At 51.1% G+C, this 69,246-nt stretch overlaps 4 protein-coding genes across 5 annotated transcripts; 2 read left to right on the plus strand and 2 right to left on the minus strand.

The window, feature by feature from the left end:
- Positions 1 to 8,521: 8,521 nt before the first annotated feature.
- On the plus strand, positions 8,522 to 19,832 carry Ackr2 (atypical chemokine receptor 2). Of its 2 annotated transcripts, none has more exons than XM_042671068.1 (2): positions 8,522 to 8,663; positions 18,476 to 19,832. In XM_042671068.1, exon 2 carries the CDS (start codon positions 18,522 to 18,524, stop codon positions 19,650 to 19,652), a length of 1,131 nt encoding a protein of 376 aa, XP_042527002.1. In that variant the 5' UTR covers positions 8,522 to 8,663; positions 18,476 to 18,521; the 3' UTR covers positions 19,653 to 19,832. The 2 variants fall into 2 exon arrangements, with proteins under 2 accessions (XP_042527002.1, XP_042527001.1); XM_042671067.1 differs by lacking the exon at positions 8,522 to 8,663 and adding an exon at positions 12,547 to 12,612.
- Positions 19,833 to 22,754: 2,922 nt separating this feature from the next.
- On the minus strand, positions 22,755 to 24,696 carry LOC122100712 (7-alpha-hydroxycholest-4-en-3-one 12-alpha-hydroxylase). Its single transcript, XM_042671075.1, has one exon. The coding sequence runs from the start codon at positions 24,461 to 24,463 to the stop codon at positions 22,967 to 22,969; it is 1,497 nt and encodes a 498-aa protein (XP_042527009.1). The 5' UTR covers positions 24,464 to 24,696; the 3' UTR covers positions 22,755 to 22,966.
- A 12,008-nt stretch (positions 24,697 to 36,704) lies between these two features.
- On the plus strand, positions 36,705 to 50,444 carry Gask1a (golgi associated kinase 1A). The gene is made up of 5 exons (XM_042671073.1): positions 36,705 to 36,874; positions 44,847 to 46,037; positions 47,377 to 47,499; positions 49,130 to 49,233; positions 49,572 to 50,444. The coding sequence occupies exons 1-5, from the start codon at positions 36,833 to 36,835 to the stop codon at positions 49,780 to 49,782; spliced, it is 1,671 nt and encodes a 556-aa protein (XP_042527007.1). The 5' UTR covers positions 36,705 to 36,832; the 3' UTR covers positions 49,783 to 50,444.
- Positions 50,445 to 51,871: 1,427 nt separating this feature from the next.
- On the minus strand, positions 51,872 to 57,995 carry Pomgnt2 (protein O-linked mannose N-acetylglucosaminyltransferase 2 (beta 1,4-)). Its single transcript, XM_042671071.1, has 2 exons — positions 57,900 to 57,995; positions 51,872 to 53,960 (listed from the first exon to the last, which is right to left on the minus strand). Exon 2 carries the CDS (start codon positions 53,857 to 53,859, stop codon positions 51,970 to 51,972), a length of 1,890 nt encoding a protein of 629 aa, XP_042527005.1. The 5' UTR covers positions 53,860 to 53,960; positions 57,900 to 57,995; the 3' UTR covers positions 51,872 to 51,969.
- Positions 57,996 to 69,246: the final 11,251 nt, after the last annotated feature.

Here is a 69,246-nt window from a genome sequence, read left to right on the forward strand (position 1 = left end):
GCACCCAGGCCCAAAGTTCAAGCCCCACAACTGACCGAAAGCAAAAAGTTGCTTGGATTTCTCTGCCTAGCCTGGCTCTGAGCTGCAGTCCTCAAAATCTCAGCCTCCTGAGTAGGCTGACAGGCACAATCTACCATCACCCTGTACCATTTTTGGTGTTTTTATTTGCGGGGAGGAGAGGGGAGTAGGTTTGCTAGTACTGGGGCCTGAACTCCAAGGTTTGGTTGCTGTCCCTTAACTTTTATTCCCACTCAAGGTTGGCACTCTACCACTTGAGCCACAGCTCCTCATCCTAATGCTGGCTCATTGGAGATAAGAGTCTCACAGACTTTCCTGCCCAGGCTGGCTTCAAATCTTGATCCTCAGATCTCAGCCTCCTAAATAGCTGGGATTACAGACATGAGCCATTGACACCTAACAAAGATTTTAGCCTTCCCAGTCACCTACCATTTACAGGGCTTTCCAGAACCTCTTTCTCTTTCTATCTTTGAATAAGGACTTCTTCCACTGTGCCTCTCCCACAGTGATTTAGGGTGATTTTATTTTATTTTATTTTTTTTTGGGTCCGGTCGTGGGGCCTGAACTCTGGGCCTGGGCGCTGTCCCTCAGCTCTTCAGCTCAAGGCTAGTGTTCTACCACTTGAGCCACAGCGCCACTTCCGGCTTTTTTCTTTTTGCTTATGTGGTGCTGAGGAATGGAACCCAGGGCCTCAGGCATGCAAGGCAAGCTCTCTGCCACTGAGCCACCTTCCCAGCCCCTTAGGGTGATTTTAATGGTCTGCTAATCCCCTGAATGGGTGGCACTGCAGACTCAAGGGTGATTGCAAGTAGATTTTTATTGACCCTCTCAGCTCTCCACCTCTTTCTGCCCTTATAGCCATTAGAGGAACCATCTGCCTGCCATGGGAATTTAATGAATTGAGGGGTCATAAATGGAGCTGATATCTAAATTAGATCTGAATGACAGCAAGGGTGTCCTTTGCAAGGGAAGAATGAGCAATTACTTTTATAGCTCTAGGAGAAAAGTGGATTATGCAAGCAGATAATTCCGTGCAAATTGGTGACCCTGATATGTCCATCTAGGCGAATGCTTTTGCTCTGAGACTAAAGCCTGCAGAGATTTTTGTGTGTGTGTGTGTGTGTGCCAGTCCTGGGGCTTGAATTTAGGGCCTGGGTGCTCTCCCTTAACTATTTAACTCAAGGCTGGTACTCTACCATTTGAGCCACAGCTTTTTGGTGGTTAACTGGAATTAACTGGAATTAAGAGTCTCACCAAGCATGCTGGGCGCTGGTGGCTCACACCTGTAATCCTAGCTACTCAGGAGGCTGAGATCTAAGGATCACAGTTCCAAAGCCAGCCCAGGCAGGAAAGTCCGTGAGACTCTTATCTCCAATAAACCACTAGAAAACCGAAAGTGACTCTGTGGCTCAAGTGGTAGAGCACTCACCTTGATCTGAAGAACTGAGGGACAGCACCCAGGCCCAGAGTTAAAGCAAGAGTCTTACCAACTTTACTGCCCAGACTGGCTTCAAACTGTGATCCTCAGATCTCAGCCTCCTGAGTAGCTAGGAATTACAGGTATGAGCCACCAGTACCCACTTGGAAAAGTTTTTTTAATTTAATTTTTTACATCTACTAAAATATATATATATATATGACTTGGTTTCCGGCCATTACCGACTTTAAAATCCTCAGAATGGAGGTTACCAGCCTCCATTCGAGGACATTCTCCCCGCCTCCCCCAAAACCTCCCATCAAGGAATTCGAAGTGAGGGAAAGGTAAATTACTTTTAGATATCACACACCCACCAATATTCCCCCATAAAAGAAGCTATAAGCCTGAAATAAAAGGATCAAACCACAGGGACAAAGGAAACAGCTCTAGTCCTAGGCTCTAATCCCACTGAGATAGTTCAAAGGATGCTTTGATTACATTTTTTTTTTCTTCCCTCAAGCCACCTGTATGAAATTGCTCGTGCGAATGGAAGGTCTCCAGATACAAGACTTGGAAAAGTTGCTGGGCAGGAACCAGTGGCTCATACCTAGAATCCTTAGGAAGCTGAGATCTGAGGACCACAGTTCAAAGCCAGCCCAGGCAGACAAATCTGAGAGATTTTATCTCCACTTACCCAGCCAAAAAGCTGAAAACGGAGGTGTGGTTCAAGTGATAAAGCAACAGCCTTCAACGAAAACACCAAGGGGAAGCATAAGGCCCTGAGTTCAAGCCCCAGTACTGCCAATAATAATAATATTTAGAGAAATGAGTGCCAGTTAGACACATTCTATGTAATTAAGGATAAAGACTGATGATATTTCTGGAGCAAATGATCTTTCTTACCAGGAATATAGTGTGAGGACAAAGCTTACCAAACCAGAATATATAAACTTTTTTTCTAGTAACTTGAAAATAGTTTTGTTATTTTTTTTTGTCAGTCATGGGGCTTGAACTCTGGGCCTGGGTGCTGTCCCTCAGCTCTTCAGCTCAAGGTGAGCACTCTACTGCTTGATCCACAGAGCCACTTCCAGTTTTCTGGTGGTTTATTGGAGATTAGAGTCTCTTGGACTTTCCTGCCTGGGCTGGCTTTGAATCTCGATCCTCAGATCTCAGCTTCCTGAGTAGCTAGGATGACAGGCGTGAGCCACTGGTGTCTGGTGAGACATATATTTCTTCTTCAAACTTCTCAGAGTGTGGTGTACCTGGACTTTGGTAGCAGCATAGCATTAGGAAAATTACTGTTTATATTTTCCGCTAGGTGTGTCAGCTTTCAAACAAGGTAAGTTTGCTGGGTGCAACCAAAGTAATGTTTGTGCACTTCAGTGTAAGGCTGATGACTAAGAGTTCTCAGAAATTCTCTTCCCAGCTGATGCCAGTGGTGCACACCTGTAATCCTAGCTACGTAACCATCTGAGATAAGAGGATCAAGGTTGGAAGCCAGCCCAGGCAGGAAAAATCCATGAGACCCATCTCTTAAGTACCCACCAAAAAAACTGGATGTGGAGGTGTGGCTCAAGTGGTAGAGCTCCAGCCTTGAGGAAAAAAAAAGCTAAGCAACAGCTTGAGGCTCTGAGTTCAAGTCTCAGTACCAACACACACACACACACACACACACACACACACACACACACACACACACACACACACACACACACACAAGACCATACACTTTAATGTAGAGAGTCATGATTTAGAATTTTTTTTTTGTTGGTCATGGGGCTTGAACTCTGGGCCTGAGTGCTGTCCCTCAGCTTTTCAGCTAGTGCTCTACCACTTGAGCTATAGCACCACTTCTGGTTTTCTGGTGGTTTATTGGAGATAAGAGGTTCATGGGCTTTCCTGCCCAGGCTGGCTCTGAACCGAGATCCTCAGATCTCAGCCTCCTGAATAGCTAGGATGACTGGTGTAAGCCACCCATGCTGGGCTTAGAATGGAGTTTTGCAGCCAGAAAGATCTGGGTTCAAACTTTAGCTCTATCATTTGCAAGTCAAATTACCTGGTTCTTATTTCCTTCACCTGTGCAATACCTAGACTATCACTGAGCACTTTATTTCATTTATTTATTTATTTATATTGTGAAAATACCATACAGAGGGGTTACAATTACATGAGCAAGGTAACGAATACATTTCTTTTTTGTTGTTTTTGTTGGTCATGGGACTTGAACTCTGGGCTTGGGTGCTGTCCCTGCTCTCTTCAGCTCAAGGTGAGCACTCTACCGCTTGAGTCACAGAGCCACTTCCGGTTTTCTAGTGGTTTATTGGAGATAAGAGTCTCATGGACTTTACTGCCCAGGCTGGCTTTGAACCGTGATCCTCTGATCTCAGCCTTCTGAGTAGCTAGGATGACAGGCATGAGCCACCGGCACCCGGCAATGAGTACATTTCTTATCAAGCATTGTTGCCTCCTCCTTTGTTTCCCCTTACCAACCCTTCTCATTCACCCCCCCCTTCACTCCCTTCCTTTATTTTATTTTAGCCAGTCCTGGGACTTGAACTCAGGGCCTGGGCACTGTCCCTGAGCATCTTTTGCTCAAGGCTAGTGCTCTAGCCCTTGAGCCACAGCACCACTTCTGGCTTTTTTTATGTGGTACTGAGGAATCGAACCCAGGGCTTCTTGCATGTTAGGTGAGCACTCTTACCTCCAAGCCACCTTCCCAGCCCTCTACCAAACACTTTTAGTAAAGATAATTTCCAATCCCAGCCTCCCTGTGGCCTTCCCTCCCTCTTGCTTCCTACCTCTCCCATCATAGTGATTCTCTGATCTCAGCCTTGTCGGAACACTTTAACCTATTTCTGACCTCTGACTCTGCACCCAATCTCCAAAATTCACCCAGCACCAACAAGATGGTCCAAAGAGAGGCCACGGGAGCGGCCCCTATGTGAAATCTCAGTGTGGCACTTCCTCATTTGTCCACTAGATGGGGGTCGTGTATAGTCTACTTGGGCTGACTTCAAACTACCTTTAGATCTCAGCCTCCTCAGTAGTTGGGATGATAAACTTTGTGTGTGTGTGTGTGTGTGTGTGTGTGTGTGTGTATACATGCGCACATGCATATGCTTTATGGCTGGCCCTGGCGGCTGGAGAAGCCTGTAGAACCATCATAGAATCATGTTTTAAAATGCCTGGGATGAAAATATATACAATTCCTAGAGATCTGATTGAAATCCAGGGCCTGGGCTCTGTGCCTGACCTTTTTTTGTTTTGTTTTGTTTTGTTTTGTTTTTAAATTGCCAATCATTGTGCTTGAACTCAGAGCCTGGGTGCTGCCTCTGAGCTTCTTTTTACTCAAGGATAGCACTCCACCACTTGAGCCACAGCATCACTTTTGGCTTTTTCTGTGTATGTGGTCCCGAGGATTCGAACCCAGGGCTTTGTGCATGTGTGAGGCAGGAAATCTATCACGAAGCCACCTTCCCAGCCCCCTGAGCTCTTTTGGTTCAAGGCTAGAGCTCTATACTCCTGGTTTTTTGGTGGTTCATTGGAAATAAGAGTCTCATGGCCTTTCCTGCCCAGGCTAGCTTCAAATCACCATCCTCAGATCTCAGCCTCCTGAGTAGCTAGGATGACAGGCGTGAGCCACCGGTGCCTAGCTCAGGACTGGATTTTTTTTTTTAAATACTGTGGTATGGTGTGTATGTTGTAAATAATGTGTCTTTTTTAAGTCTTAAATTCCACAACCAGACGTGTTTCTGGAGAGAAAAAAAATCATAATTATGTCCAGGAAGTGGTGAACGTAGCCAAATGATCAGCTCTGATTGTGAAATGACACCAACCGGGGATTTATTGGTGACAAGAATCACGGGTCACATTCCAATGGAAGGAAGTGTTCAATTGCTCCAAGATTAGTGGTGGGATGTGATCTTGTTCCCACAGCCAGAAGCTTCCAAAACTCTTCCATATTAACATAGGGGTCCACTGCTGTTCAAGGGGTACCGGGTGGAGACTTCCTGAGTCTCTTGCCCCTTATTTGTCTCCTCTTGTTCTCCAGTGCTTTCCTGGAAACCTGCTTGTAAGCTGATAACTGGGAAAGAGGGCTGGGTGTGTGATAAACCCCCAAATAGGCTAAACAGGCAGAAAGTCAGTGTTTTGGAAACAACAACAAAAAAGTAAGCCTGAGTATGAGTGAGTAGAAAAGTAGCATGGTGGACTGGGAAGGTGGCTTAGTCTAGCATGCTGGTAATCCTGGGTTCGATTCCTCAGTACCACAGCCATAGAAAAAGCCAGACATGGCACTGTGGCTCAAGTGGTAGAGTGCTAGCCTTGAGCAAAAGAAGCTCAGGGACAGTGCCCAGGCCCTGAGTTCAAGTCCCAATATTAGTGGTAGAAAAAAAAAAAAAACCCTAAAGCAAAAAGGGCTGAGTATGTGGCTCAAGTGGTAAGAGCCTGCCTAGTAAGGGTAAGGCCCTTCAAACTCTAGTTTCACCAGAAATCAATCAAACAATATAAGGGTAAGTTGCTTTTTTTTGTTTGTTTGTTTGTTGGTCTTAAGGCTTGAACTCTGGGCCTGGGTGCTATCCCTGAGCTCTTTAGCTCAAGGTGAGCGCTCTACCCCTTGAGCCATAGCACCATTTCTGGTTTTCTGGTGATTCATTGGAGATGAGAGTCTCATGGACTTTCCTGCTGGGGAGGTTTTGAACCTCGATCCTCAGATCTCAGCCTCCTGAGTAGCTAGGATGACAGGCATGAGCCACCAGCACGAGTTAATGTGTGAATTTTTTAAAGTTAATTTTTTTTTTTTTGGTGCCAGTCCTTGGGGCTTGAACTCAGGGCCTGGGCTTCTTTTGACTCAAGGCTAAGCACTCTAGCACTTGAGCCACAGCGCCACTTCTGGCTTTTCCTGTGTCTGTGGGACTGAGGAATCGAACCCAGGGCTTCATGCATGCTGGACAAGCACTCTTACCACTGAGCCACATGCCCAGCCTGGGGAAGTTGCTTTAGAGAAACCATTCCTATAGCAAAACACGCGTCAGGGCCTGTGAGGGAGGGGCAAAATGGGTGAAGCTCATAACAGCCCTCGCCCTCCCCCTCCTTACACAGGCCATACCCGCCTCCATGCCCTCCCCCCCAAAACACAGTCCCCAAACTCAGGAGATCATCTTGTTCCTGTTCTGTGCCAGTAATAAATAACCTGTTTCCAGAAAGATGGAGCCAAGATGCCCTCCAGGTGTGGGACTCTGTTCATTCTGCAGATCTTTCACAACGCTACCCCCACCCCACCAGCCCCCCTAAATCTCCCCATTTAACATGGAGCCAACGTCTGCAACTCCTGAAGATGGATTGAAGCCCTGTCTTCCTGCGGCTCATCATGGGGTGAGTCGGCTTTCCCTAATGTACACCTCTGTCTCTCCATGTGAACTATGGGGGTGGCTAGTGAGTGGCTCTCACTTGAGACTCGTGGACTTTGGACCTGGGAATCTAAAGAGCCAAGTTCTTGGTTTTCTTCTGTCTACACAGCCTTCCGCACACCCAAGGAGGGAACATGGCAGGCGGTGACCTATGTAATAAGATTTGATTTTAACCAGTGCTCCTAGGCCCCAAACCCTCTCAACCTTAACTGGGTGTGTGTGTGTGGGGGGGGGAGGATGGGGCAGGGAAGTGCGTCATCGAAGAGGAAAAAGGGTACAGGCGTTCCCCCGCCCCCCCCAGGGCTTTGAGATCATCCCTGCCTGAGTCCACAAGCCCACACCCGTGGCTACTGCTTCCAAACGTTGCTTCATTTCTAGTTTCTGGTGATTTTATTTTATTTCTTCCCCTTACCTCACATGTTATCCAATTGGTGCCAAGAACCAGGTTGGGGGTGGGGGGTGGTGGGAAGCAGGTGCAGCTATGGGAAGGGGCGTGGCTTTGGAGCGTATGGGCGTGGCTTCCGCACCTGGAGGTTTTTAGCTCAGTATCCCTCCCATTTGATTTATACTCCGGGGTGGGTGGTGTCCCTAGAGACAAGTTTTTGAGGGGCAGTTAGATACATGGCTGTCATAATTGGGGGGACATTTGGGGAGGGGTTGTCACCCTGAAACAGTCCCTGGAGACAGACTTGAGCATAGTTCAAGGGTGACTTTATACGGAATTGCCATTTGTATGTGTGTGTGTGGGTGAGTGTTGCCAATCCCTGGGTTTGAATTCAGGGCCTGGACATGGCCCCTTCATCTTTTTACTCTACCAACTTGTACTTCTGGCTTTATGTATAAATATATATATATATATTATTAGGGCTGGGAATGTGGCTCAGTGGTAGAGTGCTTGCCCAGCATGCATGAAGCCCTGGGTTCGATTCCTCAGCACCACATACACAGATAAAGCCAGAAGTGGCGGTGTGGCTCAAGTGGTAGAGTGCTAGCCTTGAGCAAAAGAAGCTCAGGGACAATGCCCAGGCCCCAAGTTCAAGAGCCAGGATTTGCTATATATATATATAATTAGCCAGTGCTGGTGGCTCATACCTGTCATCCTAGCCACTCAGGAGGCTGAGATATGAGTATCACGGTTCAAAGCCAGCCCTGGCAGGAAAGTCTGTGAGACTCTTATCTCTAATAAACTACTCAGAAAAAGCCAGGAGTGGTTCTGTGGCTCAAGTGGTAGAGTGTTAGCTCTGGACCAAAAAGAGGCTCAAGCCCCAGGACTGGCCAAAAAAATGATTATTAATTTATTGTTATTATGGAGGTGATATACAGAGGGATTACGATGACGTGAGTCAGGTAATGACTCACAGTGTCTCTGTTCCCTTCCTCTCTCCTAGTGCTTCTGGCTTTTTGGTGGTTCACTGGAGATAAGAGTCTCATGGATATGTCTGCCTGGGCTGGCTGTGAACCACGATCCTCAGATCTCAGTCTCCTGATTACCTAGGATGACACGCCACCAGCACCTGGCTTTCAAGCATGTGTTTTCCCACAAGTCTGGCCTAACTCCCAGGAAAGATCTGGAGAGTATATTTTGATAGTGAAACAAATATATTGACTTCAAAGAAACACAGCAGTACCAAGACAAAAAGTTGAAGCAACACCCATTCTCCCAAGCCCTAAGCAAAAGGCCCTGGTGTGGTCAGAAGAGGAGTTACAAAAGGAGGAAATGGAAGAAGAGAGTTCCTTCCTGTCTCCACTTCCCCCCAGCTCTCTCCATCACTGGAGCATGCTCAGAAGACATCAGCTGAGATTCTGCACATTTCATCCAAGTGAGTAACTATGCTGCTGAGCTTTTAAACTTCAGGGCAAGTGTGTGGTTTAGAAATCTCGGCGTGTAAGCCGGGCGCTGGTGTACTCACGTCTGTCATCCTAGTTATTCAGAGAAGCTGAGATCTAAGGATTGCAGTTCAAAGCCAGCCCCTGGCAGGGGGGGAAAAAATCACTGGAGCCTCTTTAATTCCCAGGAACCAGCAAAAAGTTGAAAGTAGAGAGGATGGTTCAAGTGGTAAAACACCAGGCTTTTTTATTGGAAAAAGACAAGCAAGAGGGCAAGGTGGTTCAAGCCCCAGCACGCACACACACACACACACACACACACACACTCACACACACACTCACACACAGAAGAAATTCAGAGTTTTTCAGACTTCATAGGGGAGAACTAGATAAAATGAGCTGAATTTGGCCCCAGGAAGACAGAGAAAGGGGATGAGGTAGAACCAACTCCACACTGTCCCCCCTAGAAGCCAGTCTGGGGATGCTGTCTGGGTAAGCTGGCAAGCAAATCAGCTGTCTGGCCTCTGTCTCTAAAGTTCCTGTTTTGCTTGGGGACCATGCCAGGTACTCTGTCCAAAATAACAAGATTCCCGACTGCCAGGAATTTGCAGTCTCATAGGTAGAAAGAGCTCAAAATTAATTCCCCTATGGGAAGGTGGCTTAGGGGTAGAGTGCTTGCCTAGCATGCATGAAGCCCTGGGTTCGATTCCTCAGGACCACAGACACAGAAAAAGTTGCAAGTGACGCTGTGGCTCAAGTGGTAGAGCACCAGCCTTGAGCCAAAGAAGCTCAAGGACAGCGCCCAGGCCCTGAGTTTAAGCCCCAGGACTTGCAAAATAATAATAATAATAATACCCATAATCCAAGCTCCTCAGGAGGCTGAGATCTGAAGATTGCAGTTCAAAGCCAGTCTTGGCAGGTACATCCGAAAGACTCTTCTATGGAATTAACCACCAAACAAATTAGAAGGAGGTGTGGCTCAAGTGGTAGAGCACCAACCTTGAGTGAAAAAAGCCAAAGGAGAGTGCAAGGCCCTGAGTTCAAGCACACACACACACACACACACACACACACACACACACACACACACGCTTCCACTTTCAGTACTTGTCTCAGCTCCATTTCCAGAGCTGGCATTTTTCTGGCTCTTTCTCTATGTTTTGGTTCCCCTTGGAGTGGGCGGGGAACAGCTGGTCACCATCCCCTGGCTGAACATTATTCCCTTTTCCATTTTGAAGGAATTTAGGCAAGTAAAGCCAGCTTTGTCTGCGGCCTGAACACCCCAGTATTGTGGTAGGAAAAGACTAGAGCAGTCATGATTTCAGAGTATGAACTAGGCCGGGCGCTGGTTGGCTCACACCCAGTCATCCTAGCTACTCAGGAGGCTGAGATCTGAGGATCATGGTTCAAAGCCAGCCCAGGCAGGAAACATCCATGAAGATATTTTTGATCTCTAATGAACACACACACACACACACACACAAGCCAGAAGTGGAGCTGTGGTACAAAGCGATACAGCTGCTAGCCTTGAGCACAAAGAGGCTAGGGACAGTGCCCAGGCCTTGAGTTCAAGCCCTAGGACTGGCAAAATAAATAAATAAAAAGAAATCAGGGAGATGAGGAGCCACATGGACTATACTTTCTGTCTGGAGAGCTGTGATGTAGTTCTCCTGATTGACATCCACCCATTTCTGAAAAAGGGTCCGCCCTTGCTGAGAAGATACCTTAGGGGATGCCCATAAAGACTGTGAAATCCCCCTCCCCCAAGTCACATAACCTGCACACCAGACAGCAGGCGTTTGAAGAAAGATGGCGGAAGACACAGAGGGCAAATGATGATCTCTCTGGTTACCTGTTATGAGGAAAATAGCTCCACAGGAAACAGATGGCTTGAGATGATTTCAAGAGCAGATAAGATCAGAGGGACCAATAAGAGAAACGGTGACGATCGTGTTATACTAAATTCCCAAAAAAGATGCTAGGCCTAGCAAGTGCAAAGGCCCTGAGATCAGGCCTCAGAACCTTGAAGTAAATAGAATTAAAGAAGTAAATATCCAGCAGCCTAGATTGAAATACATACGGAGGACTAATCCTTAATTCTTTTCTTTTCTTTTTGGTCAGTCGTAGGGCTTAAACTCGGGGCCTGGGTGCTATCCCTGAGCTGATTTTGCTCAAGGCTAGCGCTCTACCACTTGAGCTACAATGCCACTTCTGGCTGTTTCTGTGTATGTGGTGCTGAGGAATCAAACCCAGGGCTTCATGCATGCTAGGCAAGCACTCTACCACTGAGCCACCTTCCCAGCTCTGCCTAATTGTTTCTTATAGTCAAATTCCAATTCCTAAATGAGGGAAAGAAGCCTCAGATTGGTAAACTCACGCCTGTCATCCTAGCTACTCAGGACACTGAGATCTGAGGATCACGGTTCAAAGCCAGCCCGAGCAGAAAAGTCCCCAAGAAACTCTTATCTCCAAACAACCATTCAAAAACCGGAAGTGGCTCAAGGATAGGGCCCAGGTCCTGAGTTCAGGTCCCAGGACCAGCACAAAATAAATAAATTGATAAATAAATACTAAAATGTTGCCACGTGTGAATGACACACGCCTGTCATCTTAAGCTGCTCAGGAGGCTGAGATCTGAGGATTGTGGTTCGAAGCCAGTGTGGACAGGAAAGTCTGTGAGACTTTTATCTCCAGTTAATCACCCCCCCAAAAAAAACTCAGTTCCCTGATGCCTGTTTTGGGGACCCCACTGCCCAATGAAGATACCCTGGGAAGGACACAGAGAGCATCTCTAAGAGTCATGGCTAGCAGATGCAGAAAGATTCAAGTTGACTCTGTGTGGCCCCGCCCACTTGCCATCATGGCCAATCAATATTCACTACGCCCCTTCCCTATCCCAAGGCAGATGCAGAGAGTGTCAAGGTCCCTCTGTTTGGCCCCGCCTACTTGCCATCATAGCCAATCAGCATGCATCATCGCCCCCCCATCTCAAGGCAGATGCAGAAAGATTCAAAGTGACTCTGTGTGGCCCCACACACTTATCATCTTATCCAATCATCATTCACCATGCCCTCTTCTTCCCCCGCCCCCTTCCCATCCCAAGTGCCAATCAGATGGAGATGAGTGTGGTTGAGATCCTGGACCACAGAGTTAGGTAAGGCAGGCTTCCCTGGCTGCTCACAGTTGACTGACAGTTCCATCCATCCATTCATTCATTCATTCATTCGTTTCTGCTCAGCCTTAGGTTTAGGCAAATGGACCAGATAATATATATTACTACATATTATATATATGTAATATATATTGTATATAATTTTTATCTAGATGAAGACACAGATGACAAAACTGGCACCTGGGATGGCAGTGGGGTGTGTGAGGGGAGGAGGGGAAAGCTTAGGCTTGGAGGTTCATGGGTGCGAGTCACAGCTGAGGATAGAGGCTGTGGATGGAGTGAGGATTGGGGGGAGGTAGATCAGGTCCTGTTGGGGGAAGGTCTCCAGGATGGGGGGGAAGCTCAGGAGAGCTGTTCAGGTGGGCGACCAGGGTGAGTCGAAGGCCCTGGGGTCTGGACATTGGGGCTTTGGTTTTCTTTAGGCTTGGTTGTTGGAGCATTCATCCCAGAGAGGCGGATTGGAGGCTCCTAATTCCTGAAAGTCATCCACTCGACTTCCCTTGGGGACAGGAGGGGTGTTCCTCTCTGGTTTGGGTGTGTATGATGGGGTGTCATTTGAATTTGACTCACAGGTCAACCAGCAAGGCAGCTGATGGTTCTAGCAGGGGAGGGAGGCGGAAATCCAGGGAGGAGCACATTCCCTTAGCATTAAAGCAGGAAGAGCTCACAGGCTGATAGTCACACTCACTGGAGAAAGAGTGACTGGGATGCCATCTCTCCTTCTAGCGAGGCTGGGGTGAACTCTTCAGGTGAATGGGCTGCCTCTGGAGGTAGGTGATGGCAATGTACCCTAGGAAGGGTGGTTTGGGGTGGGGACACAAGTCCTGGAAGAGGGAGGGATGTAAAAATGGATTATTAGTGTGTGTATGTGAGTGTGCTAGTCCTGGGCTTTGAACTCAGGGCCTGAGCACTATCCTTTAGACTTTTTTTTTGGTCATAGGGCTTGAATTCAGGTTTTCTAGTGGCTCATTGGAGATCAGAGTCTCACAGCCTTTCCTACCCTGGGCTGGCCTTGAACTGCGATCCTCTAGATCTCAGCCTCCTGAGGAGCTAGGATGACAGGCGTGAGCCACCAGCGCCCAGCTCCCTCCCCCCCTTTTTTTTTTGGTTCCCACTCAAGGCTGATGCTCTTATCATTTGGGCCATGGTTCGCTCTACTTCTTTAGCTTTTGGGTAGGAGATAAGAGTCTCACGGACTTTTCTTTCCCGGCTGGTGTTGTGGAACGGTGATCTTCAGATCTCAGCCTCCTGAGGAGCTAGGATAGTTGGCAGATTCTGAGGATCAGAGTCTCCCCTGTCACAACAACCCCCCCCCCCCCAGCCCCCGCTGACCCCCAAGCTCTGTGGACTTGCTTTGTCCTCTGTCTCCAACAGTTCAAGGACCAGGCTGTCCCTGTGTGTCTTTTCATCTTGCCAAACAGCCTGAGCAAACTATCATTTAATCATTAAGTTTACTTATGCCACAGCTGAGCCTGGAAGGGATCCAATGGCTATGCCAGGCAATTGGTTAATTCTTATTAAAAAAAAAAACAAAAACAAAAAAAAACCATCTGGAGTGAGGTGAGAAACAGCTGACTCAGAGAATCAAAGTAATGAACCCAGGGCTGCTCAGCCCACCTGTAATTCCAGATATTTGGGAGGCTGACATTTGGAGGCTCACAGTCTGAGGCTGGAGTGAGCAACAACCACAAGACCCTACCTGAAAAAAAAAAAAAAAAAAACTAACATATGGGCTGGGGATGTGGCTCAGTGGTAGAGTGCTTGCCTGGCATACATGAAGCTCTGGGTTCGATTCCTCAGCACCACATACACAGAAAAAGCGGGAAAGTGGCGCTGTGGCTCAAGTGGTAGAGCGCTAGCCATAAGCTGAAGAGCTCAGGGACAGCGCCCAGGCTCTGAGTTCAAGCCCCAAGACTGGCAAGAACAAGCAAACAAACAAACAAAGCCAACTAACTAAATACAAAGGGCTTTGTGACTCCTGGATGTTGTTATGATTAGAATTTAATATCTCATGTTTTCTCAGGAGGAAGGAAGTTAGGAAACCCAAACTCTGTCACCTATTCTTCACAGGCAGGTTTTTCTGCCGTGATGTTCAACTTCTCTAATCTCTGTGGAGATTTCTCCACAGCCACACACTACAGTTTAAATCAACTCTTTTTTCTTTTGTCGGTCATGGGGCTTGAACTCTCAGCCTGGGCTCTGTCCCTCAGCTCTTCAGCTCAAGGCCAGTGCTCTACCACTTGAGCCACAGCGCCACTTCTGCCTTTTCTGGTGGGTTATTGGAAATCAGAGCCTCATGGACTCTCCTGCCTTGAGCTGGCCTGCAAACACGATTCTCAGATCTCAGCCTCCACAGTAGCTAGGCTGACAAGCGTGAGCCACGGGCACCTGGCTTCATTCATTCATTTTTTTCTTTCTCCCTAGCCACAACTGGCCAAGATGGAGGGGAGCAGGGGCGGGGGGGGGGGGGAGAGTTCAAGCCTTGAAGCTTTCCTTCTCCTCCCCAGTGTTGCCTAGAGCAAGCCAAGGAGCTTCCCGGGGAAGAGGCCACAGGGCCTCTGCATGTGACTTGAGCATCTGAAGATCTTGGTTACCAGATTCCTTGGTTACCAAGGCTTTGGGCTGGCTTGGAGCCAGGCAAATAACTTCCAGGAGGAGAGTTCTGGTTTCATGTGTGTGGCTCTCGCTGTGGCCAAGTGGAAAAGCAGGGAAGGAAAAAATGAGGCGAGAGGAGGAGGAGGAGGGCAGGAGGAAGGGAGGTGTCCAGGCTGATGAGATCAACCGTTTTTCTGCCAGGCGATCTCCCGCCCTGTCCACCAAAGACGGGCCCTGCAATCTGGAGGTGCACAGAGACTGAGTGGGTATATGAGCTGTGGCTACCTTGTAAGGAAAAACTGAGGGTGGTGGGGGGTGGGGGGCAGGATTCTAAGAAGGAAGGGATTTAGCTGTCATTTGATTGGTTTCTTTGGATGGTTGGAATAATAATAATAATTATTATTATTATTACCAGTCCTGGGGCTTGAACTCAGGGCCTTGGCTCTGTCCCTGACCCTCTCAGTGCTCAAAGTTAATGCTCTACCACTTGAGCCACAGCACCACTTCTGGCTCTTTTTTTTTTTTTTTTGGAGTCGTTTATTTGGAGTTGAGAGTCTCACAGACTTGGCTTTGAACCACCATCCTCTAGATCTCAGCCTCCTGAGTAGCTAGGATGACAGGCGTGAGCCATCACCGGTGCCTGGTCAGGGGTGGATTTTGATGATTGGTTATTGATTTATTTGGGGACTTCGTTACTCAAGGCCGCTTAGCTACTCAGGAGGCTGAGATCTGAGGATAGAGATTCAAAGCTGGCCCTGGGCAGACTCCTATCTCCAGTGAACCAGCAAAAAGTTGTAAGTAGGGGGTATGGCTCAAGTGGTAGAGCACCAGCCTTGAGCCAAAAAAGATAAAAGAGAGTAGAAGGCCCTGAGTTCAAGCCCCAGTACTGGTGCATGCACGTGTGTGTGCGTGCATGCACACACACACACACACAACCATTTTGCTTCCTGGCAGGTGGTCTGTCTTTTGAGCTTCTGCTGGTGAAATTCCTGTTGTTAAGTTGTTCTTCTTTAGTCTGGTCCTTCCTGGAAACAGAGAGAAAGTGAAAGAGAGAGAGAGAGGAGGAGGGGGGGGGGAAGAGAGGGAGAGAGCACAAGCCTCAGAGAGAAAGCAATATGAAAGCCAGGTGCTGGTCCCCAAATAGATCAATAACCAATCAGCAAAACCCATCCATCGCCAGGCTCTGGTGGAGGCTCACACCTGTCATCCTAGCTACTCAGAGGCTGAGAGATCTGAAGGATCGTGGTTCTGGGGCTTGAACTCAGGGCCTGAGCTCTGTCCCTGAGCTTCTGTATGCTCAAGGGTGGTGCTCTATCACTTGAGCCACAGTGCCACTTCTGGCTTTTTCTGTATATGTAGTACTGAGGAATCGAACCCAGGGCTTTCTGCATGCTAGGCAAGCACTCTACCACTGAGCCACTTTCCTAGCTTGGGCTTTTTTTTTTAAGTTCATTTCCTGCCCATTCAGGCATCTGGAATTAAAGTCCTGAGCTCTCAGGCTGCTGGGAGTAGTTGCTAGGATGTTGGATGTTGGTTGTGGGCCTTGGAAAATTGACACAGTGACCAGGCAGGTGCCTCTGGGCTGTCACGTGCACTGGGGTGAGCGTGATGGAGGGGCTCACTGATAATGATGAGAGAGAGAGAGAGAGAGAGAGAGAGAGCAAGCCAGGGTTACAAGATCAGAGAATTGGCAGCAGGTTCTGGGTTCAAGAGGTGAGTGAGGGAGTTCCACGTGGAGGGCGAATCTTCAATAGTGCTCTGGACTAACACAGGCCTTACTGACCCTGACCTCTGCCTTTGATTTTATTTTTCTTTTCTGTATGTGTCAGACCTGATCGTTTGCTAAAGCAAAAGTCAGGGACGGGGAGATGTTGGGTGACCATCAAGGCCCCAGGACTGGCAGCTCAGAGATCCACTGTGGTCCTTATCGCTGAAGTCCTGTCACATATGAGTCCCAGTGCTGATGGGACCTCCTTGCTCTCCCTCCAGTGGCTCTGGCTGCTCACACAATCCCCCTAGAAGCCACCTGCTGGGGTGGGGGGGGGAAGGGAAGGGAGTTGGGGCTTAAGGCCAGGAGACCCCAGGACCACAAGGAAAGAGGAGGCAGACAAGCGAAGGAAGGTATAAGACCAAGTTCTTGGGTTTGTTTTTGGGTTTTGGGCTTTGCCAGTCCTGGGGCTTAGACTCAGGGCCACAGCCACTCTTCCTGAGCTTTTGTGCACAAAGCTAGCACTCTACCACTTCTGGCTTTTTGCTGCTTCATTGGAGATAAGACTCTCACAGAGTTTTTCTTGCCCTGGCTGGCTTTGAACCATGAGCCTCAGATCTCAGCCTCCTGAGTAGCTAGGAAGACAGGTGTGAGCCACCAGTGACATTTATTATTATTATTATTATTTTGTGCCAGTCCTTGGGCTTGAACTCAGAGCCTGGTCACTGTATTTGAGCTTTTGTGCTCAGAGCTAGCACTCTACCACTTGACCCACAGCTCTACTTCCAGTTTTTGCTTTTCTTTTTTCTTTTTTTTTTGTTCCAGTCCTGGGGCTTGAACTCAGGGCCTGGGCACTGTCTCTGAGCTTCTTTGGCTCAAGCTAGCACTCTACCACTTGAGCCACAGCGCCGCTTCTGGCTTTTTCTGTGTACGTGGTCCTGAGGGCTCGAACCTGGGGCTTCATGCATGTGAGGCGAGCACTCTAACCACTGAGCCACCTTCCCAGACCACCTCTTCCTTTTGACTCAACCAATGAAATAACCAAATTATTGACAAGGGCCTTAGGACACCTGACAGCAGCCTGAAGGAAGAGGGATTTACTGTTGAGCAATAAGACAAAATGGCTTAAGCCCTGTTCTGGACCAAGGTTAACTCCATTTAGTTTTCATGAGTCATCACAAACAAGAGAAATCTAGGCAAGAGCCCAAAAGAGAGTCCTGGATTGGTTTGACAAATAGTGAGAGTCCAAACAGGTGGTGTTGTTGGTTTTTTTTCTGGAAAGAGTTCCATAGAGCAGAGATCAATAGGGAGAAAGACCTTGAAACGTATTACAGCATAAACAAGCCAAGTCTAAATTGTTCCTAGCATGCCAGGTACGTGCCCTAGGTGAAGAAAAGCTTGGTCCTTACAGAGGTCCCCCAAGAATGCCTCTTTTTTTCCACAAGCATAAGACACTTATATGTAAAGAATAGCAGAAGTGAGGGCTGGGAACCGTGGCTCAGTGGTAGAGTGCTTGCCTGGCATGCAGGAAGCCCTGGGTTCGATTCCTCAGCCCCACATACACAGAAAAAGCCAGAAGTGGTGCTGTGGCTCAAGTGGTAGAGCGCCAGCCTTGAGCAAAAAAGAGCTCAGGGACAGCTCCTAGGCCCTGAGTTCAAGCCCCATGACTGAGAAAAGAACAAAGAAAAAGAGTGAAGAGAGGGCTGGGAAGGTGGCTCAGTGGTAGAGCGCATGCCTTGCATGCTCGAGGCCCTGGGTTCGATTCCTCAGCACCATGTAAGCAAAAAGAAAAATGCTGGAAGTGGCACTGTGGCTCAAGTGGTAGAGCGCTAGCCTTGAGCTGAAGAGCTGAGGGACAGCGCCCAGGCCCAGAGTTCAAGACCCACGACTGGACCCCCCCCCCCAAAAAAAAAAGAGTGAAGAGAAAGGTCAAGGATAGTATCCAGGCTCTGAGTTCAAGCCCCCAAACACTCTCTCTCTCACACACACACACACACACAAACACACATGCATACACACAGCACTAGAAGTAGTGGAGAAATAAGACCATGCCAATTATCACCACATTTTTATCCTTTTTTTTTTTTGTTTTGCCATTCTTGGGGCTTGAACTCAGGACCTGGGCACTGTCCCTGAGCTTCTTTTACTCAAGGCTGGCACTTTGCCACTTGAGCCACAGCAGCCCACTTTTCTGGCTTTTTCTGTGGGTAGGGTACTGAGGACTTGAACCCAGGGCTTCATGCATGCTAGGCGAGCACTCTACCCCTGAGCCACCTTCCCAGCCCTTCTTAACCATCTTTTTCTTCCCTTTTTCCCTCATGTCACTGCAGAATTCCCATACTGGGAAAGGAGGGAGGGCACCTGTATCTTCTCAAGATGATCTCCACCACCTCCCCTCTGCCAGACACCCCCAACAATGTCACATCTGTGAATCATTCCTTCTACGATTATGACTACCTGGAGGGCATCGAGTTCCTACTCTGCCACAAAGAAGATGTCCAGTCTTTTGCTAGAATCTTCCTCCCGCTCGTCTACAGCGTGATCTTCGTGCTAGGCCTGATTGGCAACTTCCTTCTCCTGGTCGTCTTGCTTCGCTATGTGCCTGGACCGCGGCGGAGGGCGGAAATCTACCTGCTCAACCTGGCCGTCTCTAACCTGTGCTTTGTGGTGACTCTGCCCTTTTGGGCCATTTCAGTGGCCTGGCATTGGATCTTTGGGAATTGGTTGTGCAAATTGGTGAGCGCCCTGTACACCACCAATTTTTACAGTGGCATCTTCTTTATTAGCTGCATGAGCCTGGACACGTATTTAGAAATTGTCCGCCGTCAGCCCTGCTCCAGGCCGAGAACCCCAGGTCCAGGCCTGCTCTTCGCTGCTGCTGTGTGGGCTGTGGCTCTAGCACTTTCCATCCCCGATCTGATCTTCATGCAGATCCACGAAGAACCCCCCCATGGGTGGAACTGCTACGCAGATTTTGGGGGCCACGCCACCCCCTGGAAACTTCTCCTGCGCTTCCTGCAGAACCTTCTGGGCTTCCTCCTTCCCTTCTCTGTCATGAGCTTTTTCTATGTCCGGATTGGGTGTGCTGTGATCCGGCTGAAGCCTAGGGGCTGTGGCCGGGCTGTAAGACTAACAGTGGGACTGGTGGTGGTTTTCTTCGTGCTGTGGTTCCCGTACAACCTGACCTTGTTCTTACACTCCCTGCTGGATCTGCAGGTGTTCGGCAGCTGCGCTGTCAGCACGCATCTGGATTACGCCTTGCAAGTGACCGAGAGCTTGGCCTTCTGCCATTGCTGTGGGACCCCGCTTCTCTATGCTTTCTGCAGTCCCCGTTTCCGCCAGTATTTGAAGGCTCTCCTGGCTACAGTCCTCAGAGAATCTCCAACCTCCGGGGACTCGGTCCACACCTCCTCATCCACCTGTTCTGTCAGTAGCAGACACACAGCCCAGGAAGGCATGATCACCTTGGATGACCTTGAGAAGAGCCAGGCGGGAAATCTCCCTTAACAAGGTAGAAGGGAGAGACTTGGTGGAGTTCATGAAGCTTGATTGGCTGTGGGGGTGGGGGTGGGGTGGGACAATGGGGAGGAGATTTGCACCTGACATCTGCGAGGTGGGCCTCGAACTCGAAGCGCTGTCCTTGAGGGCTGAGTGACTATCAGCCATTATTGGTATTTTCTCACCCTTGCCGTTTTTGCTACTTCCAGGATTCGGTGTTCTCCCTCAAGTTGCTGCAGTAGTTTGCATCTGTTATACACTGTGCTTCTATTTTTTCCCCCCATTTCTGGGGCTTGAACTCAGGGCCTGGGCGCTGTCTCTGAGCTTCTTTTTGCTCAAGGCTAGCACTCTACCACTTGAGCCACAACGCCACTTCTGGCTTTTTTCTGTGTATGTGGTGCTGAGGAATCGAACCTGGGGCTTTATGCATGCTAGGCGAGCACTCTACCACTAAGCCACATTCCCAGTCCTGGTTTCTTTATTTCTCCTCCTCCTCTTCCTCCTCCTCCTCCTCTTCCTCCCCCTCCCCCCTCCTCCTCCTCCTCCTCCTCCTCCTTCGTCCTCTTCCTCCTCCTCCTCTTCCTCTTTCTCCCCCTCTCCCTCCTGCTTCTCCTTCTCCTCTTCCTTCTCCTCTTCCTCCTCTCCTCCCTCTTCCTCCTCCTCTCCTTCTCCTTCTCATCCTCCTTCTTCTTCCTCTTCCTCCTCCTCCTCTTCCTCTTTCTCCCCTCTCCTTCCTCCTTCTCCTCCTCCTCCTCCTCCCCTCCTCTTCCTTCTCCTCTTCCTCCTCTCCTTCCTCCTCTTCCTCCTCCTCCTCCTCCTCCTCTTTTTGGCTGTGCTTCTGACAGATAAACAAGGCCAACAGGGAAATTAAAAATAATACATGCTCCCTAGTGCACTGTCACCCTAGATATTCAGAAGGCTGAGATGCGAGGATCATGGTTCGAAGTCAGCCCCGGGAGGAAAATCTGTACGACTCTTTATCTCCAGTGGAGCAGCAAAAAGCTGCAAGTGGCAGTGTGGCTTAAGTGGTAGAGCACCAGCCTTGAGCAAAAGAAACTCAGGGGTGATGCCCAGGCTACCATTTTGATTCTTGACTCCCATTTCTCCTAGGGGGTGGAGGAAATGTTTTTCTCCCCCCCCCCCACCTCCCCCCACCCCCGCTCCCTACTTTATCCTGTTCCCCTGAAATAAATCCATGCTCCAATGTCCACCTGGTAAGAACTTTTTTAAGTTTTTTTTTTTTTTGGTGAGACTTTGTGAACTTCTTTGCATTGGGGAATATCAAGTGCCTGTGTGTTTTGTGTGGAAAATGGAAAGCTAAGGAAACTCCATCCTGGTCCCTCCCTTTCTTCTTTCCTTCCTTCCTTCCTTCCTTCCTTCCTTCCTTCCTTCCTTCCTTCCTTCCTTCCTTCCTTCCTTCCTTCCTTCCCTATTTCTTTCTTTGCCCTCTATTCCTTCTCCTTCTGTCCCTCTCTCCCCCTTCCCTTCCTTCTGTCTTTCCTCATTGTTTTTTGGCCAGTCCTGGGGCTTGAACTCAGGCCTGGGCACTGTCCCTGAGCTTCTTTTGCTCCAGGCTAGCACTCTACCACTTGAGCCACAGCGCCACTTTCCAGCTTTTTCTGTGTATGTGGTACTGAGGAATGGAACCCAGGGCTTCATGCATGCTAGGAGAGCACTCTACCACTGAGCCACATTCTCAGCCACCCATTTCTTTCTTTTCCCTAGATTCTTCCTCCTTCTGTCCCTCTCTCCCTCTTTTCTTCTTTCCACCCTTCCTTCCTTTTTCCCCTACCCTTTCTTCTCCCTCTTTTCCCCTTCCTTTTTTCTTCTTCCTCTCCCTTCCATTCTTCCTTCTCTCCCTCCCTCCTCCTTTCCTTCCTTCCTCTCTCCCTCTCTTCTCCCATTCCTCCCTTCTTCCTCTCCTTTCTATTCTTCCTTCTCTCCCTCCCTTCCTCCATCCCTCCTTCCCTCCTTCCTCCTTTCCTCCTTTTCCCCCTACCCTTTCTTCTCCCTCCCTTTCCCTTCCTCCCTCCTTTCATTTCCCTTCCATTCTTCCTTCCCTCCCTCCCTGCTGCCTTCCTTCCTTCCTCATTCCCTTCCTCTCTCTCTCTCTCCCTTCTCACTTTCTCTTCCCTCTTTTCCCCCTCTCCCTCTTTCCCTCTCTCCCCTCGCCTCTGTGCCCTCTCACTGAACTCTTCCCAAGTGGACAGATGCTCTGAGTCACCAAGTGCCCTGTGTCCTGACAGCTCTCTCTCTCCTCTGCTCCCTGACCCCCTCCCCCCCCCCCCCCCCCCGCCCAGGGCCTGCTCATAGCACACATAGCACGCATAGCACGAGTGTAGTGAACCCAGATGTCCCCTTGCTGTCATCTGAGTTGACTTTGGAGCTTTTCCAACACTGTGTCTTCTCCTAGATCCATCCCTGCCCTCCTCCCCACCACCTCTCATCAGGTACATTCCCCCCCCCCCCCCAAAGCTCTGATCGCTCACAGAGCCTGTGAGTTTGGAGACTTGGAAGGTGACGTTTGATGGTAGAGCTCCTGAAATCTTGCCCACGAGGGACTTTTGCTCTGTTTACCTGACAGCTAGCAGTGATGAAACACAGACCCTGAACTCCCAGAGTCTCTGACTTTGTACCTGTGGTGCCACACATGGTAGGCAGATAAGGGACGCCAGCTGGTTTGCCAATAGCATATGTGTGTGTGTGTGTGTACATGTGCATGCACGTATGCTGGTGCTAGGGCCCTGAGTTCCAGCCCTATGACCAACAAAGGACAAAAAAGAAAGATATCAAATGAAGGAGCGGAGACTGGTGGACATGGTTCTATCGTCTTTTTAATCTGGTGGGCTATGGCTTGGGACAGGGGACAGAAAGAAGGCATCAAGTTGTTCAGAGCCAGGAGAGGCTGCACATGCACAGTGACAGGGGTAGAAATGTCTAAGGAGACACACAGAAGGGACTTCTGGGATGGGAAGGGGGGGGATCCAGGAAGGCTTCCTGGAGAGTAACTGGCCAGCAGTAGCAGGAGCAATCGCTGGGCTGGGGAGGTGGCTCAGGGGTAGAGTGCTCACCTAGCATGCATGAGGCCCTGGGTTCAAGTCCTCAGTACCTCATCCACAGAAAAAGCTAGAAGTGGCTCTGTGGCTCAAGTAGTCAAGTGCTAGCGAGTCCCTGAGTTCAAATCCCACTAGTGGTACCAAAACAATGCTACAAAGGGGAGGGGTGCCACAGAACCAGAAGGAGGGGTGACCAGTTGAACATCTGGAGAGAAGACCAGGAAGCCCCCTGTCTGTGGCCAGGACTTACGGCTGGCTTGGCCGAGATCACTGCAGAGGCTTGAGGCGATAGCGGAAAGGCACGTCGTACGTGGGTTGGGATGTCCCAAACCCCCAGCGCTCAGGGTCCAGCGGGGGCACGGCAATGTTGGCATCGATCAGCTCAAAGTCAAAGTAGGTCACCATGAGCAAGATGAAGAGTTTCATCTCACTGAGGGCAAAGAATCGGCCAGGGCAGATGTTGATCCCAAAACCCCAAGGCATGGAATAGTGGTGAATTTTTCTCCCTTGCTTGTAGAAGTCCACTTTCCGGCTCCCATTGGGGTTGAGGAAGCGATCATACTTAAAGCGATCGGGCTCGGGGTGGATGTCGGGATCCATGTGCACCGAGAGGTAAGGGAAGAGAGCGATCTTGTCCCCTCGACGGATCAGATACTGGCGCCCATTGGCCATGGTCAAGGTGTAGTCTTCCTGGACCACTCTGAGCAGGGTGGGTGTAGCTCGCAGCCTTAAAGTTTCTTCCATCACGCTATCCAACACTGGGGTTTGCTTCAGGGCGCTGAACTTGAAAGCGAAGCACTGGTTCTCCTCCAATCGGGGCTCCCCTAACACCTCCTTGGCTTCCCTTCTGACCTCCTGCAGGGCCCAGGGGTGCTTCAGCAAGAACAAGAGCGCCCAGAAAGACGTGGGGCCTGTGTTACCCTGAGAAGCCCAGAGCATCATGAAGTTGAACTTGTCCTGCATCGCCTGCGTCCTGCCTTCCTCTCGGAGCTGCTGGAGCATGTAGTTTAGCCAGACGCTCACATCTTCCTTGTCTTCCACTGACAGTGTCCGGTGGAAGAGTCGCTGGAGCCGATTGATGTCCAGCCATTCCTGGGGTCTCAGGAGGGAATAGACGAACCTGGGGAAGAGCAAATCGAAGCGACGGAAGTGCACGAACATGTCTTCTGCTTGGAGCAAGTCTTGCTCTTTGTCTTTGGTGCTCCCGAACAGACTCAGGAGGCCAGCCTTGAAGACGATGTTGTAGCAGAAATGAAAGAGGCTGTCTTCCTGCCAGCCTCGGTTGTCAGGCCTCGAGCCTCGGGGCCCCAGCAGCACCAGGGAAAGACTCTCCAATATGGCCCCATTGAGCTCCTCCAAACCATCGCCCATCAGATACCTAGCACTGGCCGTGTGGATCATCTGATGATTTTTCTCAGTGGACTGGTACCCAAAGACCTTCAGGACCAGTTCTTGGGCATACTCCCTGAAGTCTAGCTTCTTCCGTGACTCCCTGAGGATCGAGCCAAAAGAGAGAGGGTCCATGACATAGGTGACATACTGACCTCCGAGCTGCAAGGTGAACACCTCCCCGTGTTTGGCTCGCATGCGTTTCAGAAACTCCAGCATGTTCTTCCGGAAAGCCAGCGTGTGGCCCAGCCAGGGCATGAAACCCCTGTCCAGAGGTGGCTCTTGAGGCCTCCGTTGTCGGAAGAGTCCCGGGAAAGACAGGTAGACAGCTACCAAGGCGAGCAAAGCTACCAAGGCTGGAGCCCACGGGAACATCGTGACTTGCTCGTGGCAGGCTGAAACTCAGCTCTGAGGCTGAAGACTGGGGGAGGTCTATGACAAAAATGCGATGGCAAAGGTCTCTGCATCTGGACCTTGATCTAGATCTGTCAACTCTTGTGCAAACAAGCAGTGAGCTAGCACCCAAGAGGACAGTATTTCTCTGGTTTCTTATGTTAACCATACTTGGCCCAGACTAAAGCAGAAGTTGCTGAGGATGAGGAAGAGCGCGCCAGAGACGTGGGCTGGCTCGCATCCCACAGCCTGCTGTGGCCAGCTGGAGGCTTTGCCCTGACCTTTGACCCTGCGTTGGCACCTTAGGTTGACCTACTGACCATTCACTTTTTTTTTCTTTTTGGTATTAGGCCTGGGGCTTGAACTCAGGGCCTGGGCACTGTCCCTGAGCTGCTTTTGCTCCAGGCTAGCACACTACCACTTGAGCCACGGCACCACTTCTGGCTTTTTTTTTTTTTGGTAACTTATTGCAGAGAAGAGTCTCATGGACTTTCTTGTCTGGGCTGGCTTTGAACCATGATCCTCAGATCTCAGCCTCCTGAGTAGCTAGGATGACAGGTATGAGCCACCAGCGCCCGGCCTAAGGTGACAAATTATTAAAGTAATTAAAATAGGGCCTGGTTCAGGCTAGAGCTTTATATACATCAATTCTTATGTTTGTGAGGTTTTTTTTTGGTCAGTCATGGGACTTGAACTCAGGCCCTGAGTTCTTGTGAAGCACTGTATCACTTTGAGCCACAGCATCATTTCTGGTTTTTCAGTGGTTCATTGGAGGTAAGAGTCTCACAGGGTCTTTTCTGCCTGTCTGGGCTGTGTTGAACCTCAATCCTCAGATCTCAGCCTCCTGAGCAGCTAGGATGACATAGGCATGAGCCATCAGCACCCAGCTCCAAGCCTACCTTGAAGCCTTTTCTTGTACTTTGGCTCCCTCTGCTGGCCTTTGTGGAAGTCCCGTGTTCGGTCTTCCCCTCTGGTCTTTTTTTTGTTTTTTGTCCGTCTTGGGGCCTGAACTCTGGGCCTGGGCGCTGTCCTTCAGCTCTTCAGCTCAAGGCTGGAGCTCAACCACTTGAGCCATAGCACCACTTCCGGCTTTTTCTGCTTATGTGGTGCTGAGGAATCGAACCCAGGGTCTTATGCATGCAAGGCAAGAACTCCACCATTGAGCCACCTTCCCAGCCCCTTCCCCTTTGGTCTTTCTGACCAGCTTAAAACTTTGCCCAGGTTCATGTCTGCTTCTAGCTCTATGAACATTAAGTCAAGATCAAATGAAGAATCTATGTGTGAGCCACCATAGCTCACACCTGTTCTTTCTTTCTTTTTCTTCCCTCCCTCTCTCCCTCCCTCTCTCTTCTTTCTTTCTTTCTTTCTTTCTTGTCCGTTGTGGGGCTTGAACTCTGGGCCTGAGTGCTGTCCCTGAGCTCTTCAGCTCAAGGTGAGCCCTCTACTACTTGAGCCACAGCACCACTTCTGGCTTTTTTTCTGTGATTACTTGGAGAGGAGAGTCTCCTCCAATTTCCTACTCTGGGCTGGCTTTGAACAGCAATCCTCAGATCTCAGCCTCCTGAGCAGCTAGGATGACAGGTGTGAGCCACCAGCGCCTGGTTAGATTGGTATTTTTGCTCTTAATTACTCTTGATGCTGTTACACTTTTTAAGTTTCTAGCTCTTGTTTAACGTTCTATGTTTTGGGTCAAACCTAGAAAATAGAAGTATCCTCATCGGGGAGCTGGGGAATGTGGCTTAGTGGTAGAGTGTTTGCCTAGCATGCATGAAGCCCTGGGTTCGACTCCTCAGTACCACAGACACAGAAAAAGCCAGATAGTGGCCCTGTGGCTCAAGTGGTAGAGCGCCAGCCTTGAGCCAAAGAAGTTCGGGAGACAGTGCCCAGGCCCTGAGTGCAAGTCCCAAGACTGACATCAAATAAATAAATAGAAAATAAATAGAAAGTATCCTTGTGAGGCTTATCTTGTTTTGTATATAGCCACTACTTGTGGTTTTTGCCTTTCTAAAAGCTTTGTGCAAGAGCCATTCGGGGCCTGCAGGTCTTTGTGACCAGAGTCTACCTGTGGTTGCTGACTTTCCAATCAAGACTGGCAATTCAACCTTTTAACTTGTGGCATCTCTGTATCTGGCTGATCAAATTGCCATTAAACAACCGGCATGAGCCACCAGTTGCCGGCTCATGTTGGTCATTTTTGTTCCTAGTTCTTGGGTTACAGGTCAAAGTGACCTTTTGTAATTGACCATAACCCTAATAGCTCATATCAGCTTGCTTCTGAAATAAGGAGTCCGGGTCCAACTGGCACCATCTTGGCCACGTGGTGGATGAGAAGGTATTGGGTTTAACTGTCGCCATCTTGTCTTTGTGGTGAAGGAAGGGAAGTTCCACCCCCTTCCCCAGGTGATGGGCGTGCCTGAATTCCTAGAGGGAGGAGCAGGGACTTGGATGATAGGTTACTGGACCTGTCAGTCCTTGTGCCTTGAATTTGTGAGACTCTATTTGCAGTCTATAGCTCTCTAATAAAGACTCCCAATTCGATCTCTCAAAATGTGGTCTCTCCGTTCCTCACGATTAGATTCCCATATAACTTCTTCCCTTGAACAGATACCACATATTCTAGCAAGACAAGACACTCAACCCCATACAACCATACTTATACTAGGCACAGGTTAGTACAGTACCCCTACTCTCTCCCAGATACAGGACTAACCAATCTATAATACACTGCTTAAGTTTTTGGAGGGGTGGGGGCTAGTCATGGGACTTGAACTCAGGGTCTGGACGCTGTCCCTGAGCTTTTTTTCCACTCAAGGCGAACGCTCTACCACCTTTGAGCCCACAGCTCCACTTGCAGTTTTCTGGTGGTTCAGTGGAGATAAGAGTCTCGCAGACTTTCTTGCCCGGGCTGGCTTTGAACCTCGCTCCTCAGATCTCAGCCTCCCGAGTAGCTAGGATGACGGGAATGAGCCACCGGCGCCTGACTTACTTGCGTTATCATCCTTCTGAAGGTATTCTTTGTATAGGTAGGTCCGCGCACACATGTAATATGGATTTTCCTCAGATCTGTTGCATTGCAGAATGGATATATATATTATATTAAGCATATGTAATAAATGTTATATATGTGTATCATCTTTCTGAAGGTATTCTTCGTACACGTAGGTCCACGCACACATGAAATATGGATTTTCCTCAGTTCTGCTGCATTGCGGAACGGATAGATAATATATATTATATAAAATATGTATAATATACATTATATAAAATATATAAAACATACATATTATATTATATTATGTTCTATTATATTATATATCTTGGATGAACAACTCCGTCCTGGGCTGGTGATTGTGCGACTGTGAAAGCAGTAGGTGTGAAAGACACATTCTAGGTCACAACCCCCTGGAGACGCGGTCCCGGGCCAGGGTGGGAGGTGTCGCCCTCCCTGTCGCGCACGCGCAGTCAGGTCTCCGCAGGGCGCCACGGTAATGAAAGGTCAGGGGTGACAGCACCTACCTCGGGGAACCCGGCTGGCAGGAGCCAGCAGCATAGTATTCCGCATCTCCAAGCAGATCAGGATAGGGCCCGGAGCTTGCCGTGGCTCCCGAGCTGCTCTCTGATCGTGGGGGCCGCCCTGGGCCGCCCTCTGCCTCTCCTTCTTCTCCCTGGAGGGCTCTTCCCAGAAGGAGGGAAGGAGAGAACCATAGAGTAGGAGGGTTGGGCTATGGGGGGGCGTCTGGGTCCTCCAAGATTCCTAGAGGGGCTCCTCTCCCTCTCGTCCCTACCCTGGGCAAGGTGCACGTGGCTCCTGGCCTGTCTGCCCGCGGCGTGATGACGCACTTCCGGCGAGGCAGCCATCTTGGCGATTCCTAGCGAGGCTCCTCCCCTTTTTGCTCTACCCTGGGCAAGGTGCGCGTGGTCCCCCCCCCGGGCGTGATGACGCACTTCCGGCGGGCAGCCATCTTGGCTCCTAACGGTCGTCCGTTGGGTGGGGCGGCCTGGTGAGGCACGGCGGGTGGAGGCGGCCGCCGCCTCAGGGTCCACAGGCGCTCCGGAGGCCGCGGGGGGCCTCTGGCGTGCGGGCGGAGGTCTGGCGGGGCCCGGGAAGGGCCGAACAGGGCGGAGGGGGTGCGAGGGGGGGAGGTTCCCATCCACCATGGTTTTCTGAGGGGGAGCTGGGTGTGGGGAGGGCGGCCTGGGGGAGGGCGGCCTGGGGGAGGGCGGCCTAGGGGAGGGCGGCGTGTGAGGGCGGGCTGGGGGAGGGCGGCCTGGGGGAGGGCGGCCTGGGGGAGGGCGGCGTGTGAGGGCGGCCTGGGGGAGGGCGGCCTGGGGGAGGGTGGCGTGTGAGGGCGGCCTGGGGGAGGGCGGCCTGGGGGAGGGCGGCGTGTGAGGGCGGCCTGGGGGAGGGCGGCCTGGGGGAGGGCGGCCTGGGGGAGGGCGGCGTGTGAGGGCGGCCTGGGGGAGGGCGGCCTGGGGGAGGGCGGCCTGGGGGAGGGCGGCCTGGGGAAGGGGCAGCGTGTGAGGGGCGGACTGGGGGAGGGACGGCCTGGGGGGTTCGCGTGTGAGGGGTGGACTGGGGGAGGGTTGGATTGGGGAGAGGGTGGCTTGTGAGGGGTAGACTAGGGGGAGGGATGGGCTGGGGGGAGGGTGGCATGTGAGGGGCGGACTGGCGGGAGAGACAGGGGCTGGGGGGTCACGTGTGAGGGGTGGACTGGGGGAGAGGCAGCGTGTGAGGGGCGGACTGGGAGAGGGACAGCCTGTGGGGGGTCACATGTGAGTGGTGGACTGGGGGAGGGGCAGCGTGTGAGGGGCAGACTGGGGGGAGGGACAGGCTGGGGGGGGCACGTGTGAGGGGTGGACTGGGAGGAGGGGTGGCGTGAGGAGCGGATGGGGGGAGGGGCAAGGGGGGAGGGGCGTGGGCAAGGCAGGACATGCCGGGGAGGTGGATGGATAAGACATGGGGTCAGGCAGGGTGTGGAGGAGAAGGGGATGAGGTAAAGGAAGAGGGGAGAGGGCCTGCGTGTGAGAGGCCAGTGTGGGGGAGGGATGGAGGACAAAGGGCATGGCAGAGTGGAGTGGGCAAGACTCGTGGAGTGGGTATTAGGGTGGGGGGGGGAAGGGCGGGCCGAGGCCTCCCAGTACTGACACTGGGTCGGGTGGAAGTGTTGTCATTGTGGTCCCCTAAGGAAGTGTTTGCAATGGTAGCTAGTGGCCCCCGTGGCACGTGCCTGTCATCCTAGCTACTCTGGAGGCTGGGATCTGAGGAGGGTGGTTCAAAGCCAGCCTGGGTAGGAAAGCCCATGAGACTCATCTTCAATTAAAACACCAAGAGAAGCCGGAAGTGGAACAGTGACTCAAGTGGTAGAGCACCAGCCTTGATAGAAATAGCTAAGCTTCAGTAACACACACACACACACAGAAGCTAAGATTACAAGCATATGTTCCCATAACTGACCAGTACTGTCCCTTAGCTTTCTTGCTCAAGGCTGGTGTTCTACCAATCAAGCCATATCTCTACTTCCAGCTTTTTGGTGCCTAATTGGAGATAAGAGTCTTGGATTTTCCTGCTCAGGCTGGCTTTGAACCTCAGATCTCAGCCTCTTGAGTAGGTTTACAGGTGTGATCCACCTGTACCCAGCTTACGAGTCTTCATATTTAATATCCCAGTCTCTACTATGATTGTAGAGACTCAAGTGTCCGGAATTCCAACTTTCCACAGATCTCAGCCTCTTGAGTAGGTTTACAGGTGTGATCCACCTGTACCCAGCTTACGAGTCTTCATATTTAATATCCCAGTCTCTACTATGATTGTAGAGACTCAAGTGTCTGGAATTCCAACTTTCCATTGTTTTTATTTTTTAATGATGTCTCCTGGATTATTGAATTTACATTTTTTCCAGTCTACCTTCTTGGACTGATCTTGTCTTCCTTCCTATAGTCCCCCACTCTGTGCCTTCCATCTTGCTTTCATGTGCCTAGAATTGGGATTGACAAATAACTGATCGATCAGAAGTTGGTATGACCAAGGCTTTGACGGAGTGTAGGCATGTAGTTACTGTCTCTAATGTTTCTCCGTTGATCTGCAGCTCCTGGAATTTTTACATTTTCCCAAGACCAAAAGAGGCTTAAGTAATGGCAGAAATGTCAACCGCCACATGCCAGGTGATTTCCTTGGCTTCTATAATATCCATGTGTGTCTATATTGTTTTGCTTCCTTTTCGGTTGGTAGTGGGGCTTGAACTCAGGACCTGGGCACTTTGAGCTACAGTTCCACTTCCTGTTTTCTGGTGGTCCCTTGGAGAGAAGAGCCTTTCCTGCCCAGGCTGGCTTTGAACCACAATCCTCAGATCTCAGCCTCCTGAGCAGCTAGGATTGCAGGCCTGAGCCAGTTGGCTGGAAGCCCAGCTTTTATGTAGCAGATTGAGTGAAAGCGTAGGATCTGGTAGAAACAGCCATGTTCTCGGCTCTTCTCACTGGGGGGAGTGCTCTGATTGGCTGATGCCTTCAGATGCTGCCTCTGTCCAAATTTCACACAATAAAACCCAGGCATTTGGACTGAATGGAAGGAAGACAGAGATGTCCTCTCATTGATGGTGTGCATCAAGTTGTTAAAACTCGCAGATCGCAAAGCTCACAAGGGCTGGGAAGGTGGCTGAGCGGTGTAGAGTGCTTGCCTAGCATGCATGAAGCCCCAGGTTCGATTCCTCCCTGCCCCATCCACAGAAAAAGCCAGAAGTGGCACTGTGGCTCAAGGAGTAGAGCGCTAGCCTGGAGGAAAAGCAGCTCAGGGGACAGCGCCCAGGCCTTGAGTTCAAGTCCCAGGACTGGCCAACAAACCAAAAAAGCTTTTATGATCTTGTTTTAGGTGCCAGTGACTTTTGAAGATGTAGCGGTGCGCTTCACCGAGGAAGAATGGTCCAGCCTGACCCCTGCTCAGAAGACCCTGTACAAGGATGTGATGTTGGAGAACTACAAGACTGTGGCTTCCGTGGGTAAGGATTCTCAACTCCACGAGGTTCTCTTAGAGCAGGAATTGCTCATGTGTCCACAGTAGCTCACTCCACCCAGCAGTGATTGGAGGTGGGCAGCTAGGCAAAGCTCGGGGGGTTCTGGTGACCATCCGCCATGTTATTCCATCATGGAAGAATCATGGTCTACGTCCTTCCCTGCCTTCGAGGTGACGCTGTAGATACAGCATGACTTGAGATACCATCCGGGTATTTCCTATTGAACCTCTCTATTCTCTTGGGAAAGCCCATCTCCTTCCTACCATGAGAATTTAACATCCTTCCCCCTCCCCCACCCATCCTCCTCCTCTAATTGTTGTCAGTCATGGGCCTTGAACTCAGGGCCTGAGTGCTGTCCCTGAGCCTCTTTGTGCTCAAGCCTAGCACTCTACCACTTGAGCCAACAGCGCCACTTCCGGTTTGTTGGAGATAAAGAATCTCACCGGGCCATTTCTATCTGGGCTGGCTTTGAATCATGATCCTCAGACCTCAGCCTCCTGAGGAGATAGGATGACAGGCAGGAGCCACCAGCACCCAGCAATTGTGGTATTTTTGTTTTCCTCTTCAAGCAAGGACACCCATTTCCAAGCCAGCTCTGATCTCGCAGCTGGAGGAAGGGAACGAGCCTTTCACGCAGCGGCAGGAAGTGTTGCCTAGAGGAGACTGGAAAACGGCCTTCCCAAGTAAGTTATGCTTTGCTTTTCATTTGCAGGGGGGGTGGGTGGGGGGGATACTAGAGCTAGAACTCAAGGCCTCGAAACTGTCCCTTTGCTTTTCTACTCAAGGCTGGAACTCTGCCACTTGAGCCACAACTCTTCCTTTTTTCTTTTTTTTGGTCGGTCGTGGGGCTTGAACTCAGCCTGGGCACTGTCTTTGACCTCTTCAGCTCAAAGAGAGGGCTCTACCACTTGAGCCACAGCACCACTTCTGGTTTTCTGGTGGTTGATTGGAGATAAGAGTCTCACAGTCTTTCCTGCCCAGGCTGGCTTTGAACCATGATCCTCAGATCTCAGCCTCCTGAGTAGCTAGCATGACAGGCCTGAGCCACTGGCACCTGACCAGATCTGTGTTCTTTATGCCTGGCACTTTGAAGAGTACCTTGGGCTCCTTGATCAAACCATTCCTGCTGGGTTCTTCTTCAGACTGGAGCAGGCTGGTTGTGTTATACGCCGGAATGCTTTTGTCCTTGGGGATATGGAGAAAACATTTTCTAAATAAATGGTTATGCATGATCATTTTTTCCCACTTTGTTTTACAGGGTCAATAAATGGGCTGCACTGTTTCCTTTCTTTTCTTTCTTTTTTTAATTTTTTAATTGGCCATGGGGCTTGAACTCAGGGCCTGGGTGCTGTCCCTAATGCTCTACTACTTGAGCCACAGTGCCACTTCTGGTTTGGGGGTGGTTAACATTGGAGTTAATTGGACTTTCCTGCCCAGGCTGGCTTCAAACTGCGATCCTCAGATCTCAGCCTCCTGCGTAGCTAGGATTATAGGCGTGAGCTACAGGTACCCAGCTGGCTACACCATTTTCTTGTCCACTAGCCAGTAGAACTAATAGAAAAATTATTATTATTTTTTTTGCTTTTCACGCTTAGAGAATATGTTAAAAGATTCAGATCATTTATCTTTTTGTGCCAGCATTAGGAACTGAATTCAGGACATCCTGCTTTTGCTTAGTATTTTTTTGTTTGCTCAAGGCTGGTGATCTACCACTTTTGCCACACCTCCTTGTACTTCAGGCTTTGTACTGATTAATTGGAGATAGGCAACTCACGGACTTGACTGCCCAGGCTAGCATCAAACCACGATCCTCAGATCTCAGCCTTCTGAGGATCTAGGATGACAGGTGTGAGCCACCAGCACCTAGCTTAGATAACTGGGAAATTAAGATCCTTGAAGGTAACTTACAGATACCGTTGTTTTTCTCTCCTCTAGGATTAATATTGAAATTAAGAAGATATGCTTACTTAGTTAAAATAATACAATATCCTGAGAGGTTTCCTTGCTGGGAAGACAGAAAAAAGGCTTAAATTTTGACCTTTAAATAACAGTTTTCTAAGGCGGAACAGGTGCCATATGAAATGATCTGAAACATATGGTTTGTTTCTCAACTCATTAAAATTCATGTTGCTATACAAAGGAGGCTCACGTCTTTTTATTTTTCTTTAATTTTTAGTGTTAGTACTAGTAGTTAGGCCTTGGAGCTAACCCTTAGTTTTTTCCCTGTGAGGCTGGTACTCTACCTCTTAAGCCATAACTTCATTGAAGATTCTCATGGACTTCCTTCCCCAGGCTGGCTTTGAACTACAATTCTCAGAGCTCAGCCTTCTGCGAAGCAAAGATGATAAGCATGAGTCACCAGCTCCCAGCTAGTTTCCTAAAAGTTCTTTTTACTTATTTATATTTTAACTATTTCTTTTTGCCAGTCGTGGGGCTTGAACTCAGGACCTGGCCACTGTCCCTGAGCTGCTTTTGCTCAAGATTAGCACTCTACCACTTGAGCCACAGCGCCACTTCTAGCCTTTTCTGAGTATGTGGTACTGAGGAATCGAACCCAGGGTTTCATGTATGCTAGGCGAGCACTCTACCACTAAGCCACCTTCCCAGCCCAAGGGCTTTCAGTTCTTTATGTGAGGTTATGAGTGTAATGCATCTTGGTTAGTGTCACCCCTTTGATCATTCTCCATCTCTCCTAACCCCATACATTATCTCAGTCATATTTCCAGGATTCATCTGTCCTGTAATGGATATCAATGCATCACTATCAGGTAACATTTATTTTTTATTTCTGTGGTCGTGGGGCTTGAACTCAGGCCCTGGGCACTGTCTTTGAGTTCTTCATCTCCAGGCTAGCACCCTACCACTTGAACCACAGTGTCACTTCCTGTTTTCTGGTGGTTCATTGGAGATAAGAGTCTCATGGACTTTCCTGCCCAAGCTGGCCTTGAACCATGATCCTCAGATCTCAGGCTACTGAGTAGCTAGGATGACAGGCGTGAGCCATCAGTGCCCAACCCTTGTATTTCTTTCCCTATAACATTGGTATGAGATGGTATTGTCAAGTATTCCTCCTCTTTATCAGGTGGGAAAAGCTGCTCTGAGAATGAACTCCCAATTTCCAGTAACCACAAAACCTGTGTTCTGGTTAATTTCTGTCAAAAGCCTATGCAAGGTGGTCAGCCTGGAACTGGTTCTGAAGCAAGCAGGCCCCAAATATACCCGAGTGTATAGTCCCGGATGTTGAGATCGTTGATGGATAATTGTCCTGAGGTGGTCTTTGTTTGGGCTCTGCCTATGCATTCTACAATAGCTGTCAAAGAACTCAGGGCTGAATTAAAGCACAAGATACCTGCCGTGTGGAAGGTTGAGCACCAGGTGGCGCTATTCTTTCAATCCTTGTATGAAGCTTCTCTTTATACCCTTGATGGCTGCAATCAGAAAGTGTCAGATCTTTCCTGCCAGCCTAGAATGGAAGCTTATTTATTCTGTTCTACTTCTAAGGAGGTCAGTCGTGACTACTGAGAGAAACTTGGGAAACCCAATCCTGTGAGTTCTCAAGATTCATTTTCACGTGTATATGTGTATGTGCATGTGCACATGCGTGCATGCACGCATGCACATGCTTGTGCACGCATGTGCTGGGGTCTAATCTCAGGGCCTGGGCACTGTCCCTTAGCTTTTTTGCTCAAGGCTAGTGCTTTAACACTTGAGCCCCAGCTCTACTTCCGGCTTTTTGGTGGTTCACTGGAAATGCTGACTTTGACCCTCACATCTTTTTTTTTTTTTTTTTTTTTTTTTTTTTTTTTTTTTTTTTTTTTAATTTAATTTAATTTTATTTGTGAACATACTGTACAGAGGAGTTACAGTTACATGGGCAGGATAATGTGTACATTTCTTACCAAGCATTGCAGCCTCCTCCTTTGTTTATCCTTCACATCCCTTCCCAGCCTCCCCCCTCCCCCCTAATCCCAATCCTTCTCCTTCCTCCCTCCCCCCAGCCCCCCCCCCACCAACATTGTAAAGTTCGTTTTGGACATGACAACTTGTACTTCTCATTGTTGCAACAGGTGGACCTGTTGCAACAATGAGTACAAGTTGTCATGTCCTAAAGTTCATTTTCGACATAACGACTTGTACATCTCATTGTTGCAATTGGTCCAACTGTATCCCTATTTATTTTTTTATGACCCTCACATCTTTAACAAGCTGCAGATCCTCATATCTTAATCGGCTCCTGACCTTCAGAAGTTGCTAAGCCAACCATGGTGGCTGTACGGGAAAGCGCCTTACATTCATTATCTGCTTGAATCTTTGTAGACTGCTGTGGGTGGCTGATACCTGCGGTATCCTAGCTACTCAGGAGGCTGAGATCCTGAGGATCATGGTTCAAAACCAGCCCTGGAAGGAAAGTCCCATGAGACTCATATCTCCAGGGAAACCCAGCCCCAAAGCCAGAAATGGGGCGGTGGTGTGGCTCAAATAGTAGAACGCCAGCCTTGAATGGAAAAGCTACGGGACAGTACCTAGGTCCCTCTTACTGTCACACACACACACACACACACACACACACACACACACACACACACACACACACACACACACACACACCTTAGCTCCTTGCCCTGATCGTGTTAGCAGGGCGACACAGCCCCACCCTCCACCCTGAACCCCAACAACTTTTGCACAAACGTGTGGATCTCTTGAGAAAAATCTGTCCATTGTGAAGTAGGCATCAGCTTTTTCCTTCCAAACCGCCTTTGGGAACTGAGCCCGAGAGAGGGAAAAAAAAAAAAAAGGTAGTAGTGAAAGAGCTTTGCCTCCTTTCTGGGGTTTTGCCGCAGACGTTGGCAGTTGAGGGGGGAGCAAGGGGAGACACCCCCCCCCCAGGTAGCATATACACCATCTTATTTGCACACATTAGAGGCCAAATTGGGGAGCTCTGTGCCAGGCACCCCTGGCTAGCCTTGGCGATGGACCCAGAGGGTGGAGCCTTCATTCCCAGCTCACCCAGCCCAGCCCTGGGCAGGACTTTTATTGTGAAGGGAGGTTCCCCTCCCTTGCTTTGCTGGGACACTCACTCCTGGCTGGGACTTTGCAAACTTTGCCAAAAACAAAAAGTGCAGCTGATCTGCCCGACTTTGCAGCTGCTTAGAGACTCCCTTAGATCCTTCTAGATCGCAGCGATCCAGGCTTTCAGATCGCTCTGGGAGCTCTCCCACCTGTGGGGCGTTCTGTGTGCCTAGCACCCTGGAACTTTACACAGGGTGCCTCTCCCCTCTCCCAGCCCCACTCTGCTAGGTACATTGCCTGGTGGGGGGCTAGAGGAAATGAATCTGCTCGTTGGATGAACACCTCACAGCACTGGCAGCAAACCTGCAGAGACATGGTAGGGATTCCAGGAGGTAATCATGGGTGTGGGTGGGCCTTGTGTGTGTGGAGGGGGGGGGACCCTGCACAGGTGGCTTCCAGGGCAGCCATTGGCTCTGGGTGTGTACAGCTGGTCTTGGGGTCCTGCCTTTCTCAGGATGCTCTACCCCTTGAGCCCCAGCACCACTTCTGGCTTTGCCGTGGTTCATTGGAGCTAAGAGTCTCATGGGCTTTTTCCTGCCTGGGCTGGCCTCGAACCACGATCCTCAGATCTCAGCCTCCTGAGTAGCAAGGATGACAGGCATGAGCCACTGGCCTGTGGCCCAAATGACTTCTTTAAAAGTTAACACCGATCATCTTAATTGGACAAAATGGACGTGTTTCTTCTCGAAATCCTAGGAACTGGTTTTGTGTACATTGCTTGTACAGAAGTAGGAGAGATGGGCTGGGAAGGTGGCTCAGTGGTAGAGTGCTCGCCTAGCATGCAGGAAGCCCCTGGTTCGAGTCCTCAGGACCACATCCACAGAAAAAGCTGGAAGTAGCACTGGGGCTCAAGTGGTAGAGCGCTAGCCTTGAGCCAGAGAAGCTTAGGGACAGTGCCCAGACCCTGAGTTCAAGTCCCAGGACTGGGGGAAAAATGTAGGAGAGAAACCGAACCAGTAGTGTGGATGTTACCTGTCCTACTTTGCTAATGGTACCTAACTCCGGCCACTGGATTCCCTCCTTCCCAGCCTCCAGCTCCAGCTGTCCATCACTGCTGGACGTACAGGGGTTGGCACATCTGTCCTGGTCCAGCGTTTCTCCCCACCACTGGCTTGGATTTCCACGAAAGTGGCCGCGGGACGGGGCTGTATCCCAGGCTGTTTACCTGTGGGCAGTTTTGTTTGGCTTTGGTGGGTGTTGGCTGGCAGTGAGCATACAAACTCTTCCAGAAAAATCATCCAGAGAATTCCAGTTCTCTCATCTTGGCTTGGGGTGGTTAGATTCATGGTTCTGGGTTGAGGAGCCAAGTTGGGTAGTGAATTTTCCAGAAATGCTGTACTTAGCGAGCCAAGAACTAGTCAAAAGACCCATGTATGGGTATGGGCCAGGTGCTGTGGCATACTCCTATCATCCTAGCGACTCAGGAGGCTGAGATCTGAGGATCATAGTTTGAAGCCAGCCCAACAGGAAAGGTGAGACTCTTTTTTTATCTCCAGCGAACCATCGAAAAGCCAGAAGGGGAGCTGTGGCTCAAGTGGTCTAGTGCCAGCCCTTTTGAGTGGAAAAGCTAAATGACCAGACCTATGTCCTGAGTTCAAGTCTCAGGACTGGCACAAAAATAGATCAGTAAAAAGCTTAGGTCTGGGAAGGATCTTTCACCCACAGGTACTATGTGGGTAACCTCTGGAAGGGTGCCATGCTATGGTGTGTGTGGTAGCAATTCTAGATTGTTCGTGGTATATCTTTCTGCTGGCCTCACTGGGAAAGATCCTTCCTATGCCCAGAAAGGACCCTGTACTCAAATTCACCCAGAATCACCCACCCCAGCAGCCTTCTTAGAACCCAAGGGTGTCATTGTATTCCTTGCTTTGTGTTTTTTTGTTTTGGTGCCAGTCCTGGGGCTCGAACTCAGGGCCTGGATACTGTCCCTGAGCCTTTTTTTTTTTTGCTCAAGGCTGGTGCTCTACTACTTAAGCCACAGCTCCACTTCTGGCTTTTTGGTAGCTCATTCCACATAAGAATCTCAAGGACTTTCCTGCCTGGGCTGGCTTTGAATCCGTGATCCTCAGATCTCAGCCTCCGGTGGTTCTAGCTTTATTATTCATCACTTCATTGAGCACTGAGTCCTTGAAATACTCCGGATGTCATCACTGGTCATCAAGACACCAGAGAGACTTAACAGCCACATCACTAAGTAGGAGGGGCTAGTTGCTAAGTAGGAGGGGCTAGTTGCTAAGTAGGAGGGGCTACAGTGTCTAAGGATGGGCTATAGTTTCTAAGTAGGAGGGGCTATGTTTCTAACGGGGAGGGGCTTCACGGACCGGAGAGCAAGACAATCCATCGAAGTTAAAGATAACCAAAGAATTTTATTTACACTAGAAAGAGGGCCTGTGACTACCTTGTCCTGCGTTGTATACCCAGAACTCAGAGCAGCCTCGACCACCAAACCTCCAAGCCTCCAGTGGGCAGCTCGGACCTTTATTGGTTGGTCTGCAAACCTCCAACCCCAGACCTCCAAAGCTCCTAACCTCCACAGGCCCTGCTGGTTAATACGTGAGTCCTTCCACCCCAGGTGAGACGTCCTACTCAGCTCTCCAAAGGCTCCCATTTCTGTTTCTGGTCTGTGGGCATCTTCCGTTAAGAATGGATGTCTTTGAAGCCAACCACGGGGCTCACCCCTGTAATCCCAGCGACTAGGGTGGCAGGGATTGGGTGGCAGATGGCAGTTCTAGGGTCAGTGAGGAGATCCATTTGAGAGCCTCTCCCATTGAGTAGGTGGACAGCATGGTGCATGCCTGTCATCCTAGCGACACAGCAAGTGAAAATAGGCGGATTGCTGTCCAGATGACACATAGGATGCTTTCGAGATCTATTTCCACCCCCCCTGCAAAAAAAGGCAAGAGGGTATGAAGTATATGCCTGCCTATAACCAGAAATCTCTGACTTGAACCCCAATAAGTACTTATACCAATAAGTAAATAGGTATTTTTATAAAAACAAAACCAAAAGGCAAAAGTGAAGTCTTAGGCGATCTTGGTGGTACAAGGCAGTAGGGTGTGGGGCTTGTGGTAAAGTAGGGAAAGTGAGTCACAGAAGGACACCTCCCTTTCCTCCAACCATGTTGGCAGTGTGGGTTCCAAGTTGTGTCTAGAACTTCCTCCTCTTTCAGGGGAAGCTGGCCATCTGAATTTTTATGGGAAATACCTTGGATTTTTAAACATTAACTCAAATGGATTGAAAATGGTTCTGGCCAAACAAAACACATCTGCAGGCCAGCTTTTTTTTCTTTCTTTCTTTCTTTCTTGCCAGTCCTGAGGCTTCTTTTTACTCAAGGCTGGATGCTCTACCACTTGAGCCATCGCACCACTTCTGGCTTTTTCTGTGTATGTGGTACTGAGGAATCAAACCCAGGGCCTCATGCGTGCAAGGCAAACACTCTACCACTGAGGCACCTTCCCAGTCATGCAGGTTAGCTTTGACCTTGGTAGCTTTGACCTTGGATCTGGCTTCAAAACTCTCAAAACTCTCTGGGTGGAATCGTACAGAAGTCTTTATTACCTTCTGGGAATGATAAAAATCTGTTTCAAGTCTTACTATGTTTTGGTGCCAATCGTAGGACTTGAACTCAGGGTCTGGGCATGATCCTTTAGCTCTTACGCTCAAGGCAGATGCTCTTATCTCTTGAGCCACACCTCTACTTCCGGCTTTTGGGTAGTTCATTGGCATCTCATGCACTTTCCTGTCGGGGCTGGCTTTGATCTCCACTCCTCAGATCTCAGCCTCCTGAGTAGCTTGTATTACAGGCGTGAGCTACCGGTCCTGGTTTGCAGGCTTTCCTGATTAGCTCAGCCTTCCTCCTCTTCTCTGTGGAACAGAGAGAGTAGAAATCTCTAGAAGGGGAGAAAGAAGCCACCCAGAGGCAAACAGCCTTTAATATCTATATAGTATATAGAGATATACTGTATGTTATATATATTTAGATATAGTTTGTATATTATATATTTATGGAATTTGGATATATTTTTAAATTAGATATATTTTACTATTAATATAGGACATAGAATTCTATTACATATTATTTTATTATTATAATATCTTATATATAATTATATATATATATACATTTTTTTTTCAACAACAGCTTCCTCTCTCCCCTCTCCTCCCTTCCCCACCCCAAACCCACACCCCAGCCTGAAGAAAAATGTCTAGCTGTTAGCTCCAAGACAGCAAGAGAACATTTCTAACAAATGACAGGGGCTCTAAAATTCCCTGTGGTTTTGTGGTGTTCTCATATGGGGCTTCCTGAGAATTAAAGCAGTATGTTGCTCAAGCTGGAGATGGGGAGAAGGGAGGGGGTCTCTTGGGGGGCTGGCAAAGCCTGCAGAGCCTGACTAGATGGGCGACACCCCCATCTCAAGGCCAGACAATGGCTAACACCCACCAGCAATTCTTATCATGGTCCCACGATTCCGCCTTGGAGAGAATCTCCAGACATTTCTAGAACAATCACAGCTCTGTGCTGGGCTGCTGGTGACTCACGCCTGTCATCCTAGCTACTCAGGAGGCTGAGATCTGAGGATCTTGGTTCGAAGCCAGCCTGGGCAGACAAATCCCATAGCTGCTTAGCTAACAAAAAGGCAGACTTGGAGGTGTGGCTCAAGTGGTAGAGCACCAGCTGTGAACTTGAAAAAAACTGAGTGAGTGCATGAGGTCCTGAGTTCCTGTTACCAACATGCACACACACACACACACACACACACACACACACACTTCTTTCTTTCTCAGGTCCTGGGACTTGAACTCAGGGGCTGGGCACTGTCCCTGAGCCTCTTTGTGCTCAAGACTAGTGCTCTACCACTTGAGCCACAGGGCCACTTCTGGCTTTTTCTGAGTAGTTTATTAGACATAAGAGTCTCAGGGAACTTTCCTGCCTGGGCTGGCCTCCAACTGCGATCCTCAGATCTCAGCCTTCTGAGTAGTGAAGATGACAGGTGTGAGCCACCAGTGCCTGGCTGCCCTGACTGCTATCCGATCTGCGGGGTGCCTGGCTCCCCACGCTTGCCCACCCAAGGCCTGCGTCCTTCTAGTTTTCCCTGCCTGGAGTCTGGTCCTGGAGGCCAAGGACAGAGAGGCTGAGCAGGTCTCAGGAGCAGAGTCATTCCCAGGACATATGGTTTTAATCGAGTTCTCTGACAATCAACTCGTATTCCTTTTCGCCCCAGCCCTAGCTTTGTTATGACAGTTAATTAACTAAACTTTGCGCACATGCGCACACACACACAGACACACACAAATGGCCCAGAGACTCTAAAATTCCAATCTCAGTGGCAGTGTCAGATCTGAGAGTCAATGAGTCAGTGATGGGTGGGAGAGAGGACGGCTAAAAGAGGGCAAAGGTCAGGGAACAGAACCAGGGTAGGTCCCGTCTTTAGCAAGGATCCCAGGATCAGAGCCAAAGTCAACTTTTTCTCTCCCCCCCCCCCCCCCCCGCTTTGGTACCAATCTTGGGGCTTGAACTCAGGGCCTGGGCGCTGTCCCTGAGTTTCTTTGTGCTCAAGGCTAGTGCTCTACCACTTGAGCCACAGCACCACTTCCAGCTTTTTTCTGAGTAGTGTTTGGAGCTGAGAGTCTCTGGCCTCAAAACCCAATCCTCGGATCTCAGCCTCCTGAGTAGCTAGGATGACAGGCGTGAGCCACCAGCATCCAACAGGCCCCATGTTCTGGCTTGGCTTTCTTTGCCCAAGGCTGGTGCTCTACCACCAGCCACACCTTTCTAGCTTTTCATTGATTAACCCAAGATAAGAGCATCACGGACTTTTCCTACCTGGGCTGGCTTTGAACTGCGATCCTCAGATCTCGGCCTCCTGAGTAGCTGGGATGTCAGGTGTGAGCCCCCAGTGCCCGGCTGACGGTGAGAATTTTCACTGATTAGCAACAGATCAACTTGGTTCCTGCCAGAGAACTTTCTAGTATATTCGACATCATTCTCTCTGTTTTTTTCCTTTCTCCAAACCTTTTAAAGTTATTCAGCTGAGTATTTCTCATCAGAGAACTTTCTTCTTCTCTCCCTCCCTCCTCCCTTATTTCTTTCCCACCCTCCCTCCCTCCCTCCCCCTCTCTACCTTCCTTCTTTCCTTCCTTCTTTCCCCCTCCTTCCCTTCCCCTCTCTCCTTCCCTCTTTCTTTCTTTCTCTTTCCCTCCCTCCCTCCCTTCCTTCTTCCCTCCTTTCCTCTTCCTCCCTTCCCTCTCTCCCTCTCTTTCTTTCCTTTCTTCTTTCCCTCCCACCTTCTTCCTTCCTTCCTTCCTTTCCTCCCTCCCCTCTCCCTTTCTTTCTTTCTTTTTTTTTTTGTCGGTCGTGGGGCTTGAACTCTGGGCCTGGGCGTTGTCCCTCAGCTCTTCAGCTCAAGGCGAGCGCTCTACCACTTGAGCCACAGCGCCACTTCCGGTTTTCTGGTGGTTTATTGGAGATAGGAGTTTCACGGTCTGTCCTGCCCGGGCTGGCTTTGAACCGCGATCCTCAGATCTCAGCCTCCTGAGTAGCTAGGATGACAGGCGTGAGCCACCAGCGCCCGGCTCTTTCTTTCTTTCTTTCCCTCCCTCCCTTCCTCCCTCCCTCCCTCCTTCCTTCCTTCTTTCCCCTCCCTCCCTCCCCTGTCTCCTTCCCTCCCTCCCTCCCTCCCTCTCTCTCTCTCTCTCTCTTTCCAGTTGTGGGGCCTGAACTCTGGGCCTGGGCGCTCAAGGCTAGCGCTCTACCACTTGAGCCACAGCACCACTTCCGGCTTTTTTTTTCTGCTTATGTGGTGCTAAGAATCAAACCCAGGGCCTCATGCATGCAAGGCAAGCACTCTACCACTGAGCCACCTTCCCAGCCCCTTCCTTCCTTCCTTCCTTCCTTCCTTCCTTTCCTTCCTTCTTTCCTTCCTTTCTTTCTTCTTTCCCTCCCTTCCTTCCTCTCTCCCCTCTTCTCCCTCCCCACCCGCCCTCCCTCCTTCCTTCCTTCCTCTCTTTCCCTCTCTCCCCCCTCTCCTTCCTTCCTTCCTTCCTTCTTTTTTCTTTCTTTCTCTCTTTCTTTCCAGTTTGATCGAGGCTGTTTTTCTTTTCCCCAGCTTCTCTTGGGTGGCCTGCCTGGGTTGTCTGCTTATGGCCAAACCTGTTTTTTAGTACAACTGCCAACTTTCCCAGGTTTTCTGAGGCCAAGTTACACCAAGAGCACCAGATGAAAACAACCCGTCTTCTAGAAACATCTTTAAAAGATGATTTGTTTCTCCCAACGGTATCCAGTATTGGGGCGAATGAAGATTATGGAATTCAACTTGGGAACACATTTGTTTCCTTTTTAAAGACAAAGGAGCCCAAACAAATAGATCCATAACCATTTCCCCTTCCGGTGTTAATTGAAATGTTGGCATTCCTGCCAGCTCTTTGGTTCTGGGCAAACTTCAGCCTTCTAGGCCTTTCTGTTTTCCCAGCTGTAAAATAGGAAGGGTGGATTTTTAAAAACGTGTTTATTTTATTTATTTTTTGCCAGCTTTAGGGTTTGAACTCAGAACCTGAGCACTGTCCTCTGAGCTATTTTACTCAAGGCTAGCCATCTATCACTTGAGCCACGGCTCCACTTCTGGTTTTCTGGTGGTTCGTTGGAGATAAGAGTCTCATGGACTTTCCTGCCCCAGCTGGCTTCGAACTGCGATCCTCAGATCTCAGCCTCCTGAGTAGCTAGGATGACAGGTGTGAGCCTGTTTGTGCTTTCCTTTGTCACTGACAAGAATATGTCACGAAGCCCAGTCATTTGTTTCTCTTGTAGCTGAGGTGACATATCCAGCCACTGGTTGAGATGGGGTCGTGCAAACTTCTTTTTTATTTTTCTCCCTCAAGCTCACTTGGAACTGTGATTGTCGGATCTCAGCCTCCTAAGTGGTTGGGATTCTAGGCCTGCGCTACTTGGTGTGCCGTAACAATCTTGACTTCAACCCAGGTCAGCGGACGTGGAACTCCTGGCTTCAAGTATAGATTTCTGTTTTCTTAAGCCATCATCCGGTGGTAATTTGCCTGCCATCCTAGCTACTGAAGAAGCTGAGATCTGAGGATCGCAGTTTGAAGCCAGCCTAGGCAGACAGAATAGAGAGACACTTATCTCCAATAAACCAGCAAAAAGCTAGAAGGGGAGCTGTGGCTCAAGTGGTTGAGCACCAGCCAGCAAGAGCACCACCATCTGCATTGCTCTGGGCTTCGGCCAGTCTTTCCCAGGTCTTAGATGTTTTGTGCTTTCCCCCTATCCCGTGTTCCAGGCATCATGGCTCTGGAGAAAGCTTCTCAGCAAGAAGCAGTCGGTGGCGGCTTGCTGTCTCGCGATGACTCTGTATGTCATGGCTGTCACCCGCTTCCCCACCGATCCTCCAGCCTCTGGCACTGATAGTGATTCCAGAAAGCCCCATGAGGAGTCGGACACTCCTGACCCCTGCATTGTTCGGGTTCTGAGCGCTAGCCGGAGGCAGCATATAAGAAGAAACCTAGGGTCCCGGAGAGGCCGGACTTTGCCTAGAGATTCCATCCTGCTTTGTTCCAAGAAGCGAGGGAGAGCAGACACACGCCAACGGTCCCTGGGAGGGGACACCAAGCATCCAGGGAGAGCCAGGAGAGACCTAGCTTCAGCAGGAGATCTGAGACTCAGGGTCCACCATCTTGGGCTCCTGAAGGAGGTCAGAGAGCCAGGCTATGGTGGCTCCAGCCGGGTGATGGCCACGGGTGACCTGGTCACCCGTGATCAGGAAGGAAGTGACCAGCTAGCCCCCCACGTTGGACAGATCTCTGGGCCTCTTGCATCGGAAGGCAAGGAGAGAGTCTACACTGTTCGGGGCCCCCAGCAATGGCCTCCTTCTTTTGGGGACCTCCAGACTTCTGTGTGGTGCGAGGCTGAGAGTTCTGGCCTATGGGCCAGCCCAGGGCCTGGGGGGGCCCTCCCCCCATGGTTCAGCCAGGAGGACTCCAACAGGCTCCAGCTCTTGACCCATGGGGAGCTGGTGGACAAAGCCAGAGTCCCCGCCCATGGGCAGGTGCTCCAGGTGGGCCTCTGGCTGCCAGGAGCCTATCAGGATACACCTCCCCGCGTGCTCAGCCAATGGTGTTCTTCGGGGCTCTGTGGGCTGATCAAAAGGCCGGGGGACCTGCTGGAGGTGCTGGCCTTCCACGTGGACCGAGTCCTGGGCCTGCGCCGGAGCCTGCCCGCCGTGGCCCGCCGCTTCCACAGCCCCCTCCTGCCCTACCGCTACACGGACGGCCAGGCCAGGCCGCTCATCTGGTGGGCGTCCGATGTCCTGCATTTGGGTGATCCGGATGAAGATCAGAACTCGCTGGCCTTGGGCTGGCTGCAGTACCAGGCGCTGCTGGCCCACGGCTGCCATGGGGCAGGCCGGCCCCCCTGCCTGGGCATTCGCCGGACTGAATGGGCCCGCCTGGCCCTCTTTGACTTCCTGTTACAGGTAAGGGGAGGGGGTGGGTAGAGGGTAGAGAGGTGAAGCCTAGACTCTCCACCAATGATGCTGACTCTCCCCATTGTCACAAGCTACTCTGTCTGTCCATCCATCCATCCATCCATCCATCCATCCATCCATTCATCTATCCATCTATCCATCCATCCATCCATCCATCCATCCATCCATCCATCCATCCATCCATCCATCCATCCATCCATCCAGCTATCTATCTATCTATCCATCCTTCTGTCCATCCATCCATCCATCCATCCATCTATCCATCCATCGAGCTATCTATCCATCTATCCCTCCCTCTCTCTCTCTCTCTCAGTACTGAAATTTGAATTCAGGAGCTCACATTTGCTGTACCACCAGAACCACACTTCCAGCTCTTTTTGCTTTTAAGTTTCTTTCTTGATAAGGTCTGATGCTTTTTTTCCACCCTCTCCCGCCCACAGCTGTGGACTGTGACCTTTCTATCTATGCCTAGTATCTGGCTGGGATTACAGGCATGCGCTACCACACCTAACAATTTATGAGTCTCATTAACTTTGTGTGTGTGTGTATGTGTGTGTGTGTGTGTGTGTGCGCGCTCGTGCACGTGCGTCCTGGGGCTTGGACTCAGGGCCTGGGCGCTGTCCCTGAGCAGGGCTTCATGCATGCTAGGCAAGTACTCTACCACCGAGCCACAATCCCAGATTGGCCTGGAACTGTAATTCTCCTGATCTCTGTCTCCTGAGTAGCTCCTCTCCTCATTGTCTTTTTCCTTTCCTTTTCTTCTTCCTCTTCCTCCTCCTAATTTTGAGACAGGGTTGGCTGGAAACTCAACCCTCCCGCCTCGGCCCTCCCAAGTGCTGGGGTTACAGGCATGCACCACCGTGCCCAGCCCTGTCCTGACGATTTACTGCACAAGAAGGTCTGGGCTGCTGGGGAGCCCAGCTGGCTGCTTCCATGCCTCTCACTTTCCAGCCACTCCTGGATTCGGAGGTGACAGCCAGACGGGTCAGGGTCAGAATGCCCCCCATCTTCCATGGTGTGGGGTTGAGCCGCCTGTTCCCTAACTTGACTGAGGGCAGGACTTCCTGTGTCAGGAGGAAGCACTCTTCCCTCTTTCTAGCTCCTACTGGACCCTCTCACCTGGAAAATACATACAAACAGCGCCCCCTGCAGGCGTCCACAGACACTCACCACAGGCCCTTTGCATGATGGATGGCAAAAGCAAACGCCAGGGATTCGCTCCCCCGCCCCCCATCATCCTAGATGAGCATGATGATGGTAGAAGATACCCCAGGACAGGTGGCCTGAGTGTCCACACCCCCACTTACAGACTGCCTGTGCCCCCCAGGTTCATGACCGCCTGGATCGTTACTGCTGTGGCTTCGAACCTGAGCCAACAGAGCCCTGTGTAGAAGAGAGGCTCCGAGAAAAATGTCAGAACCCTGCTGAACTGCAGCTGGTCCACATCCTGGTAAGCCTGTCCAGTTCCTCAGCCCCAACCTGCGTCTTCCCGTCTCCAGAAAAACATGTTTTTATGTTCCTTTCTGCCAGTCCTGGGGCTTGAACTCAGGGCCTGGGCGCTGTCCCTCAGCTCTTCAGCTCCAGGCAAGCGCTCTACCACTTGAGCCACAGCGCCACTTCTGGTTTTCTGGTGGTTCATTGGAGATCAGTCTCACAGACTTTCCTGCCAGGGCTGGCTTTGAACTGCGATCCTCAGATCTCAGCCTCCTGAGCAGTTAGGATGGCGGGCGTGAGCCACCGGCGCCCAGCCTGTGGCCATGTTTTGAGATGATCTGTGACAGATTTCCCAGTCTGGGTGCTTGAACATACATCTAAGAAGTCACAATATAGAAGGAACCAGGAATCCCAGAGGCTCTGAATGAAAAAACAGGGTGGGGGTGAGCAGAGCGTGCTTTCCAGCTGTATTCTGGGGACCAAAATTCATCATGGCTAGCAGAGGTTGCCAGAGAGGATTATGGGAAAATAGCTATGCATTTAAGAAGGCCCCAAAGAACTCCTCCTGGAAACTGAGGCTGGTCCATGTTTTTCTGGGAAAGTATTGGATGTTCTTGGCAATGCTCAAGGGACTGTGTATGTGTGTGTGTGTGTGTGTGTGTGTGTGTGTGTGTGTGTGTGAGAGAGAAAGAGAGAGAGAGAGAGAGATGGGGCTTGAGCTCAGGACCCGGGCATTCTCCCTGTGCTTTTTATTTTGCTCAAGGCTAGCACTTTATCACTTGAGCCACAGCACCACTTCCGGTTTTGGAGGGTGCATTAGAGATAAAAGTCTCACGAGCTTTCCTACCCAGGATGGCTTTGAACCGTGATCCTCAGATCTCAGCCTCTTGAGTAGCTAGGATGACAGGCATGAGCCACCAGCGCCCAGCCTGAAGACTTTTGATGTCCAAGCTCAGGGGTACAGCTGGCAGAAGAGGTGAGCGTGTGTAGGGTGTGAGTGTGAATGTGTGTGATACTGACGGCCCTGATTGGTGGGTTCTTTCACACCTGTGCTATTTCCCACCCAAGCTCCCTACCGCCTTCAGCCAGGAGTCAGAGTCCCTCACCCCCACCAGGCCTTACAATCTTAGCAGGTGTTGCTCTGGCTTAGGTTTATGGGTTCAATTTCGAATCCTAGACGTGGCTGCTTACTAAGCTGTGTGAATTGATTACATTTCCAGTATAGCTTTCTCTCTCTAAGCGTGATGGCTCAAGTCTGTCATCCTTGCTACTGAGGAGGCTGAGATCTGAGGATCAAGGTTCAAAGCCAGCCTGGGCAGTAAAGCCCGTGAGAGTCATCTCCAGTGAATCCCCAGAAAGCCAGATGTGGCGCTGTGGCTCTAGGAGTAGAGCACTAGCCTTGTTCGAAAAAGGCTCAGGGACAGCACCTGAGCCCTGAGTTCAAGCCTCGGGACATATGCACATGTGTGTGTGCACACACACAAATAGTACTAATTTTCTGTATTGTATTTGGAAAGGTTGCTGGCAAGACTTGCTTGAGATAACATTGAGCCAAACACAGTTAGTACTGACAAGATCCCACAGGTGCCAGCCCGCTGTGGGTTGACCAGTTGTCTCTTGTGTCTCCTTTTCCCTCTTCCTCCCAGGTTCGCAGCAGTGATCCATCTCATCTAGTCTACATCGACAATGCCGGCAATCTCCAACAACCAGAGGACAAGCTGAACTTCCGGCTGCTGGAGGGCATAGATGGGTAAGCACCCAACAAATGCAATAGAGGTTCTTTGTGTCGCTCATGGGGCTTGAACTCAGAGCCTGGGCGCTGTCCCTGAGCTCTTTTTTTATTCAAGGATAATGCTCTACCACTTTGAGCCACAGCACCACTTCCTTTTTTTTTTTTTTTTTTCTGGTGGTTCATTGGAGGTAAGAGTCTCACGGCCTTTCCTGCCCTGGCTGGATTTGAACCGCAATCCTCCAGATCTCAGCCTCTTGAGTAGCTAGGATGACAGGCGTGAGCCACCGGTGCCTGCCTTCACTTGTGTTTTTTTGCTTTTTATTGTTGTTTTCTTTTCCATGGGGACTTGGTTCCAGGTTTCCTGCGTCTGCTGTGAAGGTTCTAGAATCTGGGTGTCTAGAGAATCTGCTACTCAAGTCCTTGCGGATGGATCCAGTGTTCTGGGAGAGCCAAGGCGGGGCCCCGGGGCTGAAGCAGGTCCTGCAGACCCTGAGTCGGAGGGGCCACATCTTACTGGCGCACATCCGGAAGTACAACCTCACTCTCTTCCGGGATGAGGACCCATAAGCCCTGCTCAGGGATGGCCCACCACACGGGTGGACACCCGACACATCACTCTGAGCCTCCACACACATTTCTATGAGGTCCTCCCACGGCTCATGAGGACCAACAGGAAAAGCCAGGAGCCATGTGGGTTCCATCTTGGTTGGCTGTTAACTCCGGGGCACCAAGAACTCTCTTCAAGAATGTTCTGTGAACTTCTCCATGCAGTGGTGCATTATACAGGCATATATGGACATGTGAACTCCAGGCTGGATGATTGTATGTGTGAGTGTGTATGTGAATGGTGGTTCAGAACGTCCCTGCCTTGGCTCTGAGAAATTCAATACTGAAGCATCTGTCTTTGTAGGCTGAAAGCATTCTGTTTGTAGCCAGGCTTGGTAGTGCATTTCCATAATCCCAGCTACTTTGGGAGACAGAGATGGATGGGAAGGTCACAAGTCGGGCAAAAATCACAGCCTTGGCAAAAATGAGGAAGACCAGATCTCAAAAAAATCAAGTCAGAACCAAGTGCCAGTGGCTCAGGCCTGTCATCCTAGCTACTCAGGAGGCTGAGATCTGAGGATCGCGGTTCGAGACCAGATGGCGCAAGAAACCATCTGTGAGAATCTTTTCTCCAATGAACCACCAGAAAACCGGAAGTGGTGCTGTGGCTCAAGGGGTAGAGCACTAGCTTTGAGTTGAAGAGCTGAGGGACAGCACCCAGGCCCAGAGTTCAAGTCCTACCACCGACAAAACAAAAAACCCTAAAGTTACTGTTCCACTGACATAGTAGGCATTTGCATTTTCTGTGAGGTGTCTTTTCCTTCGAAGATGTTTGTCTTTTCCTTGTTAATTTGTTACTGATCTTTGAATCTAATTAGTACACTCATTCTCCCCCCCACCCATTAGAGATGTTGTCAGTGTTTTCTTCCCATCTGTCATCTGCGTCTTGATTTTGTTGATGGTGTCTCTTGCCAAATACAAAATTTTAATTTCCATGGAGTCAGAGCTGTTCATCTTTTCCTGCCTTCCTAGGGAAAACTTGTCACGGTTTCAGGATTTGGGGAAGACTATTGGAAAGCAGCGTTTCTTTCACATTCACGCTCAAGCCCATCAGAAGAAATGTGTTATTTGTAGCAGTGGACAGCAGAGATGAAAATGAAGTTTTAGTTGTCCCAAACAGAAAGTCAGTTTGTTCCAACATTCAAGAGTCCTGAGAACTGAACCAGGAAACTTGAGGGAAGAGATGGGATACACTGGGCTGGGAGGGATCCTAGGAGGTGGGCTGGGAAGGTGTTTTAGTGGTAGAGTGCTGGCTTAGCATGCATGAAGCCCTGGGTTTGATTCCTTAGTACCACATACACAGAAAAAGCCAGAAGTGGCGCTGTGGCTCAAGTGGTAGAGCACTAGCCTTGAGAAAAAAGCTCAGGGACAGCGATCAGGTCTTGAGTTCAAGCCCCAGGACTCACTCACACACACACACACACACACACACACACACACACACACACACACATCTAACAGTGGATGTGCTCTTTCTTACCACAGCCCTCAGTGGGAGAAGGCTTTGTTCCCTCCCTCCCCCCAAGGTGGGCATGTGGCATTAACTCAGGTGGGCAAATGAAATCTACCCATCTGGTTGCTTATCAACCAACCCATCAAGGAGACCACTTGGATCAACCTGTTCCTGGGCATTTAATGACTGTTCACAGACAACTCTCACTGGGGCTACAGGTGAACTTCATGGTGACAACGCGGATGAACCTCCCAGTCCATTTTCTAGAACCTTCCACGCTGCTCTCAAGGACCCAGGAAAAGGTATACAATTCCCTCCCCCCTCCACCTCCACTCAGCCAGGCTGGTCCCCTGGCCTGCTTCACTTTTCCTCTTCCAACTTCTGTTCCAGAGTGGGGGATGATAAAGACAGAAGCGATGTGGGGTGCTGGCCACCCCTGGTGGGGGTGGGGGAGGCAAAGAGAACAAAGAAGACAAGGAGGAAGGAGACAGGATGTGGAGGTTTGCTGGAGAAAAGAAGAAATGCTCCAACTTCCTGCTGCAGTGTGTGTGTGTGTGTGTGTGTGTGTGGGGAGATCCAGAGGCCTCAGGAGACGGAAGGGGTGCAGAAAAGATCCCCTAAGCGAGAGAGATCCACTGTCTGCCCAGAGAGGGGAGGAAGGGAGGGAGGCCCGGCCTGGCCGCACACCCAGGCTGCTACGTGCTGCACACCAGCACGTCTGCGAAGGGTCCCGAGAGGATCTTGTTGAAGATGCAGCGGATCCACACCAGGTAGGTGGTGGAGGGCTTGATGTTGTCCGTGAACGTGTGGTTCTGCAGGGTCAGGAGGTGGGGCACGTAGGTGTTCTCGCCCTGCTCCTGCAGCCACACCTCGTACTTCACCTCCTTCACCTTCAGGTACCGCAGGTTCCAGGGCATCTGCCAGGACACGGTGAGGCGGGCCCCGGCGTCTCCCCGCGCCGAGCCCTGGCACCGGGCCTCCCGCACCTTGCTGGGGTACAGGCTGACGGCGCCCTGGGGCCGGCCCGGGGTCGGGCCGGGCCGGCCGGGCACGGTGCGCCGGATGGTCCGGATGAGCGACGGCACGTCCACCCGGGTGTCCTGGTAGATGCGGAAGAGCCACTCGGGGTTGCGGCAGCACAGGTGGCGGGGCACCTCGCGGCTCTGCACGATGCGCTCCTGCTCGGCCCGGTCGAGGTGGCCGATGCCGCCCTGGTCCCACGGCCGGTCCGGGTGCGTGACCGTGTCCTCGGGCCGGGTGTTGCGCCAGGCCACGTAGCGCAGGTCCATGCCGGGCAGGGTGGCCAGCGTCTTGTACGGGGTGTAGTGGTCCGGGTTGACGGCGTAGGGGAACAGCTCCACCACGGTGGCCCCGCGGGGCAGGAAGAGGGCGGTGATCAGCTGCGCCCCGTGCATGCTGACCAGCATGGAGGCCCGGCTGACCAGCCGCACCACGTCGGCGAAGGGCCGGGTCCCCCCCTGTCCCCCCTCCTGCTCCCCTTCCTCCTCCTCGTCCTCCTCCTCCAGGGACACGGTGAGCGTCTTCATCTGGAACTCGCGGGCCAGCTCCAGCAGCAGCTGCGCCTCGTTCAGGATCAGCCGGTTGCGGGTGCGGGTGAAGACCAGGATGTAGTCCTGATCCGGGGGTGGCGGCGGCGGCGGCGGGGGGTCGGGACCCCCGGGCCCCGTGGGCACCCCGAGCCGCTCGGCCAGGAAGCGCGCGAACTGCCGGATCTCGTGGCCCGACACCAGGATGTTGGGCTTGGGGCCCTGCGGCTGCGCGAAGCCGTACTGGTACCACGTGGTGGCCTTGCTGAGCCCCACGAAGGCCTGCGGGAAGCACAGCAGGCGGCCCAGCGCCGGGAGCTGCGCGCGCAGCAGCGGCGGCCGCGCGCTCAGCAGCTCGTACAGCCGGAAGTGCGCGCCGCGGCCCCGCCCCTCGGCGAACAGCAGCCGCGCGCCGCCCGCCAGCCCCGGGAACTGGCGCAGCGTGTAGAAGAGCGGCAGCAGGTCGTCGTGGAACACGTGCATCAGGTTGTCCGGGTTGAAGCGGTTGGCGATCAGCACGGGTTCCGGCACGAACACCGGCCGCGGCAGCAGGCGCAGCGCGGCCGCCGGCAGCTCGGCGAAGTTGAAGTACTGCGTGTTGTGGTCCTCCACCGCCGACAGGTCCAGCAGCGCCGGCTGGAAGCGCCGGGCGCCCAGGTTGGGCAGCATGGCCGACGCGTTGCCGTGGAAGAACACGAACTCGTCCGCCTCGCTCGAGTAGCACAGGCCCCGGAAGCGGCACACGCGCTCCGTGTGCGTGCGGCCCGTGCAGAGCATGCGCGTCCCGCCCTCCGCCAGCGCGCGCAGGGCGCCGGCGTAGTCGGCGGCGGCGCGCGCGGACTGCGCCTGCGCGGCGGCGGCGGCGGCGGCGGTGGCCTGCGCATGCTCCGCCTCCGCTTCCGGCTCCCGCTGCTGCCCGCCGCTCGCCTCCAGCGCGGCCTCCAGGCCGGCCGCGTGCTCGCGCAGCCGCACGTGCCGCCACAGCACGGCCGCCAGCACGGCCGCCAGCAGCGCGTTCACCACGGCCGACAGGTGCATCGTGACGCGGGGCGGGCGCGGGGGGGGCGCTAGCGGGACGCGGGCCCCGAGCACGGGCTGTGGGACCAGCGGCCTTCACCCATCCCGAGGGCCCGCGAGGCCTGCGGGGGAGGGGGAGGGGAGGGAGGGGGAGGGGGGGAGGGAGGGGGAGAGAGGGAAAGAGTCCATTGAGAACCATCACCAACTGGGCAAGTTCACAAAATTACATCACCAATAATGAGTTACAGGTTTTTTGTCTTTTTTTTCTGCCAGATCCAGGGCTTGAACTCGTGGCCTTGGTTGGGCGCTGTCCCTGAGCTGCTTTTGCTCCAGGCTGGCGCTCTACCCCTTGAGCCACAGCGCCGACTTCTGGCTTTGTGGTAACTGAGGAATCGAACCTGTGGCTTTGCAAGCATTCTCCCCCATTGAGCCACCTTCCCAGTCCCCCAATGATGAGATTCACAGCCTGGGACATGTTTTCCTCTTTCTCTCTTCCTTCTCTTTCCTTTTCCTCTTCCTCCTCCCCTCTCCCCCTCCCCCCTTTTGGCTGCTAGTACTGGGGTTTGGACTCAGGACCTGGGCACCATCCCCTTAACTTCTTTGCTCAAGGCCTCACACTTGAACCCCACACCTCTTCAGTGGTTCATTGGAGATAAGAGTCTCACCGACTTTTCTGCCCAGGGCTGGCTTCGAACCATGATCCTCTGATTTCAAGTCTCTTGAGTAGCTAGGGTGACAGGCGTGAGCTGCGGCGCCCCCCCCCCCCCCAGAAGCTCAGTTTTGACCCATGCATTGTAGTCCTACCATAGGAACCAGCAACCCCACCATTATCTTGACCCAGTGGCTCAAGCCTGTCATCCTAGCTACTCAGGACACTGGGAACTGAGGATTGCAGTTCAAAGCCAGCCTGGGCAGAAATGTCCCTGAGACTTTATATCTCCAATAAACTACCAAAGAAGTCAGAAGTGGGCCTGGGAATATGGCTTAGTGTTAAGAATGCTCACCTAGTGTGCATGAAGTCCTGGGTTCGATTCCTCAGTACCACATATACAGAAGAAGCCAGAAGTGGCACCGTGGCTCAAGTGGTAGAGTGCCAGCCTTGAGCAAAAGAAGCTCAGGGACAGTGGTCAGGCCCTGAGTTCAAGCCCCAGGACTGGTCACCCCCCCAAAAAAAACCCAAAAGGACATAGGAGCCAAATGGAAGACAATTGAAGTGACAAAACTGAAAATAGTAACACATTATAACCCACAGATTTAAAAAAAAAAAAAAAGGATCCCTCAGTCGGTAGCATTATAAATAAATGATTGAATAAAATGACTCAGGGAGAAGGAACAGATCTTTCTTGCAGAATTCCAACCAGTGCAAGGGCAATGGTACAAATAGAAAAAGAAAAAATCACTATTGGGCAGACCGCAACAGCAGTGATCGTTGCTTGACGAGATCTGCCAACAGGTGCTAAAATTAGTAGTTGAAACAGATCTGCACAGTCCCCAAAGTCTCTTCCCAAAGAGAGCCAGGTTACTTACCAAGATTAAAATAGTAATAATAATATAATAGGAACTGCGGCGGCGAAGCCAGGCAGAGCAGCCTGTACCAAGCCACCAGAGCCCAGAGCTCTGACGTCAACTGTCCCCTTGCTCACGTCACAACCCCCTTCCTGTGCAAACTACAATCAGTCCAGATTTCTCAGTGGGGAATTCCGGTTCCAGCACCGGTTCTAGCTCTCAGATCATCTTAAACCCAAATGGAGGGACATTTTCCAAGATGAGCTTGGAAGACAAGGTAAATTTGGGAACCTCTGATGCAAATAATGGACCAGTTAGTTGTCTTATTTTACTTTTCTGGTGCTGGTCCTGGGACTTGAACTCAGGACCTGGACACTGACCTTGAGCTTTTTAATTAAGTTTTTGCCAGTCATGAGGTTTGTACTCAGGGCCTGGGCTCTGTCCCTGAGCTTCTTTTGCTCAAGGCTAGTGCTCTACCACTTGAGCGACAGCACTACTTTGAGCTTTTTCTGTGCATGTGGTACTGAGGAATCGAACCCAGGGCTTCATGCATGCTAGGCGAGCACTCTACCACTGAGCCACCTGCCCAGCCCAGGATTCTTGTTCATGGCCATGCACATCAGTCACCAGACAGAAGAAAGTTTGGTGGTCTCACTGGGTTTTTGTTGCTGGTGGACCACGCAGGTAGGGTGCTCTGGATGGGTGGAGCCACAGGCCCTCTGGTAACCTAGCAACCCAAGGCTTCTTGCTGTAATGACTCCCTGCCCAGTCAGAGTGCTCCAGCAGCAGTTACAGGTGGCCAAGAAAGCTGTGGCCATTTGCTCAGCCAACCATATGGTGGTGGTTATTCCAGCTGCTCTGGCGCTGTGCTGAGAGACAAAGCCATCGATAGGTAGTTATAAAACCACCACGCTACACGCTAGCCAGGTGCCCGGGGCTCCCCCCTGTCATCCTAGCTACTCAGGAGGCTGAGATCTGTTCAAAGCCTGCGGGGGCAGGAATGTCTGTGAGACTCTGATCTCCAATGAACCACCAGAAAACCCAAAAGTGGCGCTGTGGCTCAAGGGGTAGAGTGCTTACCTTGAGCTAAAGAGCTGAAGGACAGCGCCCAGGCCCAGAGTTCAAGCCCCACAACCGACAAAAAATAAAAGCCACCACTCTTCAGAGCAAAAAGAAACCCTAGAAACATTATTTGCTCTCTTTCTCTCCTCCTCCTCTTGTTCCTCTCTCTCTCTCTTTCTCTCTTTCTCTTTCTCTCTCTCTCTCTCTCTCCCAGCCCCACCTGACCTAAGTCTTGAACTCAGGGCCTGGGCAGTGTCCCCTGAGCTGCTTTTGTTCAAGGCTAGCACTCTACCACTTGAGTCACGGCGCCACTTCCAGCTTTTTCTGTGTATGTGGTACTGAGGAATCGAACCCAAGGGCTTCATGCAAGCTAGGTAAACACACTACCACTAAGCCACCTTCCCAGTGCATCTGATGTCGTGTGTGCGTGCGCGCACACACACGTGCACACACCAGTAATGGGGCTTGAACTCAGGGACTGAGCACAGTCCCTTTGCTTTCTCTACTCAAGGCTGCTGCTCTACCACTTGAGCCACGACTCCCCTTCCTGCTTTCTTGAGGTGGATTAGCGACAATATTCCCACAGATTTGTCTGCCAGGGCTGGCTTTGAACCACCGTCTTCAGATCTCAGCCTCCTGAGTAGCTAGGATTATATAAGCTTGAGCCACCGGTGCCTGGCTTTTTAATTTAATTTTTGGCTGGCTAAGTGCAAATAAAAGTCACACGTTTGTCTTCCGGGGCTGGCTTTGAACCAGTATCCTCAGATCTCAGCCAGCTGAGCAGCTAGGCCCTAACCAGCTCCTAGCTGCAGCCTTCTTGCCCCGTGCAAGGGCCTAGTGTGTGTGTACGTTTGTCGCAGGCAGAGGGACCTTCCGCATGGGCTGACCCTCAGCTGCCCAGGGGGTTTCCACCAAGGGGAGGGAGGGGAAGGGGGGGTGCAGTGTGTGTGGGGGGGGTCTGAATGGGGATACCGAGGGGGGGGGCCCGGGTCGGGATGGGGTGCAGTGGGGGGGGTCTCAATGGAGATCCGGAGTGGAGGGGGAGGAGGGGCCCTGGGCCTGGATGGGGGTGCAGTGGGGGGTGGGGGGGTCTGAGGGCGATCCGGAGGGGAGGGGAGGGGGGTCCCGGGCCGGGATCGGGTGCGGTGGGGGTGGGGGATCTGAAGGGCGATCCGGAGGGGAGGGGAGGGGGTCCCGGGCCGGGATCGGGGTGCGGTGGGGGTGGGGGATCTGAAGGGCGATCCGGAGGGGAGGGGAGGGGGTCCCGGGCCGGGATCGGGGTGCGGTGGGGGTGGGGGTCTGAAGGCCCTCGCGCCCCGCCCACCCCGGCGCCCCGCGCACCTCGCCGCTGTGTCCCGCCGCAGACACCATCCCCGGCACCCACGGGTTCCCCCGCCGAGGGGGCGGAGAGGTCTGGGCCCCCCACGCCCAGCCTCCCGCACCCCGGGTCCGGAGGGCCCCCGGGCCCGTGCCGCCCGCTGCGCGCCCCTCACCTGCAGCCCGCCCGGCTCACGTCCCGGGAGGTCCCGCTGCTGACCCCGCGGCCAACGCGCACGCCGTGACGCCAGCCGCCCGCGCTGCCGCCACCTCCGCGGGACGCAGGTGTCCACCGGGCCGCCCGCCCGGCTCGCCGGCCCCGGGAGGAGGGGGGAGGTGTTGGGGCGCATGCGCAGGCCACCCCCCCCCCGTTGGAGGAATTCTGGGAATTGTAGTTTGCTTAAGAGCATGAGGCTGCCTCGCTGGAGGAGGGGCGAACAGCGCATGCGCGCATATCCCGTCCCTTGGTTGGAGGAATTCTGGGAATTGTAGTTCTCCTGAGAGTGTGAGCCTGCCTCCCTGGCGGAGGGGCGGGCTGGGCGCGTGCGCGGACCCCTGTCAGAACCTGCCCTCTCGCTTGCACTGTTGGTTTTTTTTTTCCCCCCCCCCACCTAATGGATTCTGGGAGTTGTAGTTTGCACCCGCCAGGGTGGGTTGTGTCTGTGGAAACCTTTAGCTAGGGGAACCCCACGCTGGGGGAGACTGATGGATAAAGTTGAAATGTAAGTTCAGATAATGACTACCTGACATTTATACAAAGGGGAAAACACCAGGGCATGTGTAAAGATTATACATATATATATATATGTATATATACATATATAGGGCTATAGAAAGCAAAATACAAAAGTTCTCTGGCCTGTGCACGCATGCTTGGGTGGGTGAGTGGGTGACTGGGTGGGGCTTGAACTCACGGCCTGGTATGAGCCTTATTTTATTTTTTTTTTAATTTTTACTCAAGGCAAGCACTCTACCACCTGAGCCAGAGCTCCACTTGTGGATTTTTGCTGGTTCACTGCAGATCAGAGTCTCACAGGACTCCTCTGCTGCAGCTGGCTTTGAACCACAATCCTTCAAATATCTCAGCCTCCCGAGTAGCTAGGACGACAGGCCGTGAGCCACCAGCGCCCAGCCCGGAGGATCCTTTCTTAATCACCCACCGCATCCTATGCCATGAAGGCCAGGACCAGAAAACAAGAGGATGTCTCTTTAAGGCCTGCTGCTCCAGGGAGCTCCGCACCGACCCTATCCCACAGCTCGATTTCTGGCTCACCTGTAACCATGACAACTTCATTGATACCAGTGGCTACGAAATGTAATTCAACCTGGATCAGGTTTGTTGTTTTTTTTTCTTTCCTTTTTTTTTTTTTTGGTCTTTTTCAGAGTAAGATTGGAAAAGCACTTCGCTTTGTTCGCTCAGGAGACTGAAGAATGGGGGTGTTGTGGTGATGTGTGGTTAAACTACCCTGCTTCTTTAATTACTTCTGTTGGTGCTTTTCCTTGGGGAGGGGAGCTATTCAAGGAAGACAGGACAGGCTGGCAGAAGAGAAGAAGAAAAAGGGTACCACTCAAGGAAATAACTGGAATTCACATAGTCTTGACTTTAAATAGCTGGATCAATACAAAATACTCAGGCATGAACACTGGCTCCTGGCAACACAGCCTAAGTGTGTGTGTGTGTGTGTGTGTGTGTGTGTGTGTGTGTGTTCCCAGTCCTAGGACTTGAACTCAGGGCCTGGGCGCTATTCCTGAGCTCCTTTTTGCTCAAGGCTATCCCTCTATCACCTGAACCACAGGTGTATGTGATACTGAGGACTCGAACCCAGGGCTTCATGCATGCTAGGCAAGTACTCTACCACTAAGCTACCTTCCTGGCTTTTTGTCAGTTAATTAGCAATAAGAATCTCTTGGGGCTGGGATTGTGGCTTAGTGGTAGAAAGCTTGCCTAGCACTCATGAGGTCCTGGGTTCAATTCCTCGATACCAAGTAAACAAATTAGCTGGGTGCCAGTGGCTTACACCTGTCATCCTAGCTACTCAGGAGACTTAGATCTGAGGATGGAGGTTCAAAGCCAGCCCAGGCAAGGCAAGCTCCTGAGACTCTTATCACCAATGAACCACCAGAAAACGGGAAGTGGCGCTGTGGCTCAGGTAGTAGAGTGCTCCCCTTGAGCTGAAGAGCTCCAAGACAGCACCCAGAACCCTAAGTTCAAGTCCCAGGACTGACAAACACAAAAATCTCTCAGACTTGTATGGCTTTGAACCACGATCCTCCAAGCTCAGCCTCCTGAGTAGCTAGGATGACAGGTGTGAGCCACCTAGTGCCCCAGGATGTGAGGGAGAGCGTGGGGTGGGAGTGGGGCTCAGCACTCACAATTTGCAGATGAGGCTTTAGTAGGGAAAACACTGATTGCTGAATCTTAGGCCCCAATAACAGACCTGAGCTCCCAAACACACCAGGCATGGATGACCTCCGCCCCCTGGTGTTCAAGTGAGGATATTACAGGAACGTGTCGACAGCCAGTGATTGTGTGTGTGTGTGTCGACAGCCAGTGATTCTGTGTGTGTGTGTGTTTGTGTGTGTGTGTGTGTGTGTGTGTGTGTGTGCGCTCTCGTGACAGTGACAGTCCTAGGGCTTGAACTCAGGGTCTGGGCACTGTCCCCTGAGCTTCTTTTGCTCAAGGCTAGCACTCTACCACTTGAGCCACAGCACCACTTCTGGCTTTCTCTGTGGTACTGAGGAATGGAACCCAGGGCTTCATGCATGCTAGGTGAGCCCTCTACCACTGAGCCACCTTCCCAGCCTGTTGAGCTTTTATTTTTCTTTCTTTCTTTCTTTTTTTTTTTTTTTTTTTTGTCGGTCGTGGGGCTTGAACTCTGGGCCTGGGCACTGTCCCTCAGCTCTTCAGCTCAAGGCGAGCACTCTACCACTTGAGCCACAGCACCACTTCCGGTTTTCTGGTGGTTTATTGGAAATAGGAGTCTCACGGTCTCTCCTGCCCGGGCTGGCTTTGAACCGCGATCCTCAGATCTCAGCCTCCTGAGTAGCTAGGATTACAGGCGTGAGCCACCAGCGCCCGGCTTATTTTTCTTTCTTAAGACTGGTGCTTTAACCAGTTGAGCCATACCTCCAATGTTCACATTTTGGTAGTTCACCAGAGGTCAGATTCTCACAGACATTCCAGTCCGAGCTGCGTTGCTACCGCTATCATTAGATCTCAGCTTCCTGAGTAGCTAGGACCACAGGCAGGTGTGAGCCCTGGTGCTTGGCTCCTAAACACATTTTATTTTTTTTGGGTCTGGTCATGGGTCCTGAACTCTGGGCCTGGGCGCTGTCCCTCAGCTCTTCAGCTCAAGGCTAGCGCTCTACCACTTGAGCCACAGCGCCACTTCCGGCTTTTTTCTTTCTGCTTATTTGGTGCTGAGGAATCGAACCCAGGACCTCAGGCATGCAAGGCAAGCACTCTACCACTGAGTCTTCCCAGCCCCATTTTATTCTTAAAAAAAAACAAGCCCAGAGAATTAAAAGACAAATAGAGACGTGCCTCATTATCTCTTGAGACAGGCTCTGTACAGTTGATTATTTTGGGTTCAAGGTAAGCCATGGTGGTTCAGGTGGGCAAACCTAGATCTGATCTAATCAGCAATCTGAAATCCAGTTACACAGGGGAGTCTCTCCCTATCAGGAAATACCGGGCTTGTCTTACAGGTAAAATGAAATATTTATCATCTGTGGACGTGTTGGGGAAAGGGGATGACAGGAGATTGTATTTCTGGCCTTCCCCCCCCCCCCCCCCCGAAGTCACAACTGTTAGTACGTAAGAAAAGGATTGCTTTTTTGATCTTTTTATGTGTGTGTACCAGTATGGGACTTGAACTCAGGTCCTGGCTGCTGAACTTTAGCTTGTCAGTCTTGGGGCTTGAACTCTGGGCCTGGGTATTGTCCCTGAGCTCTTCAGCTCAAGGCAAGCACTCTACCACTTGAGCCACAGTGCCACTTTCGGTTTTCTGATGGTTCATTGGAGATAAGGGTGTCATGGACCTTCCTGCCGGGGTTGGCTTTGAACCACGATCCTCCAGATCTCAGCCTCCTGAGTAGCTAGGATGACAGGCGTGAGCCACTAGTGCCTAGATGAACTTTAGCCCTTTTTTAAAAAAAATCAAGGCGGGGCTGGGAAGGTGGCTCAGTGGTAGAGCGCTTGCCTTGCATGCATGAGGCCTTGGGTTCAATTCCTTACCACCACATAAGCAAAAAGAAAAAAAGCCGGAAGTGGCGCTGTGGCTCAAGTGGTAGAGCGCTAGCCTTGAGCTGAAGAGCTGAGGGACAGTGCCCAGGCCCAGAGTTCAGGCCCCATGACCGGACCCAAAAAAAAAAATTAAAAAAAATAAAAATTAAAAAAATCAAGGCTAGTGCCCTACCACTTGAGCCACAGCTCCACTTCCAGCTTTTTGCTGGTTCATTGGAGATAAGAGTCTCACAGGTGTGTCTGCTTGAGCTGGCTTTGATGTGTGATCCTCACTTCTGAGCCTCCCTTGTAAATAGGAATGAGCTACCAGTACCTGGTTGTAGCTGGCTCTGTGTGTGTGTGTGTGTGTGTATGTGTGCATGCGCGCACGCTTTAAAAATCACTTTTCTGAGCCAGGTGCCGGTGACTCATGCCTGTTATCCTAGGTACTCAGGAGGCTGAGATCTGCGGATCTCGGTTTGAAGCCAACCAGAGCAGGAAACTCCATGAGACTCTTATTTCCAATAAACTACTCAAAAAAAAAAAAAAGCCAGAAGCGGCACTGTGGCTCAAATGGTAAAGCACTTGCTTTGAGAAAAAAGAAAAAAAAAAAGCAGTTCAGGGACAGCGCCCAGGCCCAGAGTTCAAGTCCCAGGACCGGCACACAGACACACGCACAGACAGATACACACACACACACACACACACACACCATTGCCTGGAAAATTAAACAGTGGGAAGGGAAAAAAATAATCAAAGAGATAAAAATGAGTGTGGTGGACAGGTTGGGGTGCCAACTCTCTGCTTGCGGGCCTCCTTCTGGAACCTTCCAGGCCAACACATCAGAAAGGCCCAAGAATTGACACAGAGCAGCCGGAAGCCAAAGAATTCTGGGAATTCTAGCCATAACTTCCCCTACTACCATCTCTCAAAGCAGGATGACAGGAAGGGGTAGGGGATGGGGGGGGGGAAGCAGATTGTCTAGACAGGATCTGGGATTTCTCCCGAGGGCAGCCCCTCATGGACTTGGTTGTTGTTTCTGTTTTTTAATTGTTAGTAGAAAGGTGAAGTTCAGAGGGGTTCCAGCCCCACAAGTCAGGGGACAGAGTACATGACTTTGGGACAATGTCGCCCCCTGGTGGACTTGGTTTTGATCACGTCTTTTCTCCCAGAAAGTAATAATTATTAATAATAATAACTGGAGTCCTGTAAACCGATGGAAAAGAGGCAAGCCATTTGATATTTATTCAGAAACTAAAGAAATGGCTGACAGACAGAAGAGAGATGAAAAAGTGTGAATGAAAGTTAGATGATATATACAAATAATATAGTTAAACTTATATAAATATATTTAAACATAGATATGTGTTTACTCTTCTCCACTTCCAGCTTTTTCTGAGTTTATTGGAGATAAGAGTCTCACAAGAGCCGGGGTGCTGGTGGCTCCCGCCTGTCATCCTAGCTACTCAGGAGGCTGAGATGAGGATCATGGTTCAAAGCCAGCTCGGGCAGGAAAGTCCATGAGACTCTTATCTCCAATAAACCACTAGAAAACCGGACGTGGCGCTGTGGCTTAAGCAGCAGAGCGCTTACCTTGAGCTGAAGAGCACAGGGACAGCACCGAAGCCCAGAGTTCAAGCCCCACAACTGACCAAAAAAAAAAAAAAAGAGTCTCACAGGCTTTCCTGCCCAGGCTGGCTTCGAACCGCGGTCCTCTAGAAATCTCAGCTTCTCCAGTTGCTCGGATGACAGGTGTGAGCCACCAGCACCCAGCGTGGATCCCCAATTCTTTGATGTTAGCGAACACCCCCGTACTTAAACCAGCGTGGACTGACGGCATTGGGTCAAATGCCTTTTATAGGCCGAGACCTCGAGAAGAGACTTTCTCCAGTTCATCTTCCTGTTACAGCTAATGTGATTTCAAACTTGCTGCGTAGGACAGAGAGAGCTATCCCTGGACTCAGGTTATAACACTAGCAATGGAAGAAGCTGCGGTAGGCACCCAGCTGGCTCCCTGTGGAAACCATTTTTCCCCCTTAGATTCCCACTTGCAAATGGGAATCTAAACAGCTGCCCTTTGCTACCAATGACTCTGCCCCCGTAGCTTGCTCTCTGGAGGCACTGCTAGTAGCACAATCAATGGGTTTTAGTTTGGCTGGGTGTCCACCTCTTCCTCGAGTCTCCCCAGGCTGATGGAAGGAGCCCAGAAATAAAAATAGAATTGTCAGAGACCAAACAAACAAACGAAAAGAACCAGAGCCGGGCACCCGGTGGCTCCCGCCTGTCATCCTAGCAACTCAGGAGGCTGAGATCTGAGGATCGCGGTTCAAAGCCAGCCTGGGCAGGAAAGTCTGTGAGACTCTTATCTCCATTAAACTGCTATTTTTTTTTCTTAAGTCAGAAGTGGACCTGTGGCTCAAGTGGTAGAGCACCAGCCTTGAGCAAAATGAAGTTCAGGGGGACTGGGAACGTGGCTTACTGGTAGAGTGCTCGCCTAGCACGCATAAAGCCCTGGGTTCGATTCCTCAGTGCCACATATGCAGAAAAAGGCCAGAAGTGGCGCTGTGGCTCAAGTGGTAGAGCACCAGCCTTGAGCAAAAGAAGCTCAGGGAACAGAGCCCAGGCCCGGAGTTCAAGCCCCAGGGCCAGCACACACAAAAAATTAAAAACAACAGCAATCACTAGACAGGAGAATTCATGAACTGAGGAGGGGTGAGCGGGCAGAATGAAGGCAGAAGCGAAGTATGCTTTCTCATAGCGGCTGCTTGCTATTATGTTGGGTTGTTGGGGGGTTGTTGGTTTTTTTGACCATGTGAATGATCTAGCAAACCCAATTAAATGCAGGAGACTCAGCTCTCCCGTTCCAATCTGATTATTCAGATTGACATTGTCCAGATCTTTCTCCCAGGCAGGCAGCTCTTCTAATTTTCATCTGGAAGGAGGCCCAGTGTTAAGGGCAGCGGGGTCCTCTCCTAAATTAGCTCCATGGAGTAAGGGGGGGAGTGGGGGGGGAGTGGGCAGAGGTGCTGTAGCCAGCATCTATCTGCATAGCCCTCCCTCCTCCCCTCATCCCAGAGCTCTGCCTCAGTTGCCAGCAGGGAATAGGAGAGGCCAGGAAACTTGTCAACTGGCCAGGAAGGACAGCAAAGACTAAATTGCATGAGAAATCCAGCCACCCAGCTCCTCAGGAGGCTGAGATCAGGAGAATTGTGGTTCAAAGCCAGCCCCAGGCAGGAAAGTTATCTCCAATGAACCCACCAGAAAATTGGAAGCGGGGCTGTGGCTGAAAGTGGTCAAATGCCAGCCTTGGGCGAAAAAAAAGCTCAGGGACAGCTCCCAGGCTCTGAGTTCAAGTCCCACGACACCAACAACAACAATAAAAGCAGGTTTACAACCGTCCCTAATGTAGACTCACTTCTAGCCAAGTGAGCATCGCACGTAATCATACTGATGACCCCTGGAATCATTCTCCAGCTTAAAGAAAACACTGCAAGCTTCAAAAGAAATGGTTTTAAGAAAACATCTGTGGAGCTGGGAAGGTGGCTCAGTAGTAGAGTGCTCGCCTTAGCCCTGGGTTCCATTCCTCAGTACCACATACACAGAAAAGGCCCGAAGGGGCGCTGTGGCTCAAGTGGTGGGACGCCAGCCTTGAGCAAAAGAAGCTCAGGGACAGCGCCCAGGCCCTGAGTTCAAGCCCCGGGGCTGGCAACAAATAAAATAAATGGATCTGTGGCTCAAGTGGTAGAGCACCAGCCTGGGAGCACAAAAAGCTAAGTGAGAGCATAAGGCTCTGAGTTTGAGCCTCAGTACTGACACAGAGACAGAGACAGAAAGACAGAGGCATATAGATATGGCAGACAGACAGACTGGCAGGTAGACAGAGGTGGGGAGACAAACAGGCAGACAGAGAGGCAGACAGACTGGTAGGCTGGCAGACTGGCAGACAGACAGGCAGACAGGCAGACAGACATACTGGAAATCCTTGAACTGTTTCTGTCCCCAGACAGCAGCAAAAAAAAGAAAACTTTCCTGAGCACCCCTCCCCCCCAACTGTGCTGGCTGGCTGGTGCGTTCTCTGGAGGTGCTTCATGGAAAAAATGAGCCCAGGCCTCAAGGATGACTCGGGGCCCCAGCTCCAAACAGGGCAAACATTCCAGAGATGGCTGGCAGGCGCCCCGGCTCACGCGGGCCCAGCTTCCCAGCCCAGACCTGGGCACTGTACGGGAGACAAGGTCACCAGGGGAGACTCTCCGGAGAGTAGAACACCCCGGGGAAGGGGGGGCGGTGCCCCTATGTTTTTTTTGGTGGGGGCTCCTATGAGGTTCACCTTCTGTATGACATTCGTGCTGTCAAAGGCCAAGTGCAGCCCTGGAGGGAAAGGAAGATGAAAAAAGAGGAATGGAGTCTGGTATCCGTGGCTCACGTCTGTCATCCCAGCCACTCAGGAGGCTGAGATCCGGAGGATCACAGTTCGAACCCAGCCTGGGGCAGGAAAGTCTGTGAGACTGATCTCCCATGAACCACCAGAAAACCGGGTGGTGCTGTGGCTCAAGTGATAGAACACTTGCCTTGAGCTGAAGAGCTGAGGGGCAGCGCCCAGGCCCCGAGTTCAAGACCTAGGACTGGCACAATAAAGACAAAAAAAAAAAAAATTAGAAGTGTGACCTGCAGGTATGGCACCTACCTTCCTGGCATTCTCTGAACAGGAGAAGGTGAAACAGCCTGAATTTATTCACAGACGAGAGCTTCAAAGTCAGCGCATCAAGCAGAAACATCAAAAACTTCACCAGGCGGCTTTGACCGAACTTCTCCATTTCGTATTAAAAAAAAAAAAAAAAAAAAGAGATCTCAAGAAGAAAAACTTCACTTTGATTTAAATTTCCATTTAAATGAAATCAAACGGTCTGAGGCCCCTGCCTTTTCTCCCTCTACTGCCACCCAAAAGGGCCCCCAAGTTCACCCTCTTATTTCTCCTGAAAATGACAGTCTGTGATGTGCTCAAAATAAATGCCATTGGGAAAGTCTGGCTTGAGCCTTACAAATTACATTTGCATCCCTAACATGAGGCCTAACCACTCATTGCCTAGGTATTGGTCTAAGAAAAAAAAAAACACACCACCAAAAGCATACATCTATACACAGATTTTTTTTTTTTTTTGTTCTTTTCCTGGTCCTGGGACCTGAACTCAGATCCTGGGCACTGTCCCTGAGCCTCTTTGTGCTCAAGGCTGGTGCTCTACCACTTGAGCCACAGCACCACTTCCAGCTTTTTCTGAGTAGTTCATTGGAGATGAGTGTCTCATGGACACTGGCTTTGAATCATGATCCTGAGGTCTCAGCCACCTGAGTAGCTAGGATGACAAGTGTGAGCCACTGATGCTTGGGTTTCTAAAACTTTTTGTTGTTATAACTGAGTGCACAAAGGTATGAAACTCTTCTAATTAACCACCAAAAAGCCATAAATGGACCCGTAGCTCCAGTGATAGAGCACTCACCTTCACAGTTTAAAAAAAAAAAAAACCCACAATTTTCAGGCCCTAAGTTCAAGCCTTAGTACCTGCACAAAAATCCCCAAACAAATTAAGGATCATGGTTCAAACCCAGTCAGGGCAGGAAAAGTCCGTGAGACTCTCATCTCCTATGATCCACCAGAAAACCGGAAATGGCACCGTGGCTCAAGTGGTAGAGCACTTGCCTTGAGCTGAAGAGCTGAGGAACAGCGCCCAGGCCCAGACTTCAAGCCCCACGACTGACAAAAAAAAACAAGTCCGAGGAATGGCAGAGACAAAGATATCTCCGTAGCAGACAGCGATATCAAAATGACTATTGAAAAATCTTCTGGCTGAATTTGAGGTTGCTCACACCAACCCGAACCCCACAGTGACAGAGGTAGCAGGGATGAGAGGCAGTTCTCGACAGAACGTGTGGACCAGGTGGAAAATAGGAGGGAAAAACAAAAAAACAAAACCACCACCCAGATGTGTGAATAGAGCTGATTTTCTCATGGATACTAGAACCTATGTTCAGGCTGTCAAGAGATCCAGTCCTCATTTCCTTGGAGTGGGAACAGATGCAGTGCATTGTGGTCTCCCCTTCAAAGCACTGGCCAGGGCTGAGGCCCTGAGGCTGGCCTTGAATCGCGATCCTCCGGCTCTCAGCCTCCTGAGTAGCTGGGATGATGGGCTGTGAGCCTCACCAGCGGCTGGCGCCGTGTGTGGGGTTCATTCTCCTGTCTGTGAACCAGCACTCTCCCCCCACCCAGCTCCCGGCTGTCTCTTTGAGTCAAAGTGACAAGAAGCAGCGAGTGGGACTGGAGTTGTAATTCACCCTGGCATTCGCCGGCATTATCCGCTTACCGCCGGGTGAGCCGGAGAGATCTGACTGTGAGCAAGAGGAAGGAAAGAAGCAATATATCAAGGACGCCAGACTGGTTATTGGGCCCCAGTTCTGGCTGTCAGTGCCCATCAGTCTGTCCTTCCTTCCTTCCTTCCTTCCTTCCTTCCTTCCTTCCTTCCTTCCTTCCTTCCTTCCTTCCTTCTTTCCTTCCTTCCCCTTCCTCCATCCCTCCCTCCCTTTTCATTCTTCCTCCTCCTTTCTTCCACCTCCTTTTCCTCCTCCTCCTTCTTCCTTCCTTCCTCCTCCTCCTCCTCCTCTCCCTCTTTCTCTTCCTCCTCCTCCTTCCAATCTTAGGGTTGGAACTCAGGATCTGAGCTCTGTCCCTGATTTTTTTTTTCTCTTAAGGCTAGTGCTCTACCACCTGAGACACAGCTTCGCTTCCAGCTTTTTGGCAATTCAGAGATAAGAGTCTCACAGTCTTTCCTGCCTGGCCTGGCTTTGAACCTCAATCCTCAGATCTCAGCCTCCTGAGTAGCTAGGATGACAGCCACCCACCGGCACCCAGCAATTTGCTGGACTTTTAAAGCACAGCACCTATGAGAACCTCTCTATACACAAACACACCCATGCCCACACTACCCCACTCCCAACACACACACAGAGTCCAGCTGGGCCTCCATTGTCAGATCCACAGTCCACCTTTCTCCCAGTGTGCTCAGAGCTACTCAGGAGGCTGAGATCTAGAGGATTGCTTGTTTGAAGCCAGGCAGGAAAGTCTGTGAGACTCTGATCTCCAATGAACCTCCCGAAAACTGGAAGTGGCCCCAGTGGCAGAACCCCAGCCTTAAGAGAAAGAAGCTCAGGGACAGTGCCCAGGCCTTGAGTTCCAGCCCCAAGACCAACAGATATACACACACAAAAAGAGGGAGAGAAAAAAAAAGAGGGAGAAGCGGCTGCAGGGA

Source organism: Dipodomys spectabilis, unplaced genomic scaffold (genome assembly GCF_019054845.1).
Source record: "Dipodomys spectabilis isolate Male_0828 unplaced genomic scaffold, ASM1905484v1 ptg000595l, whole genome shotgun sequence".
NCBI lineage: Eukaryota > Metazoa > Chordata > Mammalia > Rodentia > Heteromyidae > Dipodomys > Dipodomys spectabilis.

Bases quoted from the DNA above. Each gene is read 5' to 3' on its own strand.
- LOC122100712 (XM_042671075.1), bottom strand. From the start codon at position 24,463: ATGTTCCCGTGGGCTCCAGCCTTGGTAGCTTTGCTCGCCTTGGTAGCT.
- Gask1a (XM_042671073.1), top strand. From the start codon at position 36,833: ATGAACACCTCACAGCACTGGCAGCAAACCTGCAGAGACATG. The intron at 36,875-44,846 runs GTAGGGATTCCA...CCCGTGTTCCAG, and splicing joins AGCAAACCTGCAGAGACATG to GCATCATGGCTCTGGAGAAA. The intron at 47,500-49,129 runs GTAAGCCTGTCC...TCTTCCTCCCAG, and splicing joins TGCAGCTGGTCCACATCCTG to GTTCGCAGCAGTGATCCATC.
- Pomgnt2 (XM_042671071.1), bottom strand. From the start codon at position 53,859: ATGCACCTGTCGGCCGTGGTGAACGCGCTGCTGGCGGCCGTGCTGGCG.